General features: G+C 43.4%; 1 protein-coding gene across 2 annotated transcripts; it reads right to left on the bottom strand.

Annotated features, from left to right (window-relative positions):
* Positions 1-17,489: 17,489 nt before the first annotated feature.
* Positions 17,490-69,513, bottom strand: LOC147455628 (gamma-glutamyl hydrolase 1-like). 2 transcript variants are annotated; one of them, XM_086514362.1, is made up of 10 exons: positions 68,776-69,484; positions 39,552-39,644; positions 39,371-39,460; positions 38,999-39,093; positions 38,802-38,862; positions 38,616-38,705; positions 18,394-18,456; positions 18,214-18,302; positions 18,037-18,129; positions 17,490-17,737 (listed from the first exon to the last, which is right to left on the bottom strand). In XM_086514362.1, exons 1-10 carry the CDS (start codon positions 69,280-69,282, stop codon positions 17,698-17,700), a joined length of 1,221 nt encoding a protein of 406 aa, XP_086370488.1. In that variant the 5' UTR covers positions 69,283-69,484; the 3' UTR covers positions 17,490-17,697. The 2 variants fall into 2 exon arrangements, with proteins under 2 accessions (XP_086370488.1, XP_086370489.1); XM_086514363.1 differs by lacking the exon at positions 18,394-18,456 and having other exon boundaries at positions 68,776-69,513.
* Positions 69,514-72,089: the final 2,576 nt, after the last annotated feature.

Raw genomic sequence — 72,089 nt, 5'->3', positions numbered from 1 at the left:
GGACGTTGTTGGTGCGGTTTAGCATCGCTCTTGAGGGGTATTGTGTGTTGGAAAATTCTCGGATCCACCCCCTTAAGATCTTTGTATGACATGCAAACACATCTTTATAATGCTTGAGAGTAGCAATCAACAATTGTTCCTCTTCCTCTGTGAGATCCATCGTTATATAAGCTGGTATTGATTCTTCTATTGGTTTCGCCAAATCAATCTTCTTCACATTTTCAAGCCCATCATATGATGTTCCTGGTTCTTTAAGATTTGGCATTGGTTGCTCTATCACAATACATCCGTCCTGAATTGTGTATTTTCTATAATGAGAGGGTGTATCAAATTTTTCTGAGTTAGAGTCTCCCTCACTTTCTATTTTTGTAGTCCAAATCTCCTTCAATGTCCATTTTAACCTTTGGTATTCACTTTTGTGTTCAGTTTTTGACATTGTTGGTGGTTTACTAATCTTGTCTTCCAGTTATTTTTTGCTTTGTCTCTTTGAGTTTTCCCAAAAACTTGTCAGCTTCAAGGGTTTTTTGGTGCTTTTGTCTTGGATACATTCTTTTGCTCCTACGGACATGAGATATTGAGTTTTGATCATCAATTTTGGCATTGGTTTCTCAATTTTGTTTTTTTGTTTTTTTGTTCGTCTCATCTAAGATCTTTTTTGTCTCCCCATATTGTAGTTTTGAAACTCGTATAAAATCAACTCATCTTGTTTTGTTGTATTTTCATTTTCAGAGCCACTTGAAAGTTCGTCTTCCACATCGTTCTCTAAATCGTCGCTCCATGAATCATAGTATTTATTCTCATCATTGTGGAAAATATCCCGTACAAAAACTTCGTCCATTATCCATTTACAATTGCTTGTCTCTATCGTTTCAGAAGTTTTTGATTTCTTGGATAGTGGATACCATTAGAAAGGGTCTTATGTTGTAACCATCTTTCTCGTAAAACTTCATATTGGTTACCTCATTTACACAGAAATCAAGAGTCACCAATATGTTCTCCCATCCAAAGGGTTCAAACAACTCCTTTGGAAATGGTTCCTTCATAGAGTAATCGTCTTCTACTGAACGCTGTAGGATACAATCCTCCTTTCTAAAACTCTTGCATTTCGATGCTCCGCACATCTGAATATGAGCATCCTTCACTAGCCAAGCAGGCAACTGTGTTTTGTCATCCGTAGTGGTAGCAAAGTCTTCTATCAGATCTTTGTTTATGTCCCTATAACTATGGTCCTTGGTGTTAACCTTGGTTATTATTCCCTTGTGTCATAAATAGAGATGGTCATAGCTCTAATCTTGAACCATCTTGAGTTGACACATAAAGGGTTGCTCCAAAGTAACTTTAAAATTGCTGCCTTTTTTAAAATCTACTACCGCAAAGATATGTTTGTACTCTATCTCATATGAGGACACTATCACTTATTCCAACATTCCTAAGGGTCTTTCCATATACCCGTCGACTAATTGCAGTTTCATACGCTTTTTCTTAAGAGATGGTCTTTCCCAGTTTTCCCATATTCTTTTTGTAGCAATGGCTACTCCGACCCCACTGTCAAGCATTGCTATCGTCTTTATTCCTTTGTATTCTAGGGGTAAGTGGTGTTTTCTTCTTCTCCTAAAAATGTTTTCCTGATTGCAATTCTTTCAAGAAAATGAAGTTTGTAAAACCATGACCTGTTACCTTTTATGGTACATTCAATCCTCCAATCAAAAGTAGCTTACTACCCTTCGGATCCACAAAGCCTGTACAAAATTCACTTGGTGTCTATACCTTTACAGCCGTTGGGCTAGTCAAAATCTATTGGAATCAAAATTTTATCAAAATTTTGATACAAACTCCTATTTTGCTTCCAATATGCACGATCCAACTCCAAATTGAATTTTGAAAACACCACTATGCTCTCAAGGACTAGTACTAACTCTGGTATCACTTTGGGTAATTTTTGTGATAGGGGATCATGGATTGTGATCCATGTATCTCAGTGTTAGAAGCACTTGAAAATTGGCACACAGGTCTCTCATAGTCTCTTTATAGCTGATAAGTGATTTTTAGATGGTTTGGTTCCCCTAGGTCTCCCACATGTCACTTTGTCAGTCTGTTTTGTGGTTTTCGGTCTTGATTGACTCTTGCGTGGTTTGAGTCTCTTCTTGAAGTCTTTTGGTACCCTTTTTTTTAATAAATCGTTGGTGTTGGTCTTTGTTACAAATCTATAAGGTCACAATCAAGGTTTTTTGTATTTTGCCTAATTTCCTGATTTGAGTCAGTTTTTTGGGTCTATTTTTCACCAAAAGTGTATATCTAGAAATTTGGAACCCCATAGAACCCTTTGGAATTTATTTCTACTCAAATTGTCTCAAGGGGTCATGGATCATGATCCACATTCCTGTGAATTCTAGCTTGTAACTTTCCAGGTCAACTCTTTGCAGCTTGGTCAGCCCCTTTACCCGCTTAGTTTTGGGCTTGAATTTTCTTTCAAGCTCAAACCGTCAGATTTGTAAAATTTTAGAGTTTATGGTCTCAACAACCAAAATAAGGTTTTGACAATTTTTTCTATTATCCTTTTTTCTTACTTTGATGGCTATAGATGTTACCTAACCTACTCCTAATTGTAGAGTTGAATTCTATGACTAAACATCAACAAATGGTGCAAAACTGAAAGAAAAACGGAATATGGAACAGTACTTTGAAAGCATCAGAGAATATACAGAATGAAATGCTTTTGTATGTCACTCACAACTCCTAATACCTCTCAAGAATAGACGTAGCAGCCACACTTAGTCATCAACCCATTTTTGGCACTCGAACAAGGTCCAAATTCTACCAAACTTTGAGAGGAGTTCTAAGCAAGTCTTATACACCTTGGTAGGATAAAACTCATGTGATCCCAAGGTGTATGTGGTGTACCCGTCGATGTACGATCTTCTGAAGAGAGAGGTGGACTCTCTCTCGGAGGTGTCGATGCATCGATAGCGCCACTACCACAACAACCACCTCCACCACTTGAATGACGACCTCTGTGTTGTCTCAAAGAGGAGCGAGAAAGAGAAGTCTCCGGTGTAGAGCAACCTGTCGAATAAACATCCATGTTCTTTACCTTGTACTTCCCTTGAACAATAAGTGACAATAGCATATGGCCCTTGTTGATAGTCAACCATGGTGAAAGATTATAGTTCACCAAGAAAATAGGCCATGTGCTCCATGAGGAACTCCGAATTTCAAATGGGTTTACTCTGTCCATTGCCAAACCAAAATGGACACAACGAGGTTCCTCTTTAAATGCAGGCCATCATTCCTCTATGTGCTTCCATTTAAGAGAATTTTAGGAATCCATCGTCTTCACACAAGTAACCATAATGGCCAAAGCAAAAGTCGCTAGCCCTAATTGGCCAAATCATGGGCGTCTTTGCACGTCTTACGATAATCGGCCAAAACATCTGTCACTATCCCTAATAAATCAAACCAATAGCACCTTTGCACAACAAGCCCTAATTTGCCAAATCAAAAGCAGATAAAAATGTAGATTAACTACCTCACATTCTCTAGCCATGCTCGATCCCCGCACACCTTGGTCTAGAGGTGCACGAAGATCAAGACCACCGGGTAATATTCTCGTCTTTATTTGTCAATTCCTATATTCATGGGTACAACATAAGTACACATACACTTCTACGTGACTATGCATGTAGATCGAGGACAGACCCTAATACATAACAGTCCGTCTCAAAACTCTTATCGGTCAAACCTAAGTGGCTTTACACGGCCTACCCTAATGGTCCAGACATGGCCATCTATTAGCGGCCAAACGTAAAGCCGCTAACCCTAAGCGGGTAGTCCTAAGCGGATTAAAATGGCTAAATGCTACCCTAATCCAATTTGAAGCAATTTAACCTTAGTGGCTTTACAAAGCCTACCTTAACACCCTAAACACGGCCATCTATTAGCGGCCAAATCTTAAGATGCTAACCCTAAGTGGCTATCCCTAAGCAAACTAAAATGGCCTAACCTAAGCGGCTAGCCCTAAGCAGATTGAAATGGTCCACCCTAAGCGGCTAGCCCTAAGCAAATTGAAATGGCCAAGCGCTACACTAATTCAATTTGGAGCGTCCCAATCTCCCAATACGGCCATCTATTTGCAGCCAAACCAAAATTTGCTAACCCTAAGCCGCTAACTCTAAGCCACCAATCTTTAGCGGCTAGCCCTAAGCAGACTAAAATGACCAAACGCTACCCTACTTCGATTTAGAGTGGCTTAACCGGTGTGCCATCTATTAGTGGCTAAACCAAAAGCCCCTAACCCTATGTGCTAGACCTAAGCAAACAAACGCTACACTAATTTGATTTGGAGCAGCCAACCTAGACCTGTGTCTTTACATGACATATCCTAACACTCCAAATATGGCTATCTATTGCAGCCAAACAAATAGTCGATAACCCTAAGCCGTTAATCCTATGCAACTAGCCCTAAGCGGATTAAAATGGCTAAACGCTATCCTAATTCAATTTGGAGCGGCCTAAGAAAAAGGGCTTTACAAAGCCTACATTAACTATCTAAACATTGTCATCTATTAGTGGCCAAACATTGAGCCATTAATCCTAAGAGGCTAGCACGGCCCTAAGAAAGGAATGGCAAAACACTAACACTATGCCGAGCTGATCAACACATCTTCTGCCAAACTTGGGGCAGATGACCAGTAAGTTACTCTCTCTCTCTCTCTCTCTCTCTCTCTCTCCCAAAATGATTTTAACTAAGATACGACTATTTTTGGAGTGTTATTTTAACTAAGGTACAGCGTATCCTAACGCTCCAAATACGGCCTAATGTAAGTGGCTTTACATAGTCTACCCTAATCGTCCAAACGTGGCTATCTACAGGTGCTCAAACCCTAAGCGACTTTACGTGACCTACCCTAACTATCCAAACACGATAAGTTCTAAACTAATTAAAATAAGTAAACTATAACACTATAACCTAAGCTCTCGAGTCTCAACAAATTTAAAGCGTCAAACGTATTAAGCGGACTAAGTATTAATTTAAACATTAACAATTTAACAAGCTAACTTTTTTTGGTTTAAGTTTTTTTTTGGAGAGTCTCCCTCGTTGATGTAGCCCTCTCTAGTAATGGGCAATTTTTACTAACTAATGGGAAGATCCCCCCCCCCCCCCCCCCACCCCCACCCCAAAAAAAAAAAAAACAAAAAGCATTGATGTTCAATATATTCAAATTACTTTGCTTAATTGAACATTCATGATGAAATTCACAAATAAAATAATTATTTTCAAAATTCAATATTAATTACCATATTTTGTTTTGTGTGTGTGTGTGTGTATGCACAAAACAAAAGAAAGCTAGGGCACTCAATTTTGAACAATTTGCAATATGTGTGTGTGTGTGTGTGTGTGTTTTTTTTGGGTTTTGGGGGGGGGGGGGTGGGGGGTTTACATCAAACAAAAGAAAGATAGTACACTCACATTTGAATAATTTACAATGCAAGAATGCGAAAATCCTAAAAGAATTGTAGCAAAACTTGCAAAATCAACTAACAAATAGCAATTTGTTACACGCACACACACACACATTCAGTCATAAATATTGCAAAAAAAACATACCTTTGTGTTCTAGAAGCGTGGAGGAATGTCAATAAGTGATTGTATGAAGCAAAGCTAATCAAATCTACAATCAAAGACATAGAAAAGAAGAAGGCATAGAAAAATCGACGAGACGAAAACGCAAAAATGAGTCTCAGGTTTCTATTTGTAGTAGGCACTAGAATAGGCTTTTGGAATAGACGTCGATACTAGATTCGGTATAGGCCTCGAATTACGCATCATTATAGGCTTCATATTACGCATCGATATAGGTGTCAAAAATTTAAAATAAAATTTTCAACTGAATTGGCACTTCTTCTAGTTTTATCAACGCATATACCAACGCCCACCAACGGCATCGTAACTAATTGATCTCTTGTAGTGTAAGGTCAATGGTCTAAAATCCCTTGGAGGACTTTGCACCCAATATTGAACGAACTTTTTATATATGTTGTAAACCCGTGTGCAAAATATATGCCAAGGTTTGCATGTACTATCTTTAGTTGATTCAGTTCTAGCTCAAATGAGAATTTCAAAGAAAAAAAAATTGATTGCATGCAGAATGACACATAGACATTGAACCTATTTGCAATTTATTTTATCCCCATAAGTTTGGCCTAATCTTTTCTTTTGTTCAAGTGATCACTTGAGATTGAATTGCTTAAAATTTTAGAAAGGTACAAAGAGCCTGGCATATCCTTTGCAAAGGGTTATCCAAGAAAAATACATCAAAGGGTGACCATATTAACCTTACATCTTCAACTTGCAGGGCTTACTACAATATATTCTCTACCAGCACGAATCTAGAACAACATTAGAGTCAAGGGACTCACACTTCCCTTGAAAAGTAGCACATTCTTGGATTGCCAAATAGCTCTCAATACCATGGATCTTACTATGCATATGTCAGTCATAAGATCCACATCATCAATGAACCTAGAGCCCACAGCGAGGTCGCGCCTAAAGAAGGGAGTACATAGACGTGTGTGTACCCTCTTGCAGATTGCACCCATGAAAAGGCTTATTTTTTGACATCCCCAAAATAGGTGCGAAAGGGATTCATTTGGGTGCTTGCATCTGATGCAGGAACCTTCAGCAAGACCCCTAGCTTTGGCTTTGTCACCGCTCAGGATGAAGCCAAACAGAGCTCTCTATAGAAATACTTTGTCCCTTTCTTCACACTTGGCCCTTTAGAAGTTCCCAAAAACTTGACCCCATTTGCATGCAGCCCACTTTTTGGACCAAATCCTGTTGAGGTGATCAATCCACTCCTCCGCAAAGCACATATTTTCATAGGTAAACTTAGTCCTAGGTGAGAGAAAGTCCCATAGAAGAATCATGCATATTAAAGGGGCCCACATCCAGGATTGCGGAGCAATGGATGAGATTTTCACTATATCCAATCTTGCCCCATATTGTAATACATTAGAGTCCTCTGAGGTTCAAGATCTAACTATGTTTTTGTTCAAAGAACTCATGGGTGGAAGAGACCAATTTTTTCGTCTTTGCTCCTCTCTTCTAAGGGCACAATACTTGACAAAGACCATGGCACAATGATTCCTTCACCTTCATCTTTGTCATTAGGGAAATTTTGGACTCTCAAATAGGCCCTATAAGGACTTTGACTTTCCCCCTCTTGTCCAAAATGGGTGCACGGTAAAATTTTCACAAATGAAAATCAAAACTTGTCGGACCTTATGGATTTAGAATGTACTCATCGATATCTAACCATTGCGAGAATCTCTCCCACATTTCAGCTTTAGCGAGGAGGCCATAACTTCTACAAATCAAGTCCAAAATTGTTGAATTGTTGAAGTTTGGGGACTCAGAACCTACATCCTAAGATCTTTACCATGATATGTTGGTTGATAGGGTTTTGACAAAGCATTTATGTACTTCACTGGGTTGCCCACTTTGGACAAGAGAGAGAGGCAAAGTCAAACCTCCTTATAGGGCCCCTTTGAGAGTCCAAATTTTTCCTAATGAGAGCCTAGCTCAAATGCCTTCCCACAATTGGGTAGCTAGGTCCTAATCTAACCTTTTACCCCTACAGGGGTTTCGTGCAACAAAGAAGAGGTGAGGCCCCTTGCTTTAGGTTTTGTACTCTTCCTCGTCATATCTAGCGCTAGCAATTCACTTGAGGTATAGCTTTTTCTCTTTTGAAAGATTGTTTTTGAAGTACTCTTGAAGGGAGGTGTCCTTATTGTCCCTTTATGAGGGATTCCCTCTATCATTTCTTGGGTTTTCTATGTAAAATTTTTTTGAAAGAGAAATGTGTATCCTCTTTAATTAAACACACATGAATATTCCTAAACCTTTTTTCCCATACTCACAATTGTGAGTGGATGAATTATATTAATCCAAAAAGGAATGTGCAAACATTGAAGGATCTAGTAGGTGGCTTTACTGGGAAGTTTATTGAAAAATGTTGTAAAAGCTGAAGTGGCACTCAAGTGGAAAGAGGAAATTAATTACTGGAAAGGGATGGCTAGGTATCGGTCTCCGTGGGGCCCAATTGTTGAAGATTTGCGCCTCGATAACCATTGGCTGGAAATTCCCAGGTTTTGAATAACAAGGGTCTTGACACCTTGGATGCTATGTGGAATGAACAAAAAGGGGATCAGCAAACCTTGGCGCATCTAAAGATCTTTTATAACCTATTGCTCCAAGAGGAAGTCCTCGTCGGAAGGCTTCTATAAAAAGCTTCAATCCTAACCCTTCCTCCTTACTCAACACCGCTGGATTGGAAAGCTTGGAAGTGATCTGGAGAGAGACTATTTAACTCGTCCAAGACTAAAACTATCTAGGAAAAGATATGCTTTGTGAAGGAGTGGGTTGATCACCTCAACATGATTTGGTCCAAAAAATGGGCTGCAAGAAAATGGGGCAAAGTTCTTGGGAATATTTGGAGGGCCAAGTGTGAAGAAAGGGACAAAGTCTTTCTCTAGAGAGTTTTGTTTGGATTCATTTCGAGCGGTGACAAAGCCAAAGCTAGGGGTCTTGTCAAAGGTTCTTGCATCAGATGCAAGCACCCAAATGAATCCCTCGCGCACCTGTTTTGAGGATGTCCAAAAATTAGTGATGTCATGGGCGCAATTTGCAGGAGGGTACACTCACATCAGGGAATTCCCTTCTTTAGGATCGACCTCGCTATAAGATCCAAGTTCATTGATGATATGGATCTTCTGATTGACATATGCTTAGAAAGAGCCATGGTATGAGAGCTATTTGGCAATCCAGGAATGTGTTACTACTTTAAGGGAAGTGTGAGCCCCTGGACTCTAATGTTGTTCTAAAAGCGTGCTGGTGGAGATTACATTGTAATAAGGTAAATATGTAAGGTTGTTTGGGTCACCTCTGATGTATTTTTTCTTGGATAACCCTGTGCAAAGGATATGATAGGGCTCTTTGTAAGTGTCTAGATTTTAAGCAATTCAAGCTCAGCTGAGCACTTTTAAGAAAAAGGGGACTGTACAAACATCCTCAAGCATGTTCGGATGGTTCGGGGCTACACGGTCCCTGAAATACAAGAGCTACTTAGGTTGTTAGATTTTGATGACTGGAAGATTCCAGACCCAAGAGGGCTTTAATTGCTTGACTCTAGTCTTGAGAGTCCTTATGTTTGTGGGTAAAAATAATCAATTCCTTGCTTTCTTGAATAATATCTTTGAAGTTGGCTGTCAAGTGGTCTTTTTCAAAGATATGGCAATTCCTAACCTCCCAAGATTGTCTGAAGTAGAAAAAGTGGACAATTTGTGTGCACACTAGGATGGCTTAATTCTTCCAAACCTTGCCTCCCAAGAGTAGGTCGTTCTTGAAGAACAAGATCTTCTAGGTCTTCTATATATATTTACATAATTTTCCCATGAGGCCTCTCATAGTTGGATGGATTCGTAATAAGTGAAGGGGATCCTCACTAGCCGCTTTGTACTCTGAGAATCTATCAAGTCCTATCCCTTCGGTTGCTATGTTGACCCCGGTTGGAATAGCTCCCAATAGCACCTTCCATAGTTAGATCTTCATATAATTGGAGGCCACTGAGGGTCCCATATATTTCTTATTATTGACACCCATCTAGATTTTGGCAAGTGCTTCTACCATTATTTATTGAGTGGGGAGAATCATTCCATTTTGAACATAATTTTGCAGTAGATTCCCTTAGTTTATACTTTGGTGAAATTTCTCTTCTCAGGCCAGTGCTACGCTTTCCAATCAAATTCAACTTCACAAATTGGCATGGGCACAATTTTGAGACCATCAATGGCTCTATTGATAAGCATTCATTCAATTCCATTGAGAATAAACTATGTGGCCAGCTGATTTGCATCTTTCCATCACATACTATCCCGATCCTCAAATTGGGTGAAGTGAGTGAGACCTTTGTTATTAACTTTTCTAGCAACTTCTCTCCAAAACAAATTTAACACTCCACTTCCCACTTTAGAGAGCCAAGGGCACCAATGGGTTATTGAGTTCTTGAAATATCTAATGTCCTCTCCCCATTCTAGTGTCTATGCTATTTTTGTGCATTTACGTACTAGCTCACATGTGTTGCTGCCTAGTTTTAGATTTACCCATTAAGCTGTCAGTTGAACCCCCGACCTCTTTCCACAAGCCCCCTAGGAGACAAGCTTTGCCTTGTCAATCATGTCCCATGCCATGACGGGTCTTGTTTGGTGATTGCGACTAAAAATTTGGCACACTGGGATTTGGCATGCACTATAGGTTTGATGATCCGAATACCACCTAACTCCTTGGGTCTGCCAATGTATTCCCATTTAGCCCACTACAAGGGTACTGAATCTTTGGTGTTATTTTTCCATATGAATTTTTTCACGAGTTTCAAGAATTCCTTCAATTGCATTTTGATATCTTGAGAAGGGGCCCGACAAAGGATAGATTACCTTCACCCTTTTGTGGAATGGGAGGAGCACATATCCCATGGCTCCAAGATGGCAAAAGACGTTTCCTTTTGAGACGATCTCACCTAGCCATTTAGAAGGGTCAAACAAGTTGTTTTTTGAGAAAACGTTCAGTCTTGATTTCTCCACATTGCACTTAGATCTAGAGGTTGTGGCAAACATCTAAACAATCTTCAACGCCTTCCTCGTCATTTCAGGGTTGGATTTCAAGAACATTAGTGAGTCATCAACGAATAACTTTGTCAAGATTTGTTTATTACCTAGCAGCACAAGCCCTTGAATTTCCCCACTTGCCTCCATCATGGTGACCCAAGAACGATGGCATCCTTGTTTGATGGATCCTTTAATTTCAAAGGCACCCACAATTTTGTTTTTAATCAATAGCTCTGAGTGACTACCTACTCTCAGTTTATTATGTGACGCAGTCGAGGACCAAATCCCTGTGCTTTCATGACGTTTTTAATGTAAGACCAAACAATCGGGGCGTATGCCTTGTCTAGGCAAGCTATAAGAGGATACATTCTTGGTTGGTGAAGTTTGCATACTTGATGTCAACCAAGTACTTGATGTCAACCACTACTTCCAGAATATTGACCTTCCTTTGAGAAATACATATTGGTGGGGGGTATAGTCTTATCCAAGAGATATTCCTAGTGTTTTTACGTAGATTGGCTACCCTTGCTTTTATACCTACGTTAGCCTTTTTTCAGTGGGTCATATAGCTTGTCTACTATGAGTGAATCTCCCAAAGTCTGTTTTGAGAAAGCCAAGACATCTTCCTACTCTATTTGGATTTTTTGTTTTTCTTTTCTTGTTTGTTTTTTTACCATTGAAGGTATCGTATCTCGTTAAGTGCTTATTTTATGTGTACCATCCCTTCTACACTTCGGTTGGACCAGCTTGCAATTTTAGATCATTGATAATCATCACTCACTTCTTGAGTTTCTTGAACCCTTGCTTATAAATCATCACATTCAAAGAACTAGAAGGAGAAGGGATTGCCTGCATCAAATTTAGGCTTATCTTAATGGTTCCCCCCCTAACTTGGGATTCTTTGAACATCAAGGGCTAAGATAGGTGATCTGGCTCATACTCCCCCTGGTTGAAGGGTCACCCACACCCTAATTAGATTTATGGTCAACTCGTTTTCAAAGTTCATTTAGTGCTTGTTCTGTGAATTAACAACTTGATGGGGTTTGCTTTTGTGATTTTCACAACATACCATTAGCACCTTGAGCAATATTTGTACTTAGTTGGTATACTTCCATGTAGTAAGCTTACTAGGGTAGAATTTTGAAGATGCAAGGTATTGAGTATTGTGAGGGGTTCCTTGCATAATATCTATGACCTCAATCTACATGCAGCATCCTTTATGGGATTCAATACACTTGAAATTTAAAACAGACACACCAATCAAGTCGTGTCTTTTCTTTTTTAAGCTTCATCTAAGGCATGATTATTGATGGGCTATAAGCCTCAGATTTTTGTGAGAAGCACGTCTAAGAGACATGGGCAGAAATGGCCTCATGCATGATTTAAAAGAGCTTATAGCCTTTGATGATAGTCCACCCACGAGCTGGAATAATATCTCTCCAAATATGTCATGCAATTCACCTATCTAAATGGCCCAATTTGCATGAAAAATATGATTGTGTTTATGTGTGTGTGTGTGTGTGTGTGTGTGTGTGTGTGTGTGTGTGTGTGTGTGTGTGTGTGTGTGTGTGTGTGTGTCCTCTTTTTGGAGTTGGTGCAATGCTCTCAATTTCCACATCTATAAGATGCCCTTTCCTATTATAAGTTTGGTATATTTGGTCTTGCCATACCTCAATTTTATCAACTAGTACTAGAGAAACAATGCACCATACTCCTTGCCTACCTATCAAGCATCTGAATGTGAAAATGTGAATCCACAATAGAGAAGTTGCATCTTCAACTTTCTTATCATGATGCTCTAGGGATCTTGCACTTTGCATAAGCGCTCAAATGTGATTCAGACACCATTCCATATAACTTGACCAACCAATTATGAAAGTCTTCTAGTTGGAAAATTCCATGTAGTCCCTTGCCTTGTGTAAAGGCACTATAGTTTTCATAGTCCAAGTCTTAAGAAGACCCTCAACCAAGTCCTTATTTAAGACATGAGCAATAATGGGTGATTGGTTCCTAGCTACATAAATGAAGTGCTCTCCTTGAATATCAGTGTGGTCTCCCATCATGCAGTTTTTGTATGGCCTTGTGTAGCATCATGTCATAAGTGAAGAACTTGCAATTCATTGGTTATGAGTCTGTAGGTTGTAGTATAGGGGGGTTAATCTAGTGTTTGATGAAATGTCTCTACATAGGTGTGCCATACATGTGGTTTCCAAATAGGTAGAGGAGGGCTCCACTCACATAGGTCATGCCTTACTATGTCAAACTATCTAGGCATTAACTTTTGAAAGAGGTATCATTGATGTGCCCCCTCATAGGCACCTCTTATATATAGTAGGACTACATATCTCATGTGTAGCCTATTTGTGAGATACATGTCCCTAGAGTCTCTGATCTCAAAGGTGTCTATATAGCTATCCACTCATCATCATAAGACATACTTTTGGATAGTGTCCCAATAGAAATGGTAGTATTATAGGGTTTAGTTCCTATGTGGAAATCTCTTGATATTAGCTAAATGCAATACAAGGATCCCCCCCCCCCCCCCCCCCCCCCCCCCCCCCCCCCCCCCCCCAACACACACACACACACACACAAAAAGCATCCCTTTTGAAAGCATGTGAGTTATCCATATTCATGCTATTGTGCCATGCCATTTTATGGGCAGGATGTGAAACTCACAAAGTGAACAAGTTTGTGTTAGGTTATGGAGGGCTAAACAAAGTAGCATCCATGATCATAGTTGCATAATTGCACATAGCAAGAAATAGATGTAAATTGAAAACTTTATTATTCAAGTAGTAGAAAATATGAGAGGGGTTTCTTTATAGCCTTGAGCTAGGTATCTCATGTGGCTAATACAATGTATGTAGTAGAACTCAAGAAGAGTCCAAATGCATCCTCAAAGCATCCTTAGGAAGAGGTGTCAAACCAAGAAGATAGGGTTTGATTTTCGAAGTTGCATCTAGTCGCATGTAATGTCTTCTCATCCCATATAAATTTCATAAGGGTAGGTTCACATGCTAAATACCATTCTCATCACTCCCCCCCTTAAGGTTTAGACTATGGATTATGTAGAAGCAACTCATACGTGTCAAAATGGCTCATAGGTTTCCATGTCAAAGACGGCTCATATCGTGGGTGCCAAAAAGAGGTGTCTACAAGGCTCATAATCATAAATTCCATAATGACTCATAAAACCCTCCTCTCAAACTTATGATCCTAATTGACACTAAGCACTCACATTCATATCTCCAAAATAATACAAAAGATTTAGATAGAGGTAGTCAAAAATGTGCTCTACAAAATGTTACAGAGTAAAAATCAAAGGAGACAAAGGAGACAAAGTCAGTGCTTCCTCGACCTTATTCATCTTGTCCTTGAAAAACCATGGCTTGAGTCTACTTCTCATCATTGGTGATCGTCTTCTTCTTAGAATGATCTTTGTTTTGGATGTTGAGGCTAGATGGGTGAAAGCATGAGTGAGTGGACAAAAAAGTTGTGTTTGAGACATAGCTAGTGTTTGACCAAAATGAAAATATATAGGGCATACTATATATCACTAGATAGATCTTCAATAGGAAAATCTAAATCTATCTTGGGTGCACAATGTAGAATTGATTTGTAAAACTTTTACCATTCCCCACTTTTGAAAAAAAAAGCTATTGAAAAACAACTTCCCACCCTTAAAAGTGTACCACCCATTCATGCTTTCATCCGGAGTGACTCATCCCCTTTAAGAGAATTGTTCTTCCTTTTTGTGCATTCTTTCCTCCTCTTATAGTTTTTTAATTACACTTTGTAAAGCAGGTGCACGTTCTTTTTCTTCAAGTTTGGTGACCATGTGATCATATTGACTGGGTAGAGCTCATACGACTTTATTAACTTTTTGCACCATAGTTTTATGTAAGCAAGATGTGTGACAAAAGTAAACATAAAGAAACAATCATCCTTAGTAAACATGGAGGGTGATGAGGATATTGTTTGCCTTTTCAACATGCTTAGCTCCATAATTTTTCTCTCACACATCCCACGCTTCATGCGCACTATTACACATCCACAAAGTAAATGTAAGTGGTGTGCAATCCTATGATAATTATGATTGAACCTTGCTCGCCCTCTGCAGGCAATTGGGTGGCATAGTGGATGAAGATTCCCTAGTTTGGGTAAGATTTAACTCAAATTGCTTGTCTAAGAAAGCTTTCACAATTAACCAAAGCTTTGTCTTCATCGAATACCCTCTCATATTTATTCGCCTAGTATCAAAGCCTTGGCCATTGAGTTTTTCAACACCTTTGTCTTCCATGATGTCTATGGGTTTGTCTTAATAACTTTGGAGGCATTGTAAAACTTCACACATTAGGAAGAGGATGGAGTTTAGGAGGGCCTCTTTATTTGCCACGAGATTATGGAGTGGCTTATGGGGTGGTTTTAATGACTTTGGAGACTTTGCAAAACTTTTCACATTAGAAAGAGGATGGAGTCCACAAGGGCCTCTTTATTTGCCACGAGATTATGGAGGTGATTAACTTTTTGACAAATAGGTGCATGACATGTGTGCAAGGATGGTAGGTGTGAAAGAGTGGTCAAAGGATGCACTCCCCCCCCCCTCCAAACAAAACAAAAAAAGGAGATGGATAATTTTATGATTTGGGGCCTTCCATAACTCCTATATACGATCTCGATTTTGAGCACAGATTATAGATCCACAATCTACACGCTAAGCTCTTTCCAAAGACATGTTACATAATATGGTTTTACCTGTTAGATTGTAAATTTCATTTTGGGGGGAAATTTTGAATTCATATAAACTTGTCGTTTTGCCTATTTGAATTCAAAAGTTGTCCTTTGCTTGCTTTCTTAATACTAAAGGTTTTGACTTCCTTAATTTATCAAATAAAAAGGTCCTCTTAGATCCCATTCTCTTCCTAATGAATGTCAAAAACTCCTCACAATGGCATAACTACAATACAATTCCAAATATATAAATAATGTACACATTCATTGCTATTTGTGATTATCCTTGTGTGCAACAAGTTTGTGTGTGTGTGTGTGTGTGTGTGTGTGTGTGTGTGTGTGAGAGAGAGAGAGAGAGAGAGAGAGAGAGAGAATTTTCCTTAATGCAAGAAATTTTACTCTTGTTGCCTTTGTTTTGTGGAAATGCTTCTCTGGATGGCCCTCTACTTGCATTTTGGGAACAAGCAAAAATTTGTGGGACAGTGTGGGACAATGCCCTTAATTGGGATGGGGCATTAGGGCTTAGTATGTGAAGCCTCTCTAATGTAGAGAGGAACCTTGGAGCTCAAGATTGGTCTGTGGAAACACGAGGCTCAGACTTGACAATTCGCTTTAGGGCCAATTTCTTGAGGGTTGAAGACTACATGTAGGGTCAAAAAGGCCTCGATTTGTGTGAATGGCCTCTATTGGACCCACCAAGAGCCCCTCATTGGAATTGAACCGATTTTTCAAGCCGCCTAGAGCCCCCGATCGAAACCAGGAAGAGTCTTGACCCCACAACCTCTTGCCTATCTTTAGAATCAATCCCCTTAGGGAAAGCAAAGGTCCAGTTTTTGGGGCCCCTTCCCCTTTCTTTGGAGGCCTTGTATGTTAGTGGGAGAAAAGTAAAGTAAATGTATATTAGCCTGATTGTCTTTCCCATACAAACACACAAACACCCAAATATAGAAGTTGTAAATTTAATAAGGCTAGGTTCATAGGCTAAATCCAATTCTCAATCGTATGATCCAGAGCATGTGGTGTTTCCTCCCCTTTTTGCTGCAACTCTACCCAAAGTCCACATCCCCTAGGTCTATAGTTTGTAAGAGTATAGGGTCCTCAAAATTAAACATATGATATTGACAGTGTTCTGTGGGAGCATTGAAGACCCCCATTAGGAATACCTATCACTCCTCTGTAAATCAAAGTATGTCTCAGCTTTGTGTGTGGGAGCATTGAAGTCCTCCAATAAAACTACCTCTCCCTCCTCAGTAAATCAAAGTGTGTCTCCAATTAGTATGGTGTAGAGTGATTGAGTCTATGGACCCTCCTCTATCTTAGTCGTTTGTCACCATCTCTCTTATCATGTTCCCCATCTCCCCCCTTGTATGCCTAGCAAATCATCCCCTCCCGAGCATATGTGGACCGCCAAGGGAGAAATAACATAGGGCTGTCTGGATCAGTTTGTGTCAGATAATCATATCCTTAGCCACATGTAGCTTTGTGAGGCCATCATACACATAGAGGAGGCTCCCAAGTAGGCTTCCTGGTATTTCTCTCTTTATTAATGTCACCTTCCCTTCTTCACTCCCAAATAGAAGCACAAGACTATATACCAAATAGTAAAAAATTTGGGTCATTTCCCTCCACAATAAACCTCCCACCCTCATTTTTGGTTTCCCTCCATTTTCTCTCCCCCCTCATTAACTTCCTTGCGGCGTCGTTTTCAAATATAATGTAATCTTTTCTCTAGTTCAATAATTAAGTTTACTATTGTATCCATTCTCTCTCCTGCTGCACGCTTTTCACTGTGTGTAATTAGTTGCTAATCTCTATTATGCTTCACTCCATATTGCAAAAAGACCCCATGCAAATCAAAACTGACCTCCTATGGTTTTCCGATAAGAGATAAATTGCAACAATGCTGATGGTAAGGAGGTTGGCAATATTCTGCATCCCTAAAAATGTTATATGACTGCTTCATAAGAGCGAGGGCAAGTACTTTTCCAACGAAGGCAATGAAGTGTCATGTAGCTATTCATTATATCCATCTTGAAGAAAATTGCAGAGCCACTTTGAGAATGACTTTGAACAATAAAACTGTCAAATACAGCTACTGAAAGAAAAGAATGATTTAACATAAGGAATTCTTGCGATGAGTGTTTGTGAACAATAATAATATATAACAATCCCCATATGTTGGGGACATACATGTACACAAGGCCACTATTGTAGGTGGGCAAAAAGGCATATACGTGTGCAAATTGCCCACAGAGGATGTCTGAATCCAAAGCCCAACACTAAGTAGCCAGGTGAAGTATTAAGTCATTGTACAAAGACATATGACTGCTCAAAACTGCTGTGCCTGCAAGATAAGAATTGAACCGAGTGAAAAAACGTACTAACTTTTGAGACACAAACAGAGAAACAGCACAATATGCGGTGCTTCGCGAAGCGGTTTCGGGAAAGCAAAGAAAGTGAGCGCCCAGCCCAAGACCACGAGGCACAAATTAACAATTCAACACGGGATGTGACAAAATGATGCCTATAGTGCCAAGGTTGAGACCTTTTTTTCTCTTGAGACACTCATGCCCACATGCACCCATATGCATGCAAACACACACTCCCCAAAAACAGAAAAGACAAGAATTGGTTTTGACATACCCATCTTTGCCTGTGTAATAAGGACTGTAGTTGTAGATAAGGAACTTCTTCTCGTCCTCCAGGCTTCTTGTATGGTTAGATTTTCTTAATTCACTGGAGTCAATTAATGAGAATGTTTATAAGTCTCGATACGGTTTCTATTTAGTATCCATAGCAATGTTCTGGTCACATGCACACCTTACTAAAAAATTGGCTACACTTTGACAAACATGGATGGCTTCAGCAGAATGAGGAATACTCGATAAACCCCATTCGAAGGCATTCTTCTGAAAAAAAACAAACAAAAACAAAAAATCAGTTAGTTGGGCGATTACTCACATAAAATCCAATGATTAAGTATGTGATAATTGCATGTACTTCTGGATGCCACTGAACGCCGGTAACAGGATAATTACGCCCTTCCACAGTTGAGACATAGACCTGGATTTTAGAAAAACAAAAGCTGTAGCCTGTAATGCTATCCAGATTATGTTTGCTGTAAATGGTCTGTGTAAATAACATAATTGCTAATAGGTTTGCAAGAAAAATGATATCCAGTTTGTTTAATTATACGATCGCACTAAGCAGCACTTCTAAAGATGTCAAATTGATGGTAGAACTTGAAATTGAGAAAAAGACCTTGATTGCCAATAAATACACGCGGTAAAATTTACCCAAACACTAATTCATTGGAGTCCCATAGTAGCCGTGAAGTTTTGAAACATTTCGTATAAAGCGAGTTTCAAAAGTTCCAAAACGGTTTCACTACTTTATGACACCACAATAGAAGTTTCATTAAAATCTTTTGAGTGCCTATGGCTCTTCCTATATGAGGAGTTGGTCTACACGGAACTTGAATGTTAAAGAAGGCAAGGAAACTCAAAAGTATTGACATTGCCTTCAGACATTGTGTCAATGCAAACCAACCGGGAAAAGGACCATAATATCACATACTGAGCTTAGGAAACAAGCGTTCCTTGCCTTCCCTTTTCCTTAACCTAGCCTTTTCAAAGCGCAAAATCACCCAATCACCAAGAGAAAATACAAGTTCACGACGGTGACGATCGGTAGCTTTCTTTTGCTTAGCCTGAGTCTTCTCAAGAGCAATCTTTATCTTCCTGTATGTTTCATCCATATCTTGCACATACTTGTCTGCCTCAAATATCTTGTCCTTAGTATGCAAAATGGGCGGGACTTTCTTCCCTCCTTCCACTATCTCAAATGGTGCCTTACCTGTTGACATATGCACAGTGTTATTGTAAGCATATTCAACCAATGGAAGGTGGTGTTCCCAAGTTTCCTTGTGCTCATATAACATTTGAGCACGTCCAGGACAGTAGGATTTGCCTCTTCTGACTGTACATCAGTTTGCGGATGAAACGAAGAAGAGAAATTTAGCGTAGTGCCCATGTTCTCAAACAATGCCTCCCAGAAAAGAATCGTCATACGTGGATCCCTGTCACTGACAATTGACAGAGGCATCCCATGATATTTAAAGATATTGCTCATGAATATCTTGACCATGTGTTCCGGCTTTATCTTCTTCCTCACAAGAATGAAATGGGCCTGCTTACTGAACCTACAAATGATAGTCCAAATCCCATCATTGCTTGTTTGTGTTCTTGGAAGATCAAAAATAAAGTCCATTGCTATGCTTTCCCATGGCCTATCAGGGATTGGCAATGGCTGCAACAATCTCGGTTGCTTTTGTCTGTCAAATTTGACTTTTTGGCATACTAAGCATGATCTTACAAATGTGTCAACATCTTGACGCAAAGTTGGCCAATAGAAGAATGCTTCAACCCCTTTCACTGTCGCATCAATTCCACGATGCCCAGCATAAGGTGGAGTGTGACTTTCCATCAAAATCTTTGGCCGTAATTGTTTAGTAATGCATAACTTTCCATGCATCATGAGAAAGTCATTCTTAAGAATATAGTGCTCATGATGTTGTCCATCAACAAGCTGGTCATAGATCCTTGCAAAATCTGAATCTTCAGCATATTGTGTCTTCATTTCGTCTAGTTCACAATGGTACGGAATTGACACTGCTGAAATTTGGGGCTTTCGTGACAACGCATCAGCCACCACGTTCTTTTTCCCTTGCACATGCACAATCTGAAAATGGAACATTGACAAGATGTTTGCCCATCGCATGTGCTTCTCAGACAACTTCGTCTGTGTGAGAAAATATCGCAAGGTTTGATGATCTATTTGGACAACAAAATCAGCCCCTAGCAGTTAGTATTTCCAACTAGTGAGAGCATGAATTATTGCCAACAATTCTTTCTCATAGACTTGCAAGTTTCTTTCAGTCTTCAAAAGAATTCTGCTCTCATATGCGACTACTTGCCCATTCTGCATTAGAACTGCACCAAGACTATGGCCACACGCATCACACTGAACCACAAAAGGTTTCGAAAGATCTGGCAAAATGATTACCAGATCTGAAGTCGGCTTCTCTTTCCAAGTGTTTGAACGCTAAAATTTCCTTGGCTGTCCACTTGAAAGTAACTTCTTTTCCTTGTAGTGCATGGAGTGGAGAAGCAATCTCAGCAAAATTTCGAATGAACCTCCTGTAGTAGGAACATAAGCCTAGAAAGCTTCAAATGTCATGTACGGACTTCAAGTCTGGACATGACCTAATTGCTTCCACTTTAGCGGGATCCATGCATACCCCATCCTTTGAAACAATGTGCCCAAGGAAGTGACTCTCTTGCAAAAAGAATTCACTCTTCTTCGCATTAATGAGTAGCCTGTTCTTACGTAACTCATTGAAAACTGCACTCAAGTGATCCCTATGCTCCTCTTCAAACTTCGAATAGACAATCATGTCATCAAAGAAGGTACCCACGAAGTTTCTATGTGGTCTAAAAATTATGTCCATCATTCTATTAAACGTGGCAGGAGCATTTGTGAGACCAAATGGCATGACAAGAAACTCATAGAGACCAAATGTTGTCCTGAACGCAGTCTTATGGACATCTTCTGGCCTAATGCGTATCTGATGGTAGCCACTCTTTAGGTCTATCCTTGTAAACAATGACGCTCCCTCAAGCCGATCAAGAATGTCATCTATCCTCGGTATGGGTAACCTGTTCTTGATGCTATTCTTATTCAAGGCGCGATAGTCAATGCACATGCGCCATGAACCATCCTTCTTCTGCACTAAGTGTACAGGCGAACAAAAAGGGGATGAACTGAGCTGAATCAGTCCCTTCTCTAAAAGCTCGTTGACCTGACTCATAATCTCTTTCTGTTGGGCTGCACTAACCCTGTATGGTGGTCTATTCGGTGGACTAGAACCTGGCACAAGATCTATAGTATGATCCTCAGGTCTCTCAGGAGGTAACTCCCCTGGCAAAGAGTCCGAAAAACAATCACTGAAACCACTCAAAAAAGTTGACCTGTCTTTATCTAAGGTAGACAAATTAGATACAACTTGAGGTAGTACTTAAGTACACAGAAAGATGATTTTTTATTACAGATGAAATAGCTGAAGCAGAAACAACTGGAACAGACTCGTCTTTAAGCTTTACATCAAGGACATGAGTCTTTCCTCTATGTACAAGGGTAATCTTTTTGTTGCAAGTATCCACCATTGCATGCAACTTGTAACACCATGGGATGCCCAGTAACACATCACAGCCCTCAAGTGGCATAATATGAAATTCTTCCGCATCCACATAGCTCTGAATGTGCAGACGAAGCTTTCCCAAAATGGGAGTAACAGGCTCTGAATGACCTGGGCATGCCAAACCTGCTTCCCCCGTCATACCCATCTCCTATGCACAAATGCCCAACTTTGATGCCAATTCTGGTGATATGAAATTTGCACGGGCTCCTGGATCAAAGAAAAGCAGCAATGTCTGGTCTCCAACTTTGCCCCAAGCTCTGCACAGCTCCGTGGCATCTGTGTTTGGCTGGTCTCCAACCAAATCTGGAACAAGTCCTCCACTTGGCTTTGGCTTCTTCCCTTTATGGTCTGACTTGTCATCCTTATCCTGTGACTTCTTCTGTGGGCATTCATTTGCAAAATGTCCTTCTTGTTCACAAATATAGCATTTCTTAGCCTCCCTAAGAGCTTTCCTTTCTTCAAAAGTTTTGCCAGAAAAATGCCTTTTTTGTCCTTGTCCTCGTCCCGAAGAAGACTTAGACTGCTTCTTGGACGTATCACCTTCTTCAGTGGAGGGCTTCTTTGTGGAAGGCTCAAAAGGCTTTGCTGCAACATTGCCCTTGGCTGAAAACTGTTTGCCCTGGGACCCTTTCTTGTGGCTATTAAATCCATCGGAATCTCCCTTCGACAGATTGTTGGCCACTCTTGCATTCTCAATCAACTGAAACATATTCATGACAGTAGTCTTTGTGCAGTAGTCCCTGATTTTCTTGGGCAATCCGCAACAATACTTCTCAATCTGCTCTGACAATGGCACAAACCTGTAAGAGGTGACTGGCAACAGTGCGGCCCAAAACTGTTTATTGTACTCTTCCAGATTCGCACACTGTCCCGAACACATTCCTTGGCATATAACCTGTGGAAGGTCCAGCCATACCTTGAAACATTGAACCACCTCCAAAATAACCAGGATAAGTATTAGGTAATGAAAGGGTCGGACGTATAGCGTGTTCATTACTCCCTTGACCATTCACAAACGGTTCCTGTCCAGCTAAAGCGAGTTGCTTTGGATCATTGGACACTGCTAGTTGCTCAACCACATGGGCTTTCCCTCGAGCATCATGAGTCCTCTGCGCATTGGAAATCTCCTTTTCCTGCAACGGCTCAGTCATGCCCTGTGTAGGAGGCTGAAAACCCCGTGTCGAAGCCTGTAAGAACTCCTGCATCCTTGGGTTGTTAGCCAACTGCTGAAACATGTCCATGCAGCAACGCAGTTGAGTTCTAAACAACATGTCCTCTTCTTGAAGAGTTGAAGGAACTTTCTCCGTGCCATGAGAGGAAGATCCCTCTTCAGGTACTTGGTCTCTCTTCTCTGCCATAACGACAAGCTCTGTGTTGCTTTCACCCACAACAATCCAAGCTGCACTTTTTGAAGCAAAAGTGACTATCCCGCCGATGGAACCATATAACCGGCCTGTACAATGTAGAGGGCGGTACTATTTCAATTATCTGTTAACTTTACACAGAGCACTGAGAAGGGAAGAGAACACAGTTGCGTCCAGCGACTAGAATGTCATTGCGCACACGAGACCGATACCCTGTAGGCCCCAAAGACTGGCGCCCCTTTCGGTATTTCTTTATTCAAATTAAGGTAGAAGATCCGACCACTTAGCACAAGCTTTCACAAAGCTGTCCAAACGTGGCGAGGGCTGAAAACGCAGGTTTTCAACCTGATTTTGGCAACATAACGACGCAAAAACCCCTGTCGATCAAAAGCACCTGTCTAGGACGGATTCCCTCGCTATCTGAAAGCTTTCTGGTGAGCTGTCACAGAAATTCAGCGGGCTGTAATTCCCTGTTTTTCATTGCCGGGTGCCCAAAAGCCTGTACACGCATCCCAAGGCTCTCACGAGGCTCCCCCGGGGTTCCCTTGCAGTTTAGGTGCAAAACCCTAAACCTGCAGAAAAACACAGCAGGCTGTAATTCGCTGTTTCGGATCGTTTTTAGCGGAGCGAACACGCCTACGCGTGTTCCAAGGGCTCCTGCACGCAATGGGACAGCTCCCCTGTGAATTGGACGAGTTTTCACGCGAGAAAACTCTCCGAACTCGCAATCTTTCGCGATGGAACTGTGCGTACCTGTGGGGGATTAGCAATTAGCTAATCCGGTTCCTGTTCAAAAGGCTCTTGCCTTGGCAAACGCGCATAAACCTCTAGAACTGTACATGTTCATCTAAGTAGCCTAACTAGTGGGGCATTACCATATGTGCCAAAGGGGAGAGAGAGATGCACGAGAGCAAATCATCGCACTACATGAGACAGAGGAGAAGGCAAGCTTTCCATTAAAGCTGTAGACCTGCACCCACTACTCACACACACACTGTAGGTCACTTCTCAGTGAAAACTCAGCCCCCTCTCTCTTGGGCGCCTCCTTTAGCTGAGGTGTCCTGCATAAACCCCTAGAACTGTACATGTTCATCTGAGTAGCCTAACTAGTGGGGCATTACCATATGTGCCAAAGGGGAGAGAGAGATGCACGAGAGCAAATCATCGCACTACATGAGACAGAGGAGAAGGCAAGCTTTCCATTAAAGCTGTAGACCTGCACCCACTACTCACACACACACTGTAGGTCACTTCTCAGTGAAAAATCAGCCCCCTCTCTCTTGGGCGCCTCCTCTAGCTGAGGTGTCCTGCATAAACCCCTAGAACTGTACATGTTCATCTCAGTAGCCTAACTAGTGGGGCATTACCATATGTGCCAAAGGGGAGAGAGAGATGCACGAGAGCAAATCATCGCACTACATGAGACAGAGGAGAAGGCAAGCTTTCCATTAAAGCTGTAGACCTGCACCCACTACTCACACACACACTGTAGGTCACTTCTCAGTGAAAAATCAGCCCCCTCTCTCTTGGGCGCCTCCTCTGCAAGCATCTCTCCTCCTGCCAAGTGTCCAGTTTGCCCCTTTGAGTTAATTCTCTAGTTCCCACTGACTTATAAAGTTGTAAGTGACTTTCCGAGTGGCCCAGATTTCGTTTGGCGGGCACAGGCTTCCATACTCATCAGAATTCAGTGTTGACTGGCCCGACCAGTCCCAGACTGACCGACCCAGACTCCCGATGTGGGAAACCTATTCGGTCGCAACCGTTTCACACTAGCCATGCAATGTCCACTTGCACCTTTTCAAGGGTCCCGGGGAAAACAAGTAAAAATAAAAATAAATAAAAATATCTAGTACTTATTTATTGAAGGCAACAGGAAAAATATACACCTCCTGGTGACAGCAGGGATGCATGCAGACAGCAAGTGTGGGCACTAATGCCTTGCCTCGTCACTCAAGAGATGTGACAGATGCTTAAGAGGCTTCTCCTGTCAGAGGAGCTTCAGGGGGCTCTCAAAGCACTCCCTCGGGGTAGTTCCCCAAGATAGGATGGTTTGACTCCCAACTTTTCTTGGAGTACTGGGAGGTGCTTGGACAGGACCTATGTAGTGCATACCAGCACATTTTCCACACTGGGGAGATGCCTCATAGCATGAGCAAGGGTTTGATCTACCGCATCCCCAAGGAGGGGGTTCTTCTAATGAGATTCGACAGTGGCCACCCTTCCCCATTCTCAACTCATCCTACTCTGTTCATTCACTACTTGAGAGCATCAAACATGAGACTCGACGGGATTTGTCAAGGAGCGTAGTATCCTTGACAACATCTTCACCTTTTGGAGGCGATTGCCCTCGCCTACCTATGAAGAGAGGATCTTGTGGTGCTCCTTCTCAACTTTGAGAAGGCCTATGACAGAGTTGACTAGGACTTCTTGGAGGACACTTTGCGCAGGATTGGTTTTTCAAATGCATGGATCAGAAGGATGTCTGCTCTCTACAACTGTGCTCACAGTCAGGTGTTGCTAGCAGGAGGTCGAGGGGAACGCTTCATGGTTACACGCTCAATACGCAAGTGTATGCAGGCTCTAAAGGTGTTTTGTTGTGCGTCGGGAGCATTGATCAACTCCCAAAAGACGGTTTTTTTTTGGGTTGGTGATGCTCCCACACCTGACTGGATGCTTGGAGAGGGCTTTTGTTGGATCCCTCCAAGGACGCCCGATCGCTACTTGGGCTGCTAGGTTGGCTTGGACTTGTCACCAAAGCAGCAAACTGTCCCTCACCTCCTAGCCATCAAGAGGAAGCTTTTACAGCGGGGCTCGGCGAGGCTCTCTCTTGCTGGCAAGGCTGTTGTGGCCAACCAGGTGCTTCTGGCCACCATGTGGTACATCGCATCTTCCAAGATCTTCTCGAGTTCTTGTATCAGCCAGCTAGAGAGGCTAATCAAGAACTTTTTGTGGACAAGGAGAGACGCAGTCGGCTCGTGCCAAAGTCTCCTGGCAGGTCATCACCCTACCTTGCTCTCGGGGGGGGGGGGGGGGGTATCATCGATCCAACACGGCAGAGTAGAGCCCTCCTTGGGAAACTCATTGTCAAGGGTTTTCTTCCAAGGGAGGAGCCTTGAAAAGAGCTCTTGTTATATAGGATCAAAGGCACAGTTCCACAGACACGTGGCCCTTGGAGCCCCTCCACTCGTTGGATTTTCAGAGAGATACGTAGAGTGGGCTTGAGCAAGAGATGGGAGGACCATCGCGTTGATCTTACTTCGGTCTTGGGAGTAGCTGAGGGGGGGACTTGAGCAGCACCAGCCCACATGCATTGAGGAGCGCTTGAGACAGTCTCGAACCCTTTAGTCAGTACACAGCAAGGTCACATGGTTGGCAGTAGACCCCATGTCTCATGGGGTCCCATGGCAGGGGGTTCTGCCCACACCCTGGGAGATTGATTGCAGTTTACAGCACTTCCTGAGGAGAGTCAAAGCATCCATCTACGCGGCATGAGGGGGGTACAGAGCATGTGTCAGCCAATGACTCAACCTCCTTTTCAGTCCTAATGCCAACAGCATAATCATTGTAGAGGTTGCTCAACTCTAGTAATTCATTTTGTGTTTCTATTTGATCGACTCCTTGGTTCCCCTCTGAGTCCGCCTCACTGGTTTCCACTATTGGCGGTCTGAAGTCAAACTTATCTTGTGCTTGCTACTCCAGTGGTCATTCATCTAGCTGAGCAGATCTTTCCCTAGTATTTAGCTCAGTGAATTGATCTGGGTACTATCTTCTCTGCCTTTTAGCTTGTTCTTTGTTCATCAAGACGGCATTTAAATATATCTCTAATAATGGAAAAATGTTCATTGAAGCCAACATTCTCTCAATTTTCTTAGTACTGTACTTTTTGCATAGTTCCTCTGGTCTGAGAGCTTTCTTCCAACCATCATCTAATTCCCTCGCTTCGTTGGAACCCTCGTATGCACTCTCAGATGATTCCTTACTTCTTTGAAATCCTCTGATGAACTTTCATCTGATTCCCTTGGTTCTTTCAGTTCCTTGAAAGACTAGCCCTGTTGAGGTGTACACTGGCTTGTCCATAGGATAGGTCAATGAGCTAGCATACATACGAAAACCTTGCTTGGCATGTCCCATAAGTCTCTGAATGGAGTCAAACTTCTGTTGCAGACAATACCGTCGAACCTCTTTTGAAAAACGATAGCAAAACTGCTCAATCTGGTCCTTCAAAGTGACCCTCCGACATGAGGACATTGGCAAATAGATATCCCAAAACCTCTAGCACTAGTCATCCAAAGTGTCTTTCTTGGTCATTCTCAAATGATGCCAAGCCGTGATGACATCTTCTTTATATTCTTATGTTATCCAGATCAAAGGCCCCTTGTTGTCTCGATCCCCATCTAATGGGAATCTTCTTCCTTGTTAGGTCATGAAGTGGTCCTACTACATGAGCAAAGCCTCGGATAAACCTCCAATAATAGGAACATAATCCCAAAAGGCTACGTACATCATGTTCCATAGTGGAAATTCGCCAATCTTGTACCGTCTGGATCTTGGCTGGAGGAACATCTGAAGCACTTCTATATAGTGTTTCAAGAACTGCATAAGCATGAGTTGCATGTAAATGCAAAGAAAAGTGAGTTTTTTCTCACGGAAAGCCATATAGTCTCTCACAACCAAGTGAGTATGGATCCTCTGTCTTCAAGAGACGAGTATGCCATCAAAGAACACTCCTGTAGAAGCTCGGTGTGGGCTGAATTTTTGATCCATCGTTCGATTGAATGTGGCAAGAGCATTGGTCAAGCCGAAAGGCATTCCCAAAAATTTATAAAGGCCAAAGGTAGTGCGAAAAGCAGTCTTATGGACATTCTCAAGGGTGATTCGTAGTTTATGATACCCACTCCTTAAGTCAATACAACTAAAGATGCTTGCACCCTGCAACTTATTGAGAATATCATCAATCTAAGGAATCAGAAAGAGATTCTTGATGGTGATCTTGTTTAGAGATTGGTAGTCTATGCACATTCGAAACGTGCAATATTTCTTCTGCACTAGTAAACGGGAGAGCAATAGGGTGAAGTACTGGGTCGTACTAGACCTTTTTTCAAAAGCTCGTTAACTTGCTTCAAAATTTCCTCTTTCTGAGCAAGACTTATCCTACAAGGGGCTTGGTTTGGAGGAGAGCTACCCGATACGAGATCAATGCAGTGATGTTCCAGACATTCCGGAGGTAGCCTCTCCGGAAGAGTGTCCGTAAAACAGTCATTATACCTTTCAATAGATTGAAAACGTTTAATTTTCAAACTAGAGAGAGAACCCTCGTTAATTTTATCCTTTTCCTGTGTGTAAATCAAGTAAGCAGAAACGCACTTCTTTATTTCCTTTTTTAAGAAGATATAGCTTACAATAGGGAATAGCCAATCCTTTTTTAAGGAGATATGGCTTACAATAGGGAATAGCCAATCCCCAGCATCAGCAAAAAACTTTATGTTCTTTCCTTGATGCTCAGAAGCGAGTGTCTTTGCCACAAACTCAAATTGGTTGCATATGGTAGTGCCATGGCATACCCAAGATGATATCACATCCCTCGATGGGTTCCATCAAAAACGATTCGCGGTCATTGTACTCGCCAATCCGAAGATTGAGCTCTCCTTGCACGGAAATTGCATTGGTAGTCAACCCCTCGAATGTCGTTCCGGATGTGAACGGAGTTCTAAGCTGAGCCGGTGTGAGGCCCAAGAGTTCTACATTATCCAACGAGAAAAAGTTGTCCGTTGATCCAGGGTCATAGAGGATCAAAACCTGCTGGTTATTCACAGATCCCCAGCCCTTTAGAAGTTGACGCTTCCCTTTTTCTAATTTTGTATTCCTTAGAACAGGAGGAATAGAATTGGAGCTCGGTGAAGCGGATTCTTGCTTCCCTTGTTCTTTCTTCAAAGATGCTTGTTTCTGCCTTTGCTTTCGAACAGGGCAATCAGTCTTCATGTGTCCTTTCTCACACACCTTCCTTGCTCTTTGAAGGTTTGCACTTGGTTGGGCATGAGATACTTAAGCCGTTTTTCGGTACCCTCGGGCTTCATAGACTGATCCGGGTCCTCACGGGTATGCTTTTCGCCTTAGTCGCCATGGTCATCGTTGACCGCTCTTTGCCTTGCACGGTATGTGCTTTATTCCATCCGTCTGGGGGTACCATTGGAATGTATATCCTCGGCAATGATTGCTGACTCCATCATCCGGTCAAGAGTATCATGGGGACACACCTTCATGCTCTTTCGAAGCGGTAGTTGAAAACCTACTTCAAATTTCCGCATCTTTTCCTCATCGGAAATCTTCATGAAAGGCGTAACTTTCAAAAGAAGCGACCATAAGCCATGACTTTCTCATGTTCCTTTTAGGCGAGTCAGTCACATTCCTTCCGGATGTCCTTCTCGAAGTCGAGCGGAAGGAATTGTTCGATTTGAACTGAGTCCATGTTCTGGCTTGTCTACCTTCCAGAATCTTGGCTAACCACAAGTTGCTTTCCATCTCCTCCGTCCTGTGTAACTGTCAAACTTAACATCCTGGTCACCGGATTTGAAAACCTGCATCTTGTGGTGACGCTTGCGGTTATCTGGTCTCTTTAGTATTACGTAGGAAAGTAGTAGGCCTTCTCTTCTTGGAAGAAAGCTTAGACATTGTACAAGAAGTGGTAGAGAAAATCCGAAGATTCTCTCTCCATTGTAAAGTCTGTCAAGCATATTGTAAAAGTCTGGCCCCCTCATATCGTCAAATTCTCGATAAAGTAAAGTAGTGGCAGTTGCTACCTGCTGCTAGCGTGATAAAGCATCTGTGAACACATTCTTCTTACCCTGTAAATCAACCATATGGAGTAGAACGAAGACAGAAAATTTGCCCACCTCATCAATTTATCTTACAGCTTGGCTTGAGTTAGCAAGTACTTCGAGCTCTAATGATCCGCATGGCGCATGAACAGTGAAGTTAGCACCTCGCAGATGGTGTTTCCAAGAACTCAAAGCATGGATAATTGCTAAAAGTTTCTTCTCGTTTATCAGGGCTATTGTCCCAGCCTTAGTGAGAAACCTGGTCTCATAGGCAACCACATGTCCGTCCTATTGCCAAACTGCTCCCAGACTACTTCCACAAGTATCACAATGCCCTTAAAAGACTTTTGAACATTTAGCAACACCAAGATTGGTCCTGTGGTTAGCTTTTCCTTTGGACATTCAATGGCTGTAATCTATCTCCGACCCCGAGTGAAAGGAACTCCTTTCTTGGTAAGCTCATGGCAACGAGTTAGATGATTCTAAAATGTGGGTAGTTTCTTATTTACTCTCTGAATGAATTTGACCGACCCAACTTTACATACCAAATAAGTAAACGTACATAAAAGGACCAATTTAATAGATGGGATCATTCACTTGGATACATAAACTTAGATAAATGAGGGACTCTAAACCATCACATATGCTTCTCCCAACAACTTTGGGGTGGTCTGCATCATCATCAAAAAACACGTTGTGAAGGATTGGGGGGCTACCCTCTACAACACCTCAAACCTACACCAAGAAAAGAGGATGAAGAGAACGGCTCTCTCAAGATAATATGGGCTGATCTTCTCTCACAAATTTTGACACCCTCACTTGCACTGAGCCTCGACTAGCTTCAACTAGCTTCCCTCTACACCGCTATAACTCCCACTATACTTGGATGCACTAAAGGAAGCAAGGGAACAAAGAAAACCAAAGGAAAAAAGTAAAGAAAAACAATGAAAATCTCTGCACTTTTTCTCATAAAACCAAGGGCTTCAATTCTTTTCAAACGCCCTTCCATGTGCTAGTAGAGACTCCATAGGCACTCCCATATATACACACAGTTTGACCAAAACCCATCCAAATCAAGCCCAATTTGAAAACCCACAAAGTTCAACAACAAAACTCAAAAAAAGTGATGGAGAACTTGGGGAAAACCTTGTCCTTTTGCGTATGTACAAGCAAGGAATTGCAGCGCATAGTCTACCCTCGACTAACTGCACCAAAGGGAACTATACACAACATGGCTGCCATACCTCAAACCAAGATGAAGAGAGGTCAATCTGCAGAGCTAAGAACCCACTTTCATTAGCCCATTGAAGAGAGACACTCTCAACTCACCACACCAAGCTCTCGCAAGGCAAGAGGGGCACCTCTACACAAAAACCCCCACCCTTCACCGCAAGCTGCAACAACACATAGTTTCTTCTTCGCAGCTGAATATCCCTCTTCACTCACGACCCCAAGCTGATAAAAGTTCAATTTTTGTTCATATTTTTAAAGCACTCCTTGAAGTCTCGACACCTCTATATACAAAAACAGCAAAACTATGTACCTCGCACAACTGGCCCGCATGCGTAGAGACAATTGGCACACACCGCCTTTGTACACTTTGTACAAGCATGCTTTATGTACATCCAAGGGTCACAAAAGCATTTAAAAACAATTCTCAAAGTCTTTGGGGTGGCTTGCACCATTTCTCAAAAACACATCACATATTGCCCCTCCAACAAGCATGGGACACTTTCAAGTGTTCCATATGCATTTCTTGCCTCATCACATGATTCTTGTCACATAAGGCTTGAGCCTGATCCCATTGACTGTTGCCTTATGCATCTTTCCATCCAAGTCCTTGAGTTGATAGCTTCCATTATCATACACCTTATGCACCACAAAAGGACCTTCCCACTTTGCCTTGAACTTTGTTTGAAAGGTATTGTCCAAATCACTATTATACCTCATAACCAACATGCCTTCACATAGCCCTTTTGCCTTTATCTTTTCATTGAATACATCAGCCCTTCGTCTTCATAGTATCTAATGGCACTTTCTCTATCCAACAAGAGGCTATGCATAGATGCCAATCTTTCCTTTACATGCTCCTCCTCAACCAAACTATGCTTCAAAATGAACTCCAATGAAGGAAGCATCACATTAACCGGCATAGCACATTCTTCGCTATAAACCAAATGAAATGGAGTGAACCCCATGGATGATTTTTGAGTCACTCTACATGCCCACAATGCCCTCTCCAAATACATATCCCAATCTTTTGGGTGCTCTCCCACAAGCTTGAACAATATCTTTTGCAAAACTCCATTGAATGCCTCCACCAATCCATTACATTGTGGATGATAAGGAGTAGCATACCCCTATGTTTGATCTCCAATTTCTCCATCAATTTAGTGATAAGGTCATTTCTAAACTCTTTCCCTTGATCACTTACAAGCTCCAATGGCACTCCAAATCTACAACATATGCAATCAAAGATAAAGTTGCATACATCTTTGCTTGTAGCCCCTCCTCTACTAGCCTTTGCTTCTCGCCATCTTGTCAAATAATCCACTGCACTAAGTATGTAGTGCTTCCCATTTCTAGTGCCTGGAAGAGGACCAATTACATCCACACCCCACTTCTCAAAAGGTCCATAGCTTACAGTATGTCTCAAAGGCTCGGACATCAACTTTCTCTTCTGATACATTTGGCACTCATGACAACTCCTACACCAATGCACTACATCCCTATTCATACTTGGCCACATAAGTTGAGCATTCAATACTTTCCTTCTCGTAATTTCCACTCCAAACTCCACATCCTTCCTCATGACATGCTTTTAAGCAATCAAAAATTTCCATCATGGTAGAGAGCTCTTCTCATAACCATAGTTACAGGGGACGGAGGGGACGGACCCTAGGGACGGGGGACGCCAGATTCCGGGACGGGGACGGGTGGGGACGGACGGCAAAAGGGCTGCGAGGCCGGAACGTAGGCAAAACGTCCCCAGGACGGCAGGGAACGGTAGGGGACGGCAGGAGACTTTTTTAAAAATTTGAAAAATTGATCATTTCTAGTGGCTAGTTCCTCTCCAATAGCCATATGTTTGAACTTTGAAGCACCCCAATGGCTATAAAAGCCACCCTTTGGTCCTCATTTCTCAATGTTTTATAAGCACATTTGCGTCTATATCACTCATGTTATTTGGTCTAATTAGTGTAAATTTGTGGTCAAAGTGATGCTCTATGTGTGTTGCATGTGTGTAGGTCAAAAAATGCCAAAAAAAATCTTCTTCTTTTTTTGCCGTTCCGACCTCCGTCCCCGTTTCTTGACTTTTGCCGTCCCGTCCCCGTTCCCGTTCCCGACCCCGACCCCGACCCGCCGTCCCATGTAACTATGCTCATAACACCATCAGCCCCCTTGTGATACATTTGCTCTCCAACCAAGACGTACCTCATAGCTCTTCGTGTGATTTCATGTCTTTGTTGAGAAGCCAATCCCTTCCTTGCAAAACCCGTTTGCAATACATGCTCTTCCTCATGGAGGGATTCCCTTCCAAGATACCTTGGCTCTCTAATTATCACTGCATGCACATCCTTTGTGAACACCTGTTCTGCCAACTCATGAGCCCTTAAATTCATGTTTCGGGGTACATGCCATATTTGAAAGGAAGCAAAAGACTTTATTTAACAACTTCCTCACTATGAAAAACCAGCCCTTCATGCCTTCTTGATTCACTTTCCATGTACCTTGAACTTGCCGCACAATCAACATAGCATCACCTTTAGTTAAAAACCTTCTTACATGCCTTTTGACACATTCTTCCAATCCCAAACAGAGGCTTGCATACTCAGCTTCATTATTACTCTTTACATCCACTTCTTGGCTTCCAAACCAGCATTCAATGCTATCTTTATCCACAAATACATAACCAATAGTGCCCTTATTAATGCTCCTCTTGAAAGCCCCATCAAAGTACAAGGTACCCTCTACATCCTGAAGCTCACATGCATAGTTGGACTTGGTACTATCTTCTTTTCCAAATAACTCATTCCTCACATGAATCTCTTTAAAAGTGAGCATATCCGCCATATTTGCTCTCACACTATTCTCCTTAGTGAAGCTCATGTCAAATTGCTGCAAACTAAGTATCCACTTTTGCAATTTAGGACTATGCTCAGGATACCTTAGTGCATGAGGCAATAAGCTACATGATGTCAACACCACAAAAGGCTTACAAACAAGATAAAATTTCAACCTTTTTGTTGCATATACCAATGTCCAAACCAATTGCTCGATCTCATGCCAAGATTTTTGTACATCATTCTTCACCTTGCTTATGTAGTAAACAGGCCTCATATAAAATTTCTTTTTTCCTTTTTGCATCAATACCGCACCAATAGCATGCTCACCCACGCTAAGCTCAAGTAAAACATTTCATCCCAACAAGGAGGCATCATCAAAGGTAGTATAGATAGCTTTTCCTTGACATTGCCTCCTGTAAAGGGTGCACATATTCAGCAAGCATACAAAAAGACATTGACAAGTACCTTAGCTTTTGTACAAAACTCATCAACTCCTTTGTGCTTTTAGGACTCTCCATCATAAGCAAACATTCCAATTTTGCAGAATCTGGAGCTATCTCATTCTCACTTATCTCATGGCCAAGAAGTGTCACTCTAGCTCTTGCAATTTTACATTTCAAAGGATTGAGTTGACCCCCATCATCATCAATCCTTTTAAACACCATATCAAGCTTTTGCACATGAAGCATTCTATCATTGTAAACACAAAATTCATCCATAGAAACTTTTACAAAGCTTCCAAGGTAAGGCTCCAACACTATGCCCATCCAACTTTGGAAGCTTGCATAAGAATTCATTAAGCCAAAGGGCATCACCCTATAGCAAAACACTCCCCATGGGGTCAAAAAGCTGGTCTTCTTTTGATCTTCATATGCAATCCCAATTTGAAAATACATGACTCCCAAGTATTTCACTCTACTACTATTTGCCATCATCACACTAAACAAGGATTTGCCTGTGAGCTGCAATCCCAATTGTTGCATTGTTTCCTTTGTCATAACGCACACTTGGGCTCCACCATCCATGTAAGCCTTATTCACCCTCCTTCCATGTATCCAAGCATCAACCACAGGCAAAACATCAGTAACTTTATGAAGTTGCACTACATGTGCATCACGCGTCTTTACCTTCACCCTTCTAACACTAGCTAGTTTATGCCACTGTCTTCCCATACTTTAACTTAAATGCAAGAGTTGCCCATATGAGATGTCGTCCCTGTTCTTCTTCAAGTCTTCTAAGAGGTTGTATGCTGATTGACCCTTCCCAAGCTGAAAATCATCCATGCCTATATTCCTTCTCCTTGCTCTTACCTTTGCATGCTTACTACTTTCAGCCTCTTCCATAGGTGCCTTGCCTTTATCTATATCTCTCCTTGGCTTTGTCCTTGCTCTTTCCTCTTTGAAAAGACCTTCACTTCCTGATTTTTGTGCCCTTGTTCTCTTATTTGCAAAGACATCAACCTCATCATCTTCATCTCTCTCCTCAACTACCTCCAAAATTCCTACATTAAATTGTGGAGGTGCTTGAGCTTGATTTTGTCCCTATTGTTGTGCATGTCCTTGGCCTTGGAGCGGTTGCACATTTCCATTGACATTGCCTTCATTACCTATTTGCCTTTGTATGATAGGATATATAACTCCTGGCTCTCTCCTTGGTTGATTGCAATTGGGCAATATATGCCCTCTCACCCCACAATTGTAACACATCACATTATCACCTCTATTCCTTTGAGGCCGTTCTCCTTGAGGTCTTCTTACTTGTTGTTGGATAGCTTGCATAGCAAGGTTGAGGTTTCCTATTTGCTCTGTCAATCTTTGAATGTCTTGGAGAATAGATTCCTATCCTTTAATGTCCACTCTTGGAGCTTCTACATGGATTTCCCTTTCAACATGCATATCCAAAGGCAAAGGCTCGACCACATTATTCATTGATACATAACCATCCCTTTGATGTACATTTGCTTCTCTTTCCCTATTTGCCATCTCATGCCTTCTCACCTTCTTTCTCCATTGCTCTCTAGCAACCTTTACTGCCTCATTGTAGGTCCCTAGGTCCTTGAGCTCCACCTTGTCTCTAATGCTTTGATGTAAGAGAACTACAAACCTATCTTTCTTCAAGAAATCAGGGGGTATTTGATTCTCTTTAAGTCCCTTCATGATCTTTCTCCAACAAGCTTCAAACATGTTTATGTGCACATTAATGTCTTCATGTTCTCCTTGTTGCAGCTTGCTTAGCTCTCTCCACAAATACTTAGGATCATCCTCCTTCTCAAACTCTTCTCTCAAGGCATGAGAAAGAAGATTCCAATTCCCTTAACATCATCTTCAACCCTATCTTCATACCATTCACGTGCTTCACCTTCAAGTAGCAAACTCACAAAACGTGCCTTGAATGCACCATTGTCCCTGTTGCTCTTCAATGCAATCAATTCGATCCTTCGGATGAACTTGTCCACATCTTCTCCTGTCTCACCTTTAAAGACTTCATACCCATCTCCCACCATAGGACTTGAGTTGATCTTCAAATGGATGCCAATCTGTAGATCAAAACCCTATTAGAAGGATTCTCTTCTCCTCAATGGAGACACCAGTTTATGTGAAGGCTTGGGGGACTAGCCTGTACAACACCTCAAACCAACACCAAGAAAAGAGGATGAAGAGAATAGCTCTCTCAAGATAATATGGGTTGATCTTCTCTCGCAAATTTTGACACCCTCACTTGCACTGAGCCTCGACTAGCTTCGACTAACTTCCCTCTACACCGCTACAACTCCCACTATACTTGGATGCACTAAAGGAAGCAAGGGAACAAAGAAAACCAAAGGAAAAAAGTAAAGAAAAAAAATGAAATCTCTGCACTTCTTCTCATAAAACCAAGGGCTTCAATTCTTTTCAAACGCCCCTCCATGTGCTAGTAGAGACTCCATAGGCACTTCCATATATACACATAGTTTGACCAAAACCCATCCAAATCAAGCCCAATTTGAAAACCCACAAAGTTCAGTAAAAAAACTCAGAAAAAGTGATGGAAAACTTGGAGAAAACCTTGCCCTTTTGCATCTATACAAGCAAGGAATTGTAGCGCATAGTCTACCCTCGACTAGCTGTACCAAAGGGAACTATGCACAACATGGCTGCCGTACCTCAAACCAAGATGAAGAGAGGTCAATATGCAGAGCTAAGAACCCACTTTCATTAGCCCATTGACAAGAGAGACACTCTCAACTCACCACACCAGGCTCTCGCAAGGCAAGAGGGACACCTCTACACCAAAACCCCCACCCTTCATCGCAGGCTGTAGCAACACGTAGTTTCTTCTTTGCAGCTGAATATCCCTCTTCACTCACGACCCCAAGCTGATAAAAGTTCAGTGTTTGTTCATATTTTTAAAGCACTCCTTGAAGTCTCGACACCTCTATGTACAAAAACAGCAAAACTATGTACCCCGCACAACTGGCCCGCATGCGTAGAGACACCTCGCACACACCGCCTTTGTACACTTTGTACAAGCATGCTTTATGTACATCCAAAGGGTCACAAAAGCATTTAAAAACAATTCTCAAACTTTTTAGGGTGGCTTGCACCATTCCTCAAAAACACGTCACAACGTCACAATATGGCAACACTGCTATGTGGCAACCAGCTGGCAACCAATTGGAAAAATCAGCATAAAAAAAGCAATTGGGTCGACCACTTAAACGAAAAGACCCTTGCTCTCTACCAAAAAGCAACATTGTGCACATTAAGGGAAAGCAGGGATTATGCCTGCTTTTGTGGCGCATTCTTCTCAGCCTGGCAACGCTTTTTGCGTACTGCTTTACGATCAGTATAAAGACCCCCATTACAATCTGAGTTGTGAACTTGAAGCCAAGAAATCCTTGTGTATAGTTTGCAAACATAACCCCAAGAGGATGAGTTGTGATCACACTGTTTGTCAGGGTTAATTTTGAAACAAATACCACAAGGGGTGCCAAGTTCAGGGGTTAAGCAGAGGTCTCACCAACTGGATTGTGCAAGTCATTTAGTTTTGTTGTTTGTCGTCTAGCTGGTGATTTGCACGGTTACTGCCTGTCCCACCAGTTTCACACAAGTATCCTTTTCAACAAGGAAATAAGATGGCCATACCAAACAAGTAACCCGGATGTTCTATAACAAATTCAAAAAGATCTCAAAAACAAAGAACAAAAAACACCTAATTTTTACACAGATAGAGAAGAATGTCATAGAAATGCAAGTCATATGAAAAATATTTGGACTGGCATACTCAAAAATATCTACTTCTTTAAAGGTCATCTACAAATGCCTTACATTATAAAGCTTGTGCAAAACTATTGAGCAAGATTTAGCAATTATAAGACACTCCATAAATCAAACTGATAAGTGAAAAGATGGAAATTAACCAATAAAACAGCACAATTGATGTCCATGGGAAAAGCAAATGGTTGCTTGCATAGGGTCACCTATGATTATACATATTATCCATAAGAAAATCCTGGAAAGGTAAAAGGTCATTTTTATCTAAAATTTGATGAATTTCCCCTTCGTTTGCATCTACATTCTTATTTCCACAAAAATGCAAAAAGCAAAGCTTTCTACTAGCAAGGCCTTAAATCAATCCTTGTCAAACTTGAAAGTGAGAAGAACTTGCCTATAATTGTAAGACCTAAAAGTGCAAAGGTTTACGAGCTAAGCAGACCTTGTTCAAGAAGAGGACATACCTTGTGATTCTTATCGAGGCTGGTTGTAAGCACCCGGAAAAAACTTGAGAGTGCCTCATTGGTAGTGAAATTCTCTGGTGAAATACCAAACTGTAAAGAGCGGAAGAGCACTTTTTGGAGATCATTACACTAAGATTTAAGTAAATGAGTTTTTTTTGCATATCAAGACTAAGCGAGCAAGCCTACCTGATGATTCTCCATGGCAAGGGACTCTGTGCTAACCTTCTCAATCAGTCTTGAGGGGAACCTTCAAGCACAATAAGTTGATTTACGATAAGAAATCTGCATCTCCCAATCTGTAAGACCTCAAAATTTACCTATTTCTACTTTGCATAAAATGCCCAGCATATAATTAAATTGCCTGACCATATTACCCTGCTTACTCTTTGAACATATTACGCTGCTTTGACCAGTCGTTTTTGAAAAGAAGAGTTGATGGTTGCCCTTGAGCGGAAAATCTTTGAAGCACATCATGATCCTTCAAAAATCAATAGCATGCCATGATGTTTTTGTTCTGTGATCTTGAATTACCCGTGCATACATAACATGTGCGCACACAAACACAAGATGAGTGCCAAAATGCTCCACATATGCCGTTATTTGCAGCATTCCTAACCACAATCACTGTCCCATTCAGATCATATAGAGAACACTTACATGTGAAAATGTCTAGATGCAACATCCAGTTTTAAAGTTGAGACCAGACGTCCTGCAATGCAATACCACCACAAAAGAGGGGTATCTAGAGAACATGCCTGGCTTACGATGATGCACAATAGCTCAAATCCTAAGCAGGTTCCAAATACTGGAAAGTAATCTCCTTTATCATTCTCTTCCAAAGCCATCTGCAAGAGAATTAATGACAACAATCATAATCGACATACAGTACACATGGACCGACTCTCGCTAAAATTTGTGAAGCACTTTGGAACAAACCTTGAAAAGTTTCTCTGCTGTTCGATAAAAGAGGCCATCTCGCAGGCTTGCACTCCCTCCTGGAAACAGGATCCCGTTAATCGCTGCAAATTTCTGGCAGAATAAAACTGCAATAATTAATCATGTCTGTGCAATCTTACAACAAGGAGACCTTTCACTTCCCTCCCTGAAACATCTTGATGTTTCAAACATTCAAAAGACATATACAAATCCTTAAAGATTCTACTGCTATTTTTCATTTCACGTAAATGAGTATATGCAAAATACTATGAAAACAAAAAAATCTCCAGTCTTATGCAAGATCATCCTTAGGCATCAAAATCATTGAAACTAGGGAATGCCAAAAGGGCCCCCGGAAAACCAGAACACAAAATGCATTCCATGACTCAGTCTGTTACCACAAAAACGCTCTGGGACACATTGCGCCTGTTTGGAGCTCCCCATCTGGAAGGCAGTTCGCAGTGGTCACCATTCCACTGTTTGACCATTTTTTATGGGCAGTTTCTGGCCCCCCACATAGGGCCTCTTCCTCCATATATAAGAGGCCCACTAGCCTGCCCATTCTGAATCATTTCTTGAACTTTGAAAGCTTGAAAGTTGAAATTTGCCCAAGTTTTCTGTCTGTCACAAAATGATGGCATGGCATGATTGGAGCCAACGATAGCAAAGTAGAAACCAACCCGAAGCAATATTTAACACCAAGTCTGAGCACAGCTGCCCATGAAATGCTGCACACGACTGTATGGACAGTGCGGGCCTGGCAAAGTATGGCCTAATACTGTGGCATAGTGTACGGATGCTGCTGACATGGCGGATTTTATGCACAAAAACTGCTTTTGGTCCAGATTTTAAAGTAGACGCTTTTATGTGCCAACAATTATTGATATCAGACGATTTATGCACTTCAACACTGTCATGATTTTTGAGTTGCTTCTTGGAGCTTTTAAGGCCAAGTGCCTAAAAAAGAGGGTGTATCGACAATGCAAGGGCAATAGATTGGCCCTAATATATCGATTGTGTTTGACTACAGAGCACGGATTCGTACGACCAAGGTATGGAGCATCTAATCAAGCATTGAGTAGAGAAGGACAAACCCAATTGGTCGACACAATCGTGGATAAGTACGTATAATTTTTATTAGCTTGATCTCAAATTTATTTTGCAGAGGTATACCACGCTTAATGAACATAGCACAGATTTACATGTGATTATGCTTGGAAAAAGGAGCAAGGATCCATTCAAAGCCTCTCACAAGCAAGGCTTATGTGGCAGGGTCAATTTTCTTTGTTTGCTGAAGGAGGCAAAGGTGCTTGGCACGGCCAATGGGTAGCAAGGGTGCACGGCATGGCTGACCATTTGTTACAATTCACAAAGCCGACAAGAGTGTCTCTTTCTTCATCTTCAAGTTTTGGGGTTGAATATTCACAAAGGTGCCAGGCTAGGTCCTAAGCTAAGACTCATGCTAGACTGTAGCAGAAGCATGTCCACGTAGAACAAGTGAAGTGCGCACGTGACAAACCCCCCCCCTTGTTAAAGGTGAGGCACAACTGCCGAACTTCTATCTTTGGATTCTTTCTATACTTCTAATGCTTGTGGATGCATAAACTCCTCCAAACGGGGTGAATACTACGGATGTAGATCCGCTGCGATGTAAACACCAACCATACGCGTTACTAGGCACGCTTACTATTGTCGCAGAATACTAGCCTTGGTGCTGACTCTGCCTTGCAGCTGCTCCCCAAGTATACTACCGAGCTGTGGAAAGAGCTGGCAGCAACCGAAGGACACGAAGCCACACCTGCTGTGCCAAAGGACAGTCCCAAAGACAGTGACGTTGACTCTCCACAAGATGGTCACAAGCTACACATGCGGCCGAGAGACCACTATGAACAAGCCAGCTCCCAACTGTTGTAGCTCTGTGTGCAACCAACCACTGGAACAAAGTGACTCGTCTCGGTTGTCTGGAGTCCCACAACCTCTCCCAAAAAGCTGCCAAGAACTCAGCTATGAGAGTCTCACAGTGAGACCCTCCTCCTGCCAATGAGGTGCTGCAGCAGGACGAGCCTCTCTCTGTACTGCCAGTATGTGACGTCCCAGTCGAGCAGTGTACTGAAAGAAAGGGAATCCTGGATGGTCTGTAGAGGAGAATGGGTCCCTCCACAGCCACTCTCCAAGATCCCACTGTACTCGTGCTAGTGGACAGCTCTCCCAAGCCCACAATCGCCAGTGGCCAGTCTCAAGAGCTGCTCGGTCGGCATCTATGACACAAGTCCTCCCACAGATGCCCACCACGCGAATCCTCTGAAAACAACACTCTGCCACCTGCGGGGCCTCTCTGCAACTCTGTGTAAGCGTCCCTCACCCTGTAGCTCGAAAAACAGGGAGAGTATAGTCTCTGAGCAAGTCCGAACTGAGATAAGAACCTCCAAACGCGTGAAGGCTCCCATCCATCTGGGCGTTGCTGACTTGAGAGGTGTGAGCCACTCAGCTGGTACTGCCTCTGAGATGTCGTGACACATGCTCTGCACCCCTCTCATGCCCTGTAACTGAATGCCCTGAAGCTCCTCTGACAAGCCTGAAAACTGTAACCAGTCACCTAGAGAGCGTGTTGGACCCTCTGCCATGGGACCCTAGGAAACATGAGGCCGACTATCAACCAAGTGGCCTCTCTGAGTGCTAACCATGGGGTTCCAAACAAGGGGCTGTCTCAAGCGCTCCTCCGTGCAAGTGGGCTGACGCTGCTCCAGGCCTCGCCGCAGTTGCTCCTAGGATCGGAGCAGACTCACAGCGAAGCGGTCCTCCAATCTCCTGCTCAAGCCAACTCTGCGCATCTCTGTGAAAAATCCATCGAGCCAAGGGTCGCCATGGGCCTCGAGCCTGAGGCACCCTAGCACTAAGCCACTGAAGCAAGAACTCCTTCCAAGGCTCCTCACCTGGAAGTCCGAAGAAGTCCTCTGACGATGAACTTCCCAAGAAGGGCTCTGCTCTATTGTGTTGGGTCTATGATCCCCAATGCTTCCTGAGAACAAGAAAGAGTGATGACCTGCCATGCCACTTTGGCCCGAGCTATCTGAGTGTCACTGTAACAGACTTGGACACTCCAAGTCAAGAATCAACCGCGACAGCACCAAATAACCACTTCAAAACAATTCACAGATCACAATAGATTTGCACTGGCCCGGCGGAGTTCCGTGCCTAGAGATATTGGCCCCAAAGACTGGCGCCCCTTTCAGTATTTCTTTTTGTATTAATGAATCATCGAAGTACAAGAGAGCGGTTAGGGTTTCACTCTCAGACTCTACGTCCAGATGCTCTGAGAAGTGAAGCCCTCACCACTTATTTAAAGATACAAGGATGCCCAAAAGCAGAGCCCCAAAAGCTTTTAAAATAAAAAGCATCAGTTCTCTCTCTCTTAGAGAGTCTTTTCTCTTTCTTTTATAAAAAAAAAGCAAAATTCGCGTCGCTCATCATTTTTCCAAAAAATAAAAAATTTAAAAAAAGCCTCCGCGATTTTCGGAAATTAGGGTTTTGGGCAGAAATTAGGGTTTGCAGGAATTTTAGGGTTTCTGTTGTCCACCACGTCATCACTTTGTGACAGTCACGCCCTGACCAAAGTAAGTTCCTGATCAGCCTCTCTACCTGGCTAATAAAGAGCTCAAGAAGATCCAGCAAGAAGTGACGTACCACATAGTAGCCAACAACACCTGGTTGGCCACTACAACTCTGCCTACCAAAGAAAGTCGTGCCGAGCTCCAATGCAACAACTTCCTCCTGATAGACAAGAGGAGGAGAGCAATCTGCTGCTCGGGAGACAAGTCCAAACCAACCTGACAGCCCAAGTACAAAACTGCAGTCCTTGGGGGAATCCACCTGAAACCCTCACCTGGCATCCAATCGGGCGTAATAGCACTACCAACCGAGAAAGCCACTGTCTTTCTCCAGTTGATCAGCGCACCACATGCACGACAGAAAGTCTCGAGAGTTGCTCACACCTGTGTAGGTTGGCCTCCTGGCCATCCAAATACAAGGCTATGTCGTCTGCAAACTCAGAGTCCAGTAGCTCATCTCCCCGAATAGGGAGCGCTAAGCCACGTAAACCAACCTGCTAGGAAACCAAAAACCTGCTCATCGCCTCAGCATAGAACAGAAAGAGGAAGGGGGCAAGAGGGCAGCCCTGTCTGACCGAACGTGTGAGCATGAAACGATCACGTCTACCTCCTGCTAAAAGCACCCGACTGTGTGCCCGTCTGTACAAAGCTGACACCCCTCTGATCCAAGCATCTGAGAAGCCCATCCTGCGAAGAGTGCCCTCCAAAAAATCCCAGTCAACTCTGTCGTAGGCCTTCTCAAAATCGAGAAGAAGAATCACCAAACCCTTACCACGGAGCCGCGCGAGGGCAGAAGCCTCCCAAAAAGTAAAGATGTTGTCAAGGATACTACGCTCCTTGACAAAACCTGTCTGAGTCCCATGTATAAGGCTCTCTAGAAGTGGCTAAATCCTCAAACTCATAGCCTTGGCAAGAATTTTGTAGGCTAAGTTGAGGATGGTGATGGGGCACCACTGTCGAATCTCATCCAAGGAGCCACCCTCCTTGGGAGGGAGGAAAATCAGGCCCTCACTCATGTTGTCAGGCATCTCACCTGCGTGCAGGATGTACTGAAAATCACTACAAAGATCTGAGCCAAGCAAGTCCCAGTACTCCAAGAAAAAGCTAGGAGTCAAGCCATTTTCACCTAGACAGCTACCACGGGGGAGTGCACTAAGAGCCGTGTGCAGCTCCTCTAGCTATAGAGGTAGCTCAAGCCTCCGACGCATCTCCTCAATCACAAGACAAGGCATCTGTGCCCACACCTGCTCTCTGCATGCATCCTGACGCTCTATCTGGGGCTCTGCAGACAGTAAATCACGGTAAAAGTCAATAGCAACTGATACGCATGTCCTCTTGCTCTGAAGCAACTAACCCGTCGGGCCTCCTCAACTGACTGACTGTAAGGTGCAGCGGAATGGATATTGAACTTTGCTCAAGATGAGTGCTCCGAATTGTGCTCAAGGTTCCTTTTACTTAGGGAAGGGAGAGCCTTCCATTCCTTTAATGAGAGAGTGCAAGTGATCACAAACAAAGTGGATAAACACTGTGAATGAAGATTCTGGGACTGAGAGATAACGAAGAGAAGAATACGACACCAGAAAAGTTTTCAAACCCTCCTCCAAGGGCCCCACTCTCTATGGTAAGAGCGGTCTACTATTGATTACAATGCTTGGACTTGCCAATGATGTCGACGACGATGAGGACGACGACGAGACGCGGGCTGAAATCTGAAAACGCTAATGGCTGAAATCTGCTAAATTCTGACTCTATGTCGGTGACGATGTCGATGGCAACGATGCGACAACGCCGCGCTGTTTCCGGGCTGAAACTGTAAACCTTGATGGATCTCACCGTGCGGCGAGGATCTGCGAAGTTCGAGACTTCTTCTGCTGTAACTGACTGCTGAAAACTGAAAACGCTGAGTCTAGGGCTGATTCTGTCGCGAAGATCTGCAAAAATGCTGAGGTGTCTTGCAGATGCAAAAACGCCAGGACAAAATCTTCTGTTGCGGTGGAAATCTGCTAATTGCTGTAGGATCTGCTAACGCTAGGGGATCTTCTGTCTGCTATCGTCGCCGGGGCTGATCTGCTTGCAAAAACGCAAGGGCTGGTCTATGGTGCAAAAAAGCCAATGTTGATGTTGTGTTGTAAAAACGCTAGGCCTTGCTAGGGGGGTCTTGCTGAGAAGGTGCCTGTTGAGCAAGTGCTCCTGCTGCCTCTTCTACCGAATAGTGCTAGCGCTAGGTTGCTTATATATTTCATTAGCAAAATTGCCCTACCTAGTTCCCAACAAAAGTCACTTAAAACTAATAAGTGAAAAATGTCAAAAATAGGGAAAATAGGTCTATGCACTGTAAAAATGCTCCTGATGGCAACCAGAGGATATGCATCTACTCTAAGTGTCTGGACATGCACGGTGTGCAAACAGACTCACAAAAGTGCCAGATCACTTCCTATTCTAGACTGACTTGACTGAACTGAACCCTGGTTATGCTGTAGCTTGTCCACAGACACATAGAGTTGGATGTGTCACATGACATCCTCTCCTTTTCAAAGTGAGGTACTGGTACCGAACTGTATGGAGTTGAGGGAGATCGCCAATAACATCCGGAATCCTGGAAAGGACTCGTCGCCGGCCGACTCTGATGTGTGGGTCATGCGATACTTGAACTTCATAAAGGTCTGCAACGCTTGCTTCTTTGGGCCGCGCCGAAAGTGACACAAAGTCTTTTGTGGCTCCTTCAATGCTTCAACTTTGTCCATAGTCATGCTTCTACCTTCTTCAAGAATCTTCGAGGCTGAAAATTCTTGAAACATGTACATACCCATTCCATGTAAAGTGAGTGGAGAAAATCTCGTCTTCCTCAAAGACTGTGCATGCAATGTGAATGAACAAATAGACGGAGTGCCAAACGGTTCACCACACACACGCAAACAATGAGATCGAATCTTGTCTTTCTGATCTAAATCAATCAACTGTAGCAAACCATGATGGAAATGCCGATGCTTGATGCTCAATCTTTCTTGTGCTCTTTCGGAAAATGTGTCAAGCTAAGGAAGAGACATAGAATGTGACTCCTTGAATGCATACTTTTCAGCTTTCCATGAGAAATCTGCATACATCCGTGCTCATTCATGAGTGAATCGTGCTCAACGTACAATATGGCATGCCTATGAAAAGGGATCACATAAAGACGCTGACTAAAATACAGGAAACGATCACGAATGAAACACTCGAACAATGCGTGCTGGCTAATCATTCATAAACATAATACTTCCTGTGGGGGTTCTTTGGACCTAGGCTCGAGAGCCAAGATCGGTTCTTCCTGAGGGGGTTCTTCAGACCTAAGCTCGAGAGCCAAGATCGGTTCTTCGTGATTGAACGAATCTGCAATGAGGTTAGCTTCACTAGAGAAAGTATCTACTAACACATCATCCTTGTGAACAATCACATCATCTTCATACAAATCATCATGCTTGTGAGAAATCACATCGATTGTCTTCCAAATCATCATGCTCATCATTACCATTCAAATCATCATGCTTATCATCATGCAAATCTTGTGTGTCATGCTTTGGAGAAGAAGAGACTGAGAGAGTCTACTTTTCCCGAAGCTCTTGCAATTGTGCCTGCGCTTGAGAAACAAGTCGCAACAAGGCGGCTTTCCTTTCGTTGTGCTCACGCTCTATGGCTGCCATTCTTTCTTCGTTTTCACGGTTTATGGTTGCCATTCTTTCTTCGCGTTCGCCGGCTATTTCTGCATTTCTTTTTCTAACTTCCTGTCCATAAACAACAACTTCAACTCCTCCATAGGTGTTAGTGCAATCATTGGCCTAGATGCGGAAGGAGAAGGGTCAGAGAAACATCCTAGTGGAGAAAATTCTTCTTCGCTAACTCCATGCTCATCTCCTTCATGCAAAGTATCCATACCGCTTCAAGTGATGACCATCCACTGAAGTCTTGGGTTCTTAAGTTCACGAGGAACTTGGGTTCTTGCAGGTCTTGGGTTCTTGGGTTCTTGAGGTTCTTGAGGTTCTTGTTTCGCTTGCAATCTGTGTTAGGGAAGGATCTTCTCTTCACCCGAGTTCTGCTCTTTTTCGTGGGCGCACCCCTTGGCAGCCTTGTGCTCACACCAAGGTTGCTTTTTCCCACCTCACGTCGATTGGCCGGCCGCTAAGTGCACGGTCCGCTCTCAATGAGTGAAAAGAGGCACAAGGGGAGCCTGAACAAGCCCTTCTTTCTTGGGATTCCTGTCACTCTTCAAAAACACGATTAGGAATCTGCCACGTGACACATCCAACCCTATGTGTCCGTGAACAAGCTACTTCATAACAAGGGTTCCGTCATTCTAGATTAGAAGTGTTCTCGCACTTTTGTGAGTCTGTTCGCAGACCGTGCATGCCCAGACACTTAGTGTAGATGCATATCCTCTGGTTGCACACAGCATGATCATAAGCATTTCCATCAGAATCCTTCAAGGGAATTTTTCAGTGCATTTAGCCTATTTTCTCTCTTTTTGACATTTTTCACTTATTATTTTTAAGTGACTTTTGTTGGAAGTAGGCAGGGCAAATTGGGTAAGATAATATATAAGCAAACCAAGGTTAGCACTATTTGGCAGATGAAAAAGGAGAACACAAGCCCTCGGCAGCAGGTTCCCCCTCTCTCTCTCAGCAAGACTCCCAACCCTTGGGCGTCCTTCACAGCAGGCGACCCCCTTACCTACCGTTTCCATCAACAACCACTAACGCCAGAAGTCTTCAGCTTTGGCGTTTTCAGCAATAGCCTCCCTCGCCAAACCTCATCAGATCTAGAGTTTTTTGTCCCAACATTGGGCGCTACAGATTTCAGCCTTGGGCGATCTCAGCAACCACTGGACGCCCTCTTTCCCTAGTCATCTCAGCCCCACAAGAACTGCGGATTTTCAGCCATAAGACCAGCAAATCCAGCGTTTTTCATAGCGTTTTCAGCAGTAGCAGAATTCAGCCAGCAGCATTTTTCATAGCGTTTTCAGCAGTAGCAGAATTCAACCAGCAGCGTTTTTCATAGCGTTTTCAGCAGTGGCAGAATTCAGCCAGCAGCGTTTTTGGACAGCAGTTCATAAGCGTCAGATTTCAGCCCTTAGATCGGTCTCGCCATCCCCCTCGTCGTCATCGATCTAGCCAGACTTGCATAAGTTACATGTATCCACTTTGTACCAGTTTGTGCAATCAATCGTAGACCACTCTCGTTGGCGAGAGTGGTTCCTTTGGAGGAGGGTTTTACATCATCCTTGGTGTCGTATTTCTCTTCTCTCTCTATCTCTCAGTCTCATACACTTGCACGCACAGTGTCCATTCACTTTGTTTATGACCATTGCACTCTCTCATTAAAGAACGGAAGGCTCTCCCTTCCGTAAGTAAAAGGAACCTTGAGCACAGTTTGGAGCACTTATCTTGAGAAAAGTTCAACATTCACTTCCGCTGCACCTTACATTGGTATCAGAGCTTTGGCAATGTTCTGTATCACTCAAGGAAAGAACCACATAATTTTTTTTGCTTCTTGCGGTCGCACGAACCCAAGTTCACTTGGGCGTGTCGATTCCTAATCGTGTTTTTGAAGAGTGACAGGAAACCCAAGAAAGAAGGGCTTGTCCAACCTCCCCTTGTGCCTCTTTTCACTCATTGAGAGCCGACCGTGCACTTAGCGGCCGGCCAATCGACGTGAGGTGGGAAAAAGCAACCTTGGTGTGAGCTCAAGGCCGCCAAGGGGTGCGCCCGCGGAAAAGAGCAGAACTCGGATGAAGAGAAGATCCTTCTCTAACACAGATTGCAAGCTAAAGAAAGAACCCAAGAACCTCAAGAAACCGAAGAACCAAGACCCCCAAGAACCCAAGTTCCTTGTGAACTTAAGAACCCAAGAACACAAGAACCCACGACTTTAGTGGATGGTCATCACTCGAAGCGGAATGCATACTTCGCTTGGAGGTGATGACCATGAGAGAGGCGAAGAAGAATTTTGCCCACCAGGAGGTTTTTCCGACCCTCCCCCTTCCCCATCTACGCCAAGGATTGCACTAACTTCTATGAAGGAGTTGCCGCAGTTGTTTATGGACAAGAAGTTAGAATAAGAAGAAAGAAGGGCAGCCATAGATCGTGACTACGAAGAAGGGCAGCCATAGATCGTGAATATGCCGCAAGAATGGAAGCCATAGAGCGTGAGCACGAGCGCGAGAACAAAGAAAGACAAGCAATATTTGATCGAAAGAACATAGCAAGAATGCAAGAGATGTTGCGACTCTTTTCTCAACTGCAGGCGCACTTTGCACACAATCAGGACAAGAAGATTCCCTCAGTCTCTACTTCTCCAAAAGCAAGACACACATGATTTGCATGGTAATGATAAGCATAAAGAATTGCATGACAATGACAAGCATGATGATTTAGATGACAATGACGAGCATAATGATTTGCATGATCAAGATGTGATTTCTCACGTACATGATGATTTGCATGAAGATGATGTGATTGTTCACAAGCATGATGGGTTAGTTGATATTGTTTCTAGTGAAGCTAACCTCATTGCAGATTCGATCAATCACGAAGAACGGATCTTGGCTTTCAAGTCGAGGTCCAAAGAACCCCCTCAGGAAGAACCGATCTTGGCTCTCGAGCCTAGGTCCAAAGAACCCCCATAGGAAGTACTATGTGTTCGAGAAATTAGTCAGCACGAATTGTACGAATGTTTCATTCGTAATCGTTTCCTGTATTTTCGTCAGCATCTTTATGTGATCCCTTTTCCTAGGCTTGACATATTGTTCGTTGATCACATTTCACTCAGGAATGTGCACGGATGTATGCGGATTCTTCATGAAAAGCTGACAAGTATGCATTCAAGGAAGTCACATTCCATGTCTCTTCCTCAGCATGACACAGTTTCCGAAAGAGCACAAGAAAGATTAAGCATCAAGCATGGGCATTTCCATTGTGATTTGCCACAATTGATTGATTTAGATCAGAAAGTCAAGATTCAATCTCATTGTTTGTGTGTGTGTGGTGAACGGTTTGGCACTCCGTCTCTTTGTTCATCTACATTGCATGCACAATCTTTGAGGAAGACAAGATTTTTTCCACTCACTTCACATGGAATGGGTATGTTCATGTTTTTGTGTTCGAAGTGGTTTCAGGAATTTTCAGCCATGGAGATTCTTCAAGAAGAAAGAAGCATGACTCTAGACGAAGTCAAAGCATTGAAGGAACCACAGAAGACTTTGTGTCGCTTTCGGCACGGCCCAAAGAAGCAAGCGTTGCAGACCTTCATGAAGTTCAAGTACCGCACAAACCACACATCAGAGTGGGCCGGCGAAGAGTCCCTTCCAGAATTACGGATGCTATTAGCGATCTCTCTCGACGACATACAGTTCGGTACTAGTACCTCACTTTGAAAAGGAAGGGATGTCACGTGACACATCCAACCCTATGTGTCTGTGGACAAGCTACTTCATAACAACGGTTCCGTCAGTCCAATCAGTCTAGATTAGAAGTAATCTCGCACTTTTGTGAGTCTGTTCGCAGACCGTGCATGCGCAGGCACTTAGTGTAGATACATATCCTTTGGTTACACACAGCATGATCATAAGCATTTCCATCAGAATCCTTCAGGGAAATTTTCCAGTGCATTTAGCCTATTTTCTCTATTTTTGACATTTTTCACTTATTATTTTTAAGTGACTTTTGTTAGAAAGTAAGTAGGGCAAATTGGGTAAGATAATATATAAGCAAACCAAGGTTAGCACTATTTGGCAGATGAAAAAGGAGAACACAGGCCCGGCCCTTGGCAGCAGGTTCCCCCTCTCTCTCAGCAAGACTCCCAACCCTTGGGCGTTTCCTTCACAGCAGGCGACCCCCTTACCTAGCGTTTACATCAACAACCACTAACGCCAAAAGTCTTTAGCTTTGGCGTTTTCACCAATAGCCTCCCTCGCCAAACCTCATCAGATCTTAAGTTTTTTGTCCCAACATTGGGCGCTACAGATTTCAGCCTTGGGCGATCTCAGCAACCCCTGGACGCCCTCTTTCCCTAGTCATTTCAGCCCCACAAGAACTGCAGATTTTCAGCCATAAGACCAGCAAATCCAGCGTTTTTCATAGCATTTTCAGCACTAGCAGAATTCAGCCAGCAGCGTTTTTGGACAGCAGTTCATAAGCCTCAGATTTCAGCCCTTAGATCGGTCTCGCCATCCCCCTCATCGTCATCGATCTAGCTTAGACTTGCATAAGTTACATGCATACACTTTGTACCAGTTTGTGCAATCAATCGTAGACCACTCTCGCCAACGAGAGTGGGGCCTTTGGAGGAGGGTTTTACATCATCCTTGGTGTCATATTTCTCTTCTCTCTCTATCTCTCAGTCTCATACACTTGCACGCACAGTGTCCATTCACTTTGTTTATGACCATTGCACTCTCACATTAAAGAACGGAAGGCTCTCCCTTCCGTAGGTAAAAGGAACCTTGAGCACAGTTCGGAGCACTCATCTTGAGCAAATTTCAACATTCACTTCTGCTGCACCTTACATTTGTATCAGAGCTTTGGCAGTGTTCTGTATCACTCAAGGAAAGAACCACATAATTTTTTTTGCTTCTTGAGGTCGCACGAACCCAAGTTCACTTGGGCGTGTCGATTCCTAATCGTGTTTTTGAAGAGTGACGGGAAACGAAGAAAGAAGGGTTTGTCCAGCCTCCCCTTGTGCCTCTTTTCACTCATTGAGAGCGGACCGTGCACTTAGCGGTCGGCCAATCGACGTCAAGTGGGAGAAAGCAACCTTGGTGTGAGCGCAAGGCCGCCAAGGGGTGCGCGCGCAGAAAAGAGCAGAACTCGGATAAGGAGAAGATCCTTCTCTAACACAGATTGCAAGCTAAAGAAACAACCTTAAGAAACCCAAGAACCAAGACCCCCAAGAACCCAAGTTCCTTGTGAACTTAAGAACCCAAGAACACAAGAACCCACGACTATAGTGGATGGTCATCACTTGAAGCGGAATGCATACTTCGCTTGGAAGTGATGACCATGAGAGAGGCGAAGAAGAATTTTGCCCACCAGGAGGTTTTTCCGACCCTCCCCCTTCCCCATCTACCCAAGGATTGCACTAACTTCTATGAAGGAGTTGCCGCAGTTGTTTATGGACAAGAAGTTAGAACACGAAGAAAGAAGGGCAGCCATAGATCGTGACTACGAAGAAAGAAGGGCAGCCATAGATCGTGAATACGCTGCAAGAATGGAAGCCATAGAGTGTGAGCACAAGCGCGAGAACAAAGAAAGACAAGCAATATTTGATCGAGAGAACAGAGCAAGAATGCAAGAGATGTTGCGACTCTTTTCTCAAGTGCAGGGGCACTTTGCACAGAATCAGGACAAGAAGACTCTCTCAGTCTCTACTTCTCCAAAGCAAGACACACATGATTTGCATGATAATGATAAGCATGAAGAATTGCATGACAATGACAAGCATGATGATTTAGATGACAATGACGAGCATAATGATTTGCATGATCAAGATGTGATTTCTCACGTACATGATGATTTGCATGAAGATGATGTGATTGTCCACAAGCATGATGAGTTAGTTGATATTGTTTCTAGTGAAGCTAACCTCATTGCAGATTCAATCAATCACGAAGAACCGATCTTGGCTTTCGAGTCGAGGTCCAAAGAACCCCCTCAGGAAGAGCCGATCTTGGCTCTCGTGCCTAGGTCCAAAGAACCCCCACAGGAAGTACTATGTGTTCGAGTGATTAGTCAGCACCCATTGTACGAATGTTTCATTCGTGATCGTTTCCTATATTTTCGTCGGCATCTTTTTGTGATCCCTTTTCATGGGCATGACATATTGTTCGTTGATCACGTTTCACTCATGAATGTGCACGGATGTATGCGGATTCTTCATGAAAAGCTGACAAGTATGCATTCAAGGAAGTCACATTCCATGTCTCTTCCTTGGCATGACACAGTTTCCGAAAGAGCACAAGAAAGATTAAGCATCAAGCATGGGCATTTCCATTGTGATTTTCCACAGTTGATTGATTTAGATCAGAAAGTCAAGATTCAATCTCATTGTTTGTGTGTGCGTGGCGAACGGTTTGGCACTCCGTCTCTTTGTTCATCTACATTGCATGCACAGTCTTTGAGGAAGACAAGATTTTTTCAACTCACTTTACATGGAATGGGTATGTTCATGTTTTTGTGTTCGAAGTGGTTTCAGGAATTTTCAGCCATGGAGATTCTTCAAGAAGAAAGTAGCATGACTCTAGACGAAGTTGAAGCATTGAAGGAGCCATGGAAGACTTTGTGTCGCTTTCGGCGCGGCCCAAAGAAGCAAGCGTTGCAGACCTTTATGAAGTTCAAGTACCGCACGACCCACACATCAGAGTGGGCCGGCAAAGAGTCCCTTCCAGGATTCCAAATGCTATTGGCGATCTCTCTCGACGACAAACAGTTCGGTACTAGTACCTCACTTTGAAAAGGAAGGGATGTCACGTGACACATCCAACCCTATGTGTCCATGGACAAGCTACTTCATAACAAGGGTTCCGTCGTCCAATCAGTCTAGATTAGAAGTGTTCTCACACTTTTGTGAGTCTGTTCGCAGACCGTGCATGCGCAGGCACTTAGTGTAGATACATATCCTTTGGTTGCACACAGCATGATCATAAGCATTTCCATCAGAATCCTTCAGGGGAATTTTCCAGTGCATTTAGCCTATTTTCTCTATTTTTGACATTTTTCACTTATTATTTTTAAGTGACTTTTGTTAGAAAGTAGGTAGGGCAAATTGGGTAAGATAATATATAAGCAAACCAAGGTTAGCACTATTTGGCAGATGAAAAAGAAGAACACAAGCCCGGCCCTTGGGAGCAGGTTCCCCCTCTCTCTCAGCAAGACTCCCAACCCTTGGGCGTTTCCTTCAGAGCAGGCGATCCCCTTACCTAGCGTTTCCATCAACAACCACTAACGCCAGAAGTCTTCAGCTTTGGCGTTTTCAGCAATAGCCTCCCTCGCCAAACCTCATCAGATCTAGAGTTTTTTTACCCAACATTGGGCGCTACAGATTTCAGCCTTGGGCGATCTCAGCAACCCCTGGACGCCCTCTTTCCCTAGTCATTTCAGCCCCACAGGAACTGCAGATTTTCAGCCATAAGACCAGCAAATCTAGCGTTTTTCATAGCGTTTTCAGCACTAGCAGAATTCAGCCAGCAGCGTTTTTGGACAGCCGTTCATAAGCGTCAGATTTCAGCCCTTAGATCGGTCTCGCCATCCCCCTCGTCGTCATCGATCTAGCCTAGACTTGCATAAGTTACATGCATACACTTTGTACCAGTTTGTGCAATCAATCGTAGACCACTCTCGCCAACGAGAGTGGGGCCTTTGGAGGAGGGTTTTAAATCATCCTTGGTGTCGTATTTCTCTTCTCTCTCTATCTCTCAGTCTCATACACTTGCACGCGCAGTGTCCATTCACTTTGTTTATGACCATTGCACTCTCACATTAAAGAACGGAAGGCTCTCCCTTCCGTAGAGCCTTCCGTAGGTAAAAGGAACCTTGAGCACAGTTCGGAGCACTCATCTTGAGCAAAGTTCAACATTCACTTGCGCTGCAGCTTACAGAATCGGCACGCCCAAGAGGGCTTGGGTTACGTGCGACCGCAACAAGCAAAAAAAAAAATTATGTGGTTCTTGTGGTTCTTTCCTTGAGTGATACAGAACACTATCAAAGCTTTGATACCAATGTAAGGTGCAGCGGAATGAATGTTGAACTTTGCTCAAGATGAGTGCTCCGAATTGTGCTCAAGGTTCCTTTTACTTAGGGAAGGGAGAGCCTTCCGTTCCTTTAATGAGAGAGTGCAAGTGATCACAAACAAAGTGGATAAACACTGTGAATGAAGGTTCTAAGTCCGAGAGATAAAGAAGAGAAGAATACGACACCAGAAAAGCTGTCAAACCCTCCTCCAAGGGCCCCACTCTCTATGACGAGAGCAGTATACTATTGATTGCACAAATCTCTACAATGATTGGACTTGCCAACGATGTCGACGATGATGAGGATGACGAGGAGACGGGCTGAAATCTGAAAACACTAATGGCTGAAATCTTCAAATCTTTATCTGCTAAATTCAGACTCTATGTCGGTGACAATGTCGATGGCGACGATGTGACGACAACGTGCCGAAAACGCAGATGCTGAGACTCCGCTTTCGGGCTGAAACTGTAAACCTTGATGGATCTCACCGTGCGGTTAGGATCTGCGAGGTTGGGACTTCTTCTGCGGTAACTGGCTGCTGAAAACTGAAAACGCTGAGTCTAGGGCTGATTCCGTCGCGAAGATCTACAAAAACGATGAGGTGTCTTGCAGATGCAAAAACGCTAGGGCTGAAAATCTTCTGCTGCGGTGGAAATCTGTTAACTGCTGTAGGATCTGCTAACGCTAGGGGATCTGCTGTCTGCTGTGGTCGTCGGGGATGATTTGCTGTGCAAAAACGCCAAAGCTGGTCTATGGTGCAAAAACGCCGGGGCTGATGCTGCGTTACAAAAACGCTAGGCCTTGCTGGGGGGGGGGGGGGGGGGGGGGGGGGGGGGGGGGGGGTCGTCTTGCTAAGAAGGTGCCTATTGAGTAAGTGCTCCTGCTGCCTCTTCTGCCAGATAGTGCTAGCGCTAAGTTGCTTATATATTTCATTAGCAAAATTGCCCTATACCTAGTTCCCAACAAAAGGCACTTGAAAATAAGAAGTGAAAAATGTCAAAAATAGGGAAAATAGGTCTATGCACTGTAAAAATGCTCCTGATGGGTTTTGATGGAAATCTGATGATCATGTTGTGTGCAACCAGAGGATATGCATCTACTCTAAGTGTCTGGACGTGCACGGTCTACGAACACTCACTAAAGTGCCAGATCACTTCCTATTCTAGACTAACATGACTGAACTGAACCCTGGTCATGCTGTAGCTTGTCCACGGACACATAGGGTTGGATGTGTCACGTGACACTGACCTTAGCATGCGTATGCCGAGGTCCCACTGCCTCAAAGAAAGCGCCTATCACTCTGTCACCCACCTGGGTCCACTGAGATGTGTCGATGGAAAGCAAACTCATGGCGCCTCTCCTCTGTGCGGACGAGCTCCTGGCGAGCCTGCTGTAGCTGCTCCTCCAATCAAGGATTGTCTGAATGATGCTCCTGCATCCTCTGCAAGGAAGCACGCCCCGTCGGAGGCGCTGCTCCTCTCTCGCTGCAGCCAGGTGAGCCGAAGACTCCTGAAGAAAGAGCCAACTAAGCTGAGCAAGTCCTAAGGCCACTCTATCAGCAGGAGAATCCTGTAAGAATAAGCTCTCTGTCCATAGAGCCTCCACTTGCTCTCTGAGTGCAGAGTCCAACAAGACCTTCTCTGGGATGCATAGCATCGTGCTCCCCCTCCTCTTCCTATCAGTCACTATGAGGATCACTAGTGCATGGTCCGAAAAGGAAGTCCCAGCCAAAATGCCAACAGTCCCACCCAAGTCATAGGGGTGATCACTAGTGTAGAAGCCATCTATCCAAGATAGAATCACTCCTCCCACTCGACAGTCCGAACAAGAGGAGGACAGGCTGTCAGGTGGCCTCACAAAGCTAGAATGCTACCACACATCTGAAACCCACAGTCATACATAACCTCTCCCAAGCTGCCAACTCATCTCCATGCACAGTAGTATGGCTACCTCCAACCCTATCAGCTGGGTCCTCCAACATGTTGAAGTCTCCCCCAATGCACCATTGCTCTACCTGCGGTAGAGACTCTGCAATGTGAGCCAAAACTCTACACGTGCACTCACCACATTGGGCGCGTAGATGTTCAGGAAGCCCATCAAGAAACCCTGAACCTGCATAGTAATCCACTGAGCCTTGCCTGGCACAATAATCCCCCTGCCCACAATGGCCTGCTGCAAAGAGTCCGCAATGGTCATACATACCCCACCTTGGATGCCGCCAGGTCCAAAAGCAGTTGACCAAAAAGTCTCATAGCGACCACGCAAAATCTGACCACATCGTCGAATGCGGCTCTCACAAAGATGATGCTCCTGCAACATAAGAATGTCAATCTCACCACCAACAAGGCATCTCTACAGCTCCTGACGTAGCCGACCCCTCTTTCTTTGTAAGCTTTTGGCTTCTCCAATGCCCCCAAGTTGTCATAAGGAATGGTCTGCAACATGGACACTGTAGTAGGCATGATCGGCACATCTTGGCCATTCACATTTTGCGTCAGAGGTGCGATATCTGGCTGCTGTCCATAAAAACTAGCCATGCCAGAATGACCCTGTGGCACCCCAAACTGGCCCTGGTTGCACTGAAAACCTTGTTGCATGTCGATACTACCATACATGGGGTTTGGCATCATACCTTGCATACCCCCAAACACTATTCTTGGCATGTACGGCTGACTTCCAGGCGCGCATAACCAGCCATACTTTGGAACACTGATCCACCCCCAACATACCCAGGATGTACCGTGGGTGGTGGAAAAATTGGGTGTATAGCTTGGTATCCAGTTCCCTATCCATTCAAGACAGCATGCGGGCTCTGAAAGGTGGCAGGTTGAACTGGCATAGCCTGTGGAATAAGCGCTCTAGCCACCTCTTCAAACACAGAAGGAACCTGTTTTGGAGCCCCTGACTCCGCAACATGCGAGTGTTCCCTTTCCTGCTAAGTCGCATTAGGTACTTGGGTTTGAGCCTCAGCAAGCTCCATACGCGGTGTAGGTTGCCTATTTTGTTGTTGCACTGGTGGCGCTTGCAAGAACTCCATAAACCTTTGATTCTGCACCAGCTGCGAAAAGACATTCACCGCGGCAACTAACTGAGTCCTGAACGCATCATCCTCAAGTTGCCCAATCATAAAGCCCTGTACTACTAGAGGGACATTCACATTGACAAGAGGTACAGACTGACGTGGCCGTGAGCTCGCCAATCTTGAAAACCATAGGGATTTCCTGTCTGTCCTTTGAAGAGGAACCCTCTTCCATAATGCCCTTTCCTTTGTCGGCCATAGTGTAATCCCGCGTTCCTGCACTCTGTGTCTTTACCCAAAACAACCGAGGCTCACTCTTTGAGGAAAAAGTAATTGATATCTCGGCAATGAAACAATGAAACCGGCCCGTGGGGCGATAGGCGTTGGCTTTCACCCGAAATTCTTTACTTTAGACACACACACAGAGCACTTTGCAAAAAGAACCTGCGACGGGAATTAACACTTGAATACACACACAGCTCGGAAGCTAGAATGCCCCGAGCAAAAGCCGACAACCTGTAGGCCCCAAAATTGGCGCCCCTTTCGGTATTTCTTTATACTTTGAGAGGGTAAATTACAACATAGAGTCCTGGGAATTCTTTACTTGTATCCCGCTAGATACTACCTGATTTGGCCAAATTTCGGCAACATAACAACCCCAAAACTTGCGCAAAATCAATTCCCCTACTGGATCTCACTTGCACTGGCGTAAACCCTCTAATTCCTGCCCAAAAACAGTAAATTCAGCTCGCTGTATTTACTGGTTTTTGCCCTGTTTTCAGCCCCAAACAGTCCCCTAGCTATCCTCTGCCAGTGGGGCACGATTCCCAAGAGTTCTGGCGTCCGTATGGCTGAAAAACAGTCAATTTTCTGCACATACACAGCACTGAATTTGCACCTGTACGGTGAGGTTATGACCCTCGCCGGTGCTTGCTTTGGAGTAGCAGCTAGCTACCCCTGTTCCTGCTCAAGGAGGCTCTTGCCTCAGCACCAAAGCATGAACCCACACAGCTGTAGATCAGTCAAGTGAAGAGCCCTCTTGTGGGGCATCACATAACTTCACGTAGGGGAGAGAGAAGCAGTGTGTAGTGTGTAGGACATCACTCCTAGCACCACACTGTACATGGGAGGGAAAGAAAGCACTCCATACATGTGACAAAAATGCAAATGAGGCCTCTTCCCGGCTTAAAATTCAGCGCAACTTCTTCTGCATGAGGCAGGTGCACAGAAATGTGCCACTTGGCGCATTTACAAGCTTTTGCCCGTTTCGGGGTTGCCACCTAAAAATCTCCCAACTGGTCGCCCAGTAGATTGGCGGCAGAGTTGTAAAGTGTTCCCCTAGTCATACGGAAGGTAATGACGCGAACACATTTCGCGGCCCAAAATAGTAGTTCCCTAAATTTTAGGAAATGATTCCATTGGGCTCCCAGTGGTCACCTGACCATCTATCCTCATTGGGACCGCATCCAAAAGTGCAATGTGGCCCAACTATCGGATAATTTTTGTTGGTAGTCCCACCTTGACTTTATGCCTTTATTGAGTTCACTTCCTAATATTCACCAACTTGCTGAGTGCGACGAGGGGACCTACATGATCTTGCTCTGAGCCTAGACATCTCTTACTATATGAATTCCAGTGCCGACCACTACCCATCTGCAGGTGAAACTACCTTTCACATTGACCATACAATGTCCGACCGTTTGCTACTTCAAAAAGAGGGTCTCGAAAATAAAACAAAACCCATTGGAAAGAAACCAACAACTAAAGTTAGCAGTTGCCACGTCCTCGTGACAGCGATCACGGTGTTTTGAGCTAAGAAGCTCTGAGACAGGTGAACTATCTCCCAGCTCGTATTAGAGCTATTGTATGTCTACAATGCCACCCAGAACAAGTATCAAAGGTCGTCGGCCAACAACTCGCTTTATGGAAAATCAAGAGAAGGTTAGTCCTATTCCAGAGGAGATTGAAGTAGGCTTTGAAACTGATCTGCAACCTGGGAATGAGACAGAGGTCGCTCCAGGAGAGGGTATTGCTGTTGAATCAAGAATTCGAAACATTCCAGTCATTCCAGGCGTCGGAGAGCTGAAAGGGCTACTAGACAGAATAGGACTCAAGGATCCAAAAGTCAAAGGCAGACTAATGAAAGTGATAGGAGTCAAAAAACTCATCACTCACTACACAAGGGAACCAAGAAAACAATCGAAGAGACAATGACAGAGATGGAAACCGAGGACTGTGAGGCTGACACTGATCATCACGACAAGAAGAAGTCATGCGGGAAGAAACCAGTATGTAAAACTAGAATCACCAAGACCAAGGAACATTCCACTGATTTGAAAATTTCCTTTCCTACATTCAAAGGGGAAAACTTAAAAGAGATGTTCACATACAAACCTTTGAGCAGTATGTTGAACTGAAAGACATAGACGAAGATAAATGGGGGGAATATTTTCCTCAAACACTGAAGGACGCACCTAGGAAATGGTATTACCATTACCCAGCCTGCCGACTCAGGTCGTATCACAAGCTCATCAAAGCCTTCAAACTGGAATACTCAAACAATAGTGGAGATGAAGATATTTTGTGAGAGCTGGATAAGATCAAACAAGGAAAGTTGTCAGTCAGAAGTTATGTAGAAAAGATAAAAGAACTAACCAGACAACTGCAAGAACCTCCCTCAGAGAAAAGGATGAGAGCTTGGTTCCTTAATGGCTTTAAGAGTAGGAAGTTGCAAGAGTAGGAAGCTGCCAGAGCAAGAAGTACCAGCACCAACAAGAAAATTCAATGACCTGGTACAGGGAGCACTGAAGCTTGGAACAGCAGGCGAAAAAGAAAAAGGGGCATAGAAGAAGGCAGTCTAGTGACGATGAATCATCCGCTGAAGAAAGTTCAGAATCCGGATCCAGCTCGAGTTCTTTTGAAAGTGAGACAGAGGAAAAGAGTACAGCTAAGAAAGGAGCTTGGACCAGGAAAATTAAAGAAATGTGTAATCAAATCACTAAGATAGCCAAAACAAGAACTTCAGTAAGAAAACAGAAATATGGTGTTCTAAATGCAAGTCAGCACTCCAAAAAGGAAAGGGACTTGTCAATGATTGCCCTCACGAATCCAGAAGCACCCAAGGAAGATGTAGCCAGTGGGGCTAGGGAAAATGAAGCCACTACAAGCACTGGAGGAGGCAGAGGACGCTACCAGAATGGAATTGGAAGGGGTAGAGGCAGGGGAGATTTTTCTAAAAGAAACATGAACTGCTATACTTGTGGCAAGTATGTCCACTTCGCAGCTCAGTGTCCAGATTTACCAAAGCCAGAGGTACCTGACCAGAAACCGCCAGAGCCAGTACTCGTAAGAGTATTCACAAGAAAAAGATTAGTGATTGAAGAAATCCCTACTGAAGAAGATAGTTTAACTGCTGAGGCCAGAAAGTGGGAACAGCAAAGGAAAGTGTGGACGGCTAATAAGGGTAAAGAAAAGATAGTAGACGAGTGGCAAGAGCAAAGGGATCTTGCAGCGAAAATCATTGAAAATCGATCAAGGAAGCTGCCAGAACAACCAGAAAGTTCAAACGCTCGGACCATTCATAAAATACCACCTCAACCTTCATAACCAAAACCGGAGAAGGCAACAGATCGATTAGATGAGTCTATGATTGCTGCAGTATAAAGCTTGAGAGAAGAATCGAGGCAAGTCAGAGCAAACTTGGTCGAGGCTAGACATACTGACCTGGGAAAGAATCAGGTGGATTCATCACAAAGCAAGCCAGTAACTACAAGCAAACCAGTAGAATGGAACTGTGAAGATTCTCAAAGGGAGAAGTCTTCAGGTTCGGACACCGGGAGCGATCGGGCAATGAGCAAGATGAGATATATGTTAAGGTCTGTGATCGGATTCAGAAATTAATTGTAGAGTTGGATGACATTCGACGCACATTGCCTAAGGCGGCTAAATTTATCAAACAGAAGAGAGAAGCTGAAGCAGAAGCCAGTTACTCTAAAACATCTTTGAGAGATGAACCAGTAGACTCTGAACTATTTCAAAGCACAGTTGAGGAAGAGCCAAACCAAGAATGGCAAGAAGTGTATGATTTCCTTCAGCTAGACAAATTGCCAAAGGGGCCTAAACCCAAAGAAGAACAAGCAACAGAAGAAGAAGTACTACCAACTTATGCGTCCGATGGGGCCCAAGTGACAAAGAATTAAAATAAAGCAGGACCCACACACACACTGAAAGACTTGCGTAGCAGCTGATGACGTGGCAGCTGTACGGAAAAACACGAAAATTGCGTTGACATGATGACGTGGTAGACTATGTGGATTTTCGCGTTTTGCGTTGACTGCTGACGCGACAGCTGTTCGGAATTCCGTGATTTACGCCGGTAGCTTTTTGGCATTGCTTTTGGACTAGAAGCGTTTGAGCTTGAATGCTTTTCATGTAAACTGCTTTGGGGGCCTAGGGCCTTTAAATATGAGGCCATGGGCTCATTCTCTGGCATGCTTCTTGAAGAAGGTGGAGTCTGGAGTACCGGCTTGTCCTGTGTTGATGCAATATAAAGAAATACGGAAAGGGGCACCAAGGTTTGGGGCCAATAGTCTTTGGAGTGGAATTCCGCCACTCCGTGTCACGTGTCATCTCTCTCTCTCCGTTCAGTTGTTATTGAAGTGCTAAAAGTTTGTTCAATCTGTTCTTTTCTATTGGCCTCGTGGTGCCCGTCTTGTGACAATGGTATCAGAGCATTAGGCGTGTGCTTTTCTAAAAGCATACTGGTCCTACAAAAGACAACGAACAAATTCTCGAGAATCCCGTGAAAACCAACCTCAACGGCCTCGTCTAACACACCGTCAACGAGACGCCTTGTTACAAGAAGGCCCATGCTTCAAATGTTTCCAAACAGAGCATACGTTCAATACATGTACTGAGCGAGCCTTGACGTCCTCAGTGCAACCTTCTGCTCCCACGTCAGACAAATCCCTGGGGCCACCTTCGGCCAAGAGGGCCTAGACCTGCTATTGAACTAGTACCCGATATTTATGGTATACACCTCGAGAGCTTTAATGAATCATGCAGAGCTTATGGAAAAGTCAACGGCTTGAAAGCCCTTATTTTTTTGACCCCGGAGCTATGAAGAACTTCATCCATCCAGAATTCTTGAAGCAGATGCACTTTGATTATGATGCAGAGGGTGGAGAAATTGAAGCTAAGCTAGCCACGGGGCAAACTCAAAAAGTGGTACCGCTCATTAGTGCTCTTCCACTGACCATACAAGATTATCATGGAAAAGCCGATTTCCACATTATGAAGTTGGGCAATTGCGACGTTCTCTTGGGCATGCCCTGGCACGACAAGAATGATGCAACTCTCCAGGTTCAGAACCGAACCATCACCGTGATGCAGAAGGGCAAGCCAGTTGTCCTCAAAGTTCAGTTGTCCGAACAAAGCCCTGAATGACCTCTCGAGTTGTTTTCTAGTTAGATACTTTTGAACATTGTTTGAGAAAGTATTGTTTGAAATTTGTTTGAAATAGATGCTATCTGTTTTAAACCTGTGGCGCTGATTTCAATTGTTCGACTCTGGTTTTAAATACTGGTTTCAATGATTGGTGATTTTACTCCCAGGTGGAGAAGTGAGAAATACTGTTTTGGTATTGTTTGAACCTTAGAACGACGCAGGCCGATGCCTGGGAGCGTTTCGTTGTATGTTTGAAAACCTCGGAACGACGCAGGCCGATGTCTGGGGAGCATTCCGTTGTATGCTAGATAACTTCCCAACGACGCAGGCAGATGCTTGGGGAGCGTTTGGTTGTATGCTTGAACCTCCAAGCGACGCAGACTGTGGTTTGGGGAGCGTTTGGTTGTACAGTCCACTGAGCTCATGGCCCGGACCTTAGGTTATTTGGGGGGGGGGGAGTGACGAGGTAGTCGTTGAGTAGCTTTATACCGCAAACCATTTGTCTCGGGGGAGTGCTCAACAGCGCTGTTTGTTGTGTCTTGTAACATCCATATGTAAGCATTTGTGTTGCATTGTGATGTGCCAACTACTGAATGTTCCTAATTGGATGAGATTGCATGGGTATGTAATTTTACTGCATCAAGACACCCGTAGAAGATAAGTGCAGTCTGGGTGTGATGGCTAATTTTACTACGCCAACATATCAAGAGTTCCGAACTGGACGAAAGGAGAAGCCAACTCCTTGATCAAAAGGGCCGAAAGGAGAAGCCCACTCCTTAACAAAAAAATAGCAAACTGATTGTCCCTTGGAATGACCCTCGGAAAAAAAAATTAAGCTAACTTGAGTTGTTTTGCAGATATGTTGTAATCGTGAACGATTACTCTCTTTCAAGAAGGGGGGATGTCACAAACTACTGACGTGTCAAGTCAGTGAAGAGCAGAGCCAACCTTCAGATCAGATCACGGCCTAAACCCTAAGAAGAACAAGCATCAGAAAAAGAAGTCCTACCAACTTATGGGACCCCGTCCGATGGGGCCCAAGTGACATAAAGGATTAAAATAAAGCAGGACCCACACACGCATTGAAAGACTTGCGTAGCAGCTGATGCCGCGGCAACTATATGGAAAAACCTAAAAATTGCGTTGACATGATAATGTGGTAGACTGTACGGATTTCCGCGTTTTGTGCCGACTACTAGCGTGGCAGTTGGACGGAATTCCGTGGTTTACGTTGGCAGCTTTTTATCATTGCTGGAATGCTTCTTGGAGAAGGTGCAGAGTCTGGTGTACCGGCTTGTACTGTGTTGATTCATTATAAAGAAATACCGAAAGGGACGCCAAGGTTTGGGGCCAATACTCTCTGGGGTGGAATTCCGTCACTCCGTATCGCGTGTCCTCTCTCTCTCTCTCTCTCTCTCTCTCAATAAAGTTGTTATTGAAGTGCTAAAAGTCTGTTCAGTCTGTTCTTTTCTATTGGCACGTGGTGTCCGTCTTGTGACATCCAGTGTTTTCATCTTTCAGTCCTAGTGTTTCTTCTTTCAGTTCCAATATTGGTTTCCAACAGTCATTGAGTCTTCTTAAGTCTGACATCTGTAGTTCTAAGTACCAACCTGGAATAGCTGTATGAACGCATCCAGCTCATTCCAGAGAGGTATTTGCTTTAGATTGCACAAATACTGGTACAACAGTACTAAATGCGGGAATGCTGACAGTACTTGCCGTAGATGCTGGGTACTACGAGGCTAATGCCTGAACGTTGAAAACGCTAATGATGCTAATGATGCTGAGGCTAGTGTCTATACTTGAAGCGGTATTGGCTGATATCTGCAACGTTGGAAACGCTGATGATGGTGATGCTAAAAACGCTGGCTTGAAGGGCTGAAAACGCTGGCTTGATGGAAAACGCTGGAATGCTGAGGGTGGTAAACGCTGGTTGAGGGTGAAAAGGCTGGCTCAGGCTGAGGGTACTACTAGTCCTTGGTGCTGCGGTACTGTTTGTACTTCTTCTACTGCTTCTTGTCTTTCCAAGCGCCCCCTCGGTTACCTATTGTCACGTGACACATCCAACCCTATGTGTCCGTGGACAAGCTACAGCACGACAAGGGTTCAGTCAATCCAATCAATCTAGATTAGAAGTGATCTGGCACTTTTGTGAGTCTATTCGTAGACCGTGCATGCCCAATCACTTGGTATAGATGCATATCCTCTGGTTGCACACAGCATGATCATCAGTATTCCCTTCAGAATCCATCAGATTCAGTCAAGGGAATTTTCCAATGCATTTAGCCTATTTTCCCTATTTTTGGTATTTTCACTTATTATTTTTAAGTGACTTTCCAACAAAAGTAGGTAGGACAATTTTGCTGAGTTAATATATAAGCAAACCCCAGTTAGCACTTTCTGGCAGAAGAGACAGCAGGAGCACATGCTCAACAGGCACCTTCTCAACAAGAACCCATCAACCTAGCGTTTTTGGACCTCCCCAGCAGTACCCCCAAATCCCTGGCATTTTTCATCCCTTGCATCATCGCCATCCACAGTTAAGCCCTAGCGTTTCCTGCATGGCATCACCATACTCAGCCCTGGCGTTTTTCCCATGATCGCCAGCAGTACCCAGACAGGGCAGCATTTTCACTAACGACAGCAGACCTACCAGCGTTTTTATTTTCAGCCTCAAGTACAGCAGTTTGTCAGCGTTTTCAGCCCTATGGGACAGCAGCAGATTCAGCCCTAGTTGGTTGCAGAAGACCCCCATTTTCAGCCCTCGAAAACGCAGCCAAAACAGTCATTTTCAGCCACTGAAACAGTCTCGAAATTCAGCAGATAGAAGACCACAGATTTCAGCCCTAAAGTCGTCGTCGTCATCACCGTCATCGTCATCGGCATAGTCCCAAGTTGCATCAGTCCATTGCATACACATTGTACCACTTTGTGCAATCATAAGTAGACCACTCTCGCCGACGAGAGTGGGGCCTTCGGAGGAGGGTTTTACAACGTCTCTCGTGTCGTATCTCTCTTCTCTCTCTATCTCTCAGTCTCATTCACTTACACGCACAGTGTCCACTCACTTTCTTTGTGATCATAGCATTCTCTCATTAAAGAACGGAAGACTCTACCTTCCATAAGAACAAAAGGAACCTTGAGCACAGTTCGGAGCACTCATCTTGAGCAAAGCGCAAACATTCGTTCCGCTGCACCTAACACCTATATAGCCACAATAAGCTGGGTCGAGCAGTCTCATGCTGAACCCCACGATTTGGGAAGAAAGGCAAAAAGACATTTATTAATAAGTTTGACAACTTACTAATAAGGGATGGTTTACATGCCGTAAATTGGGTCACATGCAGTAATATGCTTATGCTTGGTTCTAATGAACTGTGCAATCAAAGGGTATGCACCTACTCTAAAGTGCCTCAACATCCATGTCTTGCATACAGGCTCACAAGGGTGCTAGAACACTTCCAGGCTGACCTAAACCCTAGAAGTAGGAGTTACTGCACTAGCCCCAAAACCATAGCGCTGCTTTCAATATTTCTTTATATTCCTTCCAATGGTTACAAGATTTGGGGCTCCTCTGCTTCTCTGCAAATTGGAATGCCCAAAAGAGACCCCCATGTTCATATTTAAAGGCCCTTGGCCTCCCAAAAGCATACGTGTGAAAAGCTACTTGCCCTAAAGCACAAGCGTCCAAGACCTGGCGCCTAAAACTCGCAACGCAAAACGCGGTCCTGTCCGTACATATTTCCATGAATCGCGGGCCCTACCGTATAATGATGCCACGTCAGCCCTTACGCAATTTTGAGTGTCTTCGTCTACTTTAGGCTTTAGGCCCCTCACTCATGTCCTGTAAGTTGGAGGTTTTAGGCCCCTCTGCCTTATCCTGTAAGTTTGTCACAGTTAGGTTTAAAACCCTAACCCCTTGTACTTTAGATGCTTCCACATCACCGACTTGTGACACATGCTAGAGAATGTATCGTCTAGTAGGAATGGTCATTGGCATGTGCGTATGAAGTCAATGTCTACTCAAGAATTGAAATTATTTTTCGCAGGCCATTACTTTTCTCTAAGGAGAGGTATGTGAGGAGGGGTATGCGATTACCTTTCTCTAAGGAGGGGTATGTGACAAGTTACAACTCCATGACGTGACAAGCCCTTGTACGGGCGGGGTATGCATAACATCAGTGTCTACTCAAGAATCGGAATTATTTTTCATCGGCGATTACCCTTCTCTAAGGAAGGGAATGTGACAACTCGATGATGTGGCATGCCCTTGTACGGGCGGATTTGTGAAAAAACACACATGCTTATGTGGCAGCTGTACGGACAGGATGACGCGGCAACTTTTGTGTCTCATTTTGAAGCTATTTGGGCATTAGCTTTTAAAAGCAATTAACCTACAAGCTTTTAAGCCTTTGTAAAAGCAGGCCAAGGGTCTTTAAATATAAGCCTAGGGGGAGACACTCTCACTCGAGCAGTTGTAGAATTTTGGGGAAGTGCTCCTTGCGGCAGATGTATACATGAAGAGCGATTAATATACCGCAAGAGGCGCCTAGTTAGGGGCCGGTGAATTTGGGAGTCATACTCCACCACTCCGTGTCTCAGTTCAAGTGTAAAGTGTTCTTTCCTTTCAAGTGCTTGAAGTGTAAAAGTTTGGTTCTGGTTGTTATTTCCAATGACTAGCAGTGCCCTTTCTAGTTACATAGCCAAGGTCTATCCATATGAGCTAGGTACCCTCTTTAACCAGTATAATGAATTAGTCCTGACCTATGAGCATTCCTCTTCTCATTTTTTATTCCTCATCTTAGCAAACAAAAGAAAGGTAGATGGAGAAATCACAAGCAAGGCTAGCTCAGAGGATTAAACTGACAGATGACAGGTTACAGCTTCTACACAGAAAGGGGAGCTTAGCCTACAATATGTTTAGCTACTTACTCTCTCACTTCAATGGTAGACTTTCATCTTTCTACAATGATTTTGAAACACATTTCACAAGTCATGAAACCCTAGATTTTAACAAACCCTTCGATTAAATTTTGAGGCATATCTATATGTACATGCATGTAAATAAATCTAGGAAGGAAAAGACAGGTTGTAGACTTATGTAGCTTTTAGCTCCATCATGCATAGTGCTATGACATTCCCACTGCCATCATCAGTTGAGACAAGTGGACATTAATTTTGTTAGAAACAGGAGTGCTGTTCAATTGTGTGATACTTCATTAGTTCCAATCCAAGGAATTGTTATCGATTGGTTCCAAACCAAAGGATTGATCAAAGGCCCCTTTTATGAAAATTAATGATATCTGCTTTTCCACCACAAAAGGAATTTTACACAGCCTGATCTACAGCCTACAGTATTAATCAAATCCTTGTGTTATTATGCGCAGGAAGCAAACCAGAAGAAGGGTATCAAAGGGCTCATTGTAGATGAGAGGGACAGCGCGTGCTCCCCCCATCTCGATGAATTTGACATAGGAGGCAGCGATGTAAGAAACGTTGGTGCTGTTCCAGCCCATCCGCTTGATGAGACGGCCTTTGTCACCGTCGCCAGGCTGCGACAGAATACCGATCAGCGGCCTCAATTGTAAAGTTGGTTCATCCCCAGAGCAAAGTTGCTCAGAAGGCTTGCTAATGGGCTCTTTCATTCGTAATGTGTAACTCTTTTCTGCCTTGTGCGCATCAATAGAACAGAAAAGTAGCAGGAATAGCAGGTGAACGATCATAAGGGTACTGTTCTGCAGAGCTGCGATGTCCATAGCCAGAAGGGTGACCTTTTCATACAGATGATTAGCAGAAACTGCCAGACAGGTTGTCCTTTCCGCTATACTTTTACTTGCAATTATTACTTGGTGAGCCCAAGGCTCTTTTTGCGGTTTCTGAACGCAGAAGCCACCACGTGGCATTAGATGTGGCTCCTTTCAGCTGGTTCCAAGTGGTTAAATTCTTGTTATTAGTGAAATGAAGGTTTATGCCTCTCATCATACTTTTGGTGAGCTCTCTATCCAAGAGCTCCTTACATAAGAGCACTCAGAATGAAATGTCCAATGAAACAAAGGCGTCGTATGCCTCTCATTAAACCTCTCATGCTGAGCTCTCCATCGATGAGTTCGCTACAAAGGAGCACTCGAAATGAACTACCCACCCAACCGGAGGAGTTCCATATGTACAAATTTCTCTCTTCCTGTTCACACTTGATCAAACACCGCCCATGCATAACCAGACTTGTGGTGTGCCAGGCTAGACACCCATGTGGCTATTCTAGGCTTTCATTACATTCCATGTGGTGAGTGGCCCTACTTTGGCCTCCACCCCCAACCTCTATGCACCCATGGTGTGCTCTACAGACTCTATCTAGGTATGTCGTGTGTGCTATATGGTCCCATTACCATAGGTAAAATTACAACATCTCACCCCCTTCTCTATCAAATTTTCTTCTTCTTGTATTGAGCACTATCATTGATATCTAGCTAGGCTCCCATGGGATACTAAACATTCTAAATCTTGCAATATTTATAATCCAAGAAAAAACAAACAAATTTCTTGTATTAACTTCAAAAGATAGGGAGAGAGATTGTTAACCAACACACCCACACATACAAAGATAGAGAGGGAGACCATTCATCCTCTCCACCTGTCGCATTGTGATTAATTATGTGCAATGCAAACTCATCAAAACATGAACAGGGGATTGAGGCCATATTTCTCTTTCATGCACTAATCATGCACCCTCACACACAAGTGCATGCTTTTCAAGATAGGCAAGTAGTGATAAGTCATCACCTTACTTTTATGAGCAAAGCTTGTGAAATATAGAAAAAAAGTGGTGTCATTATCCATAATTTTGAGTGGAGATAGCTTGAGCACCCTAGAGATTCCATCTAGGTATATCTATAAATTACAAATACTATGGCTATAACCCCATTGGCATGAAAAATCCATTTTCTTGTATGTATGTATACATTGACGTTCATTTTTCCACCCTCAAATGTGAGCAAACATTAATATTGCTAGCCCTATATATTACTTAAGTGATAGCATCAACGGATAGATCCTCTCTATATGATACAAATATATGTATGGGTAGCATGTCTTTGTCAATGTCACAACCACCCAGACTTCCCTTTTTTTTTAAAGCAAAACTCACAATTGTGAGTGAATTATATTGATCATCCCAAAAAATTACAAGAACTTGTCATGCTCGTGCCGAGCCATGACATCATCTAGAGACCATAATTACATGGGCTATCTGGGGGAGCCACCCCTAACTACTTGCTCCCTTGCCCTTGATACACAAGGTTAATTATCATGTTCTTCACAAATCTTCTGTTTTCCAATGGCCAAGATTTTCCCCTTTCCTAAGCATTCCGTTGACATCAAGGCACAGGTAATCCTAGACCAATCATCCGAGTTTTGCTTGCGCCCGAGCGTCCATATTAGCACTCTACTTTCTTGTATAATTTCTATGAAGCTTGCCACCTCAGTAACTCCTTCAAACACATGGCGGTTCCTTGACTGCCATACATTATGTAAGAAGAAGTACCTGACAATTTGAGTGCAGATGAGGAGGGCAAGACTACCCAAATTCTTACCTCCAAGGAGTAAATCAGTCGTGAAAAAACCAATTTTCCATGTTCTTTGGACCCACTTGCATATTTTTCTTGTGAGGCCTCGAATAGCTGGGCATTCCATAAATAGGTGGGCCAGATCTTCACTAGCCAACCCTGCACCCTAGGCATCGATCTGTCCCAATCCCTCTCTCCTGAATCTTCACCCCCGTCGGAAGAGCACCCCCTAATTACTTTCCATAGAAATTCCTTCATGTGATGCGAAACCTTTGGCGCCCAGATGTTCTCCATTACTTGCTCCCACCTTTCCTCCGACCATTGTTTTTTCCATACTTGTTAAGGGGGCTAGACCAATTCTTCTTTAGCATCATTGTATGGTAAATGCCTTTAGAATAGGGTTTCCATAAGAGACTTCTTCCGGGCCATTTCCAAGCATTCCAATTAAACTCCGAGTCACAGATTGGCATCACTCCCTAGTCAAGCTCTTTCATCACTTTGTTGACTAGCAAAACCTCCAAGCTATTAAGTTGGTATTGGGTTACCAGAAGTTAAGTGGTTTTCTAGCCACACCTCCTCTTTTAATAGGACTAGAACCATTTGAGATTATATTGTTCTATGGTCTAGCATCTCTCTTGAGGTTTCTTTGGTTGGTTCTCAAGCCATTAAAACTTTTCTTCATCTTCTCTCTCTCTCTCTCTCTCTCTCTCACACACACACACACACACACACACACACACACACACATATGTACACATTGAAATAGCAAGGTGAAGAGTCACGAAGGTCTACTAAATATATGACTTATCATCAGGGGGGATGAGAGTTATGGGGAGCATGTATGAATGAGTGCTTACAATCACATGTATTTCAATATAAAATTTTATTGTCCATTATACACACATAATAACAAATGGCTTATATGTTACAGAGGGCCCCACTTAAATAACAAAGTGAAAGGCTCCCATTGACATTTCTAATACAAAATAAAATAAAAAGAAAGAAAAATAAATAAAAGGACCCATTGTCAAATTAAAACAAAAAAAGTAATGTTTTCATAGTAAATGGTAGGTTTAATAGGCATAAGATATAACAAAATTAAAAAAATAGGTAATACTCACATTTTGTGAAAAAATATATGTAATAAA

This window comes from Adiantum capillus-veneris, chromosome 6 (assembly GCF_014529385.1).
Source record: "Adiantum capillus-veneris isolate H3 chromosome 6, ASM1452938v2, whole genome shotgun sequence".
NCBI classification, from domain to species: Eukaryota; Viridiplantae; Streptophyta; class Polypodiopsida; order Polypodiales; family Pteridaceae; genus Adiantum; species Adiantum capillus-veneris.
Note: the sequence above shows the minus strand (reverse complement) of the source record. Positions and strands in the feature narration are given on the sequence as shown.

Coding starts and splice junctions, on each gene's coding strand:
- LOC147455628 (XM_086514362.1), bottom strand. CDS start 69,282: ATGCCACGTGGTGGCTTCTGCGTTCAGAAACCGCAAAAAGAGCCTTGG. Junction 39,461..39,551: donor CAGCAGAGAAACTTTTCAAG/GTTTGTTCCAAA, acceptor ATTCTCTTGCAG/ATGGCTTTGGAAGAGAATGA. Junction 18,303..18,393: donor GCGTTCAGTGGCATCCAGAA/GTACATGCAATT, acceptor GTTTTTTTTCAG/AAGAATGCCTTCGAATGGGG.